This window comes from Stenella coeruleoalba, assembly GCF_951394435.1.
Source record: "Stenella coeruleoalba genome assembly, chromosome: 11".
NCBI lineage: Eukaryota > Metazoa > Chordata > Mammalia > Artiodactyla > Delphinidae > Stenella > Stenella coeruleoalba.
The window spans coordinates 65,594,980-65,667,068 of NC_137157.1; the positions used below are offsets into that span (position 1 = coordinate 65,594,980).

At 41.3% G+C, this 72,089-nt stretch overlaps 1 long non-coding RNA gene across 1 annotated transcript; it reads left to right on the forward strand.

Moving 5' to 3' along the window:
• The first annotated feature begins 6,863 nt into the window (after positions 1 to 6,863).
• LOC307194334 lies at positions 6,864 to 44,704 on the forward strand. The gene is made up of 5 exons (XR_013830549.1): positions 6,864 to 7,180; positions 15,791 to 15,879; positions 27,363 to 27,498; positions 42,566 to 42,610; positions 42,782 to 44,704. It is a non-coding gene; the product is annotated as an uncharacterized lncRNA (long non-coding RNA).
• Positions 44,705 to 72,089: the final 27,385 nt, after the last annotated feature.

Below are 72,089 nucleotides of genomic sequence, written 5' to 3' on the forward strand. Positions count from 1 at the left end.
CACTGCTTTTCCCATTTCCCATCTAATAAAAACCTGCTTTCAAAGGACAATCCAACACTCCTGCTATAGAGTTGTAAAGGCCCAGGAGAACTTAATGGTCTGTTCTCGATGGGGCCCTTCTAAGGGCATTTTAAACGGAGACAAAGGAAGGAAAGCTTTAAAAACCACAAAAATAAATGTTTAATTCTGGAATTTCTGGCCAGTGCTGGAAGCATTTCGAGATGATGGCACAGGAAGGCAGGGGCCTTCTGGGGCCCCGTGGTTGTACAAGTGGTCACCTACATGCTAATTCTGGGTGACAGTGGTGCAGAGTCAGGGTTCAGACTCCAGATTCCTGAAATCCTGACCACCGCCCCCCGGAAAGAAACCCATCTATTTGAGTCTGATTTCATTTGTTTATGTTTTGCATTTTTCTTGTAGGAAAGTACGTAGTTAGTTTGTCCACGTTGTGCCCACTGAAATCACAGAATGTTTTCCAGTGCTTTTAATGTCCACCACAAAAAGAACAAATTTATAACTACTCCACAACTCCAGAGAGTTTTCTCAGGACCTCAAACCAAAATATTTCTTATTAATAAGCTAACACACACAGAGAGAAACCAAAAAGGGGGCAACGAAAAATGCTCATCAGTGATTAATGTGAACCACCTTACCGTAGGATTCTTTTAGTCTGTTTCTGCCTTGAGTTACTGGTGAGGAAAAGAATAGCTTTTTCTAGAAATTTCCAGGTATTTTTGCATCAAGGGCAGTGTTCATCTTGCTTGGCAACTCTGCTGCATTGTTAGTGGCTGACTACAGCACTGCCTTGACAAGGTTGTCAAGACCACATCCAGGTACAGTGAGACAAAGTACCATGACTGATGATCAATGTCTGCCATGGGTGCAGGAGGGAAAAAGGTGGCTCCCAGGACATCAGTTGTTCTTACCGCTTGGCATTCATTCACTTTTCTCTTCGTAACTGAACCCAGATTTCCCCCTGGGAAACAACTCATCCTTCCAAACCAGCCCATATACTCAGGGCTCAGAGTAGAACATAAGACCTGGTCCAAGCTCATCAGTATTTCCTGTTCTCTGAATCATAATGACAGGTTTATGGTGGTCAAACGACCCTATCAGAGCCAATAACACTTCAGGTGGAGATGCCACAACAGGGACTCTCACTTTTTTCTGCAGGGTTTCACTTGGAAGGATTCTATAGCTCCTAGTAAATATCTTGCAACCATGAAAGAAGATTCTGCCTGAGAATGAATTCAACCCAGAGGAAGTGGAACCAAAATTGACAAGGGTAACTCTCCATGGCCTTATCATTGAACCTTATTTAAAGTCACACCTGAAGTCATATTTTTGCTTTGCTTAAGTTGCTTTGGGTTAGATATTCTATTACTTGCAACCAGAAGATTCCTAACTGATAGAGCCATTAATGCTATTTCCTCCCCTGGCTATGCCCTTTAACCAGTACATTTTAAACTTAGTTTACCCTAAGGAAGACATCAAACAAAAATTGAGGGTGACGAATTGTTGATAGATTGTTAAGGGGCCTTTTTCACAACTTGGGGGGGGTGGGGTCCCAAGAGGTCAGAGAATTTCCCAGCACTGCATACCAGAAAAATATAAGCTTCACAAAAAGGATCTGGACCTTATCTCCATCCACACTCCCGGACATCCTCTCTACACGCCGAGAAATCAGAAGTGATTGGACAGCACAAGAGGGAATCCCTAGAATATGCGGGTGTTCTGTTAAAGAACCTCGATAACAATCAATAGGATATTTACTGAGCACCTGCCACGTGCTAGGCCCCGGGTCAAGGGTCTGAGTCTACAGGGATGAAGATAAAATATAATCTCATCAGGGAGCCTATGAGGTGGCACAGGACAATAGCCCACATTAGCCACCGGATCAGCATTCCAACAATGCCTTCTCCAGCCCTTGTGGGAGAAGCAGCTTGTCCAGATCATCAGTGAAGGTTCCATGCATATTAATGGAGAGCATGCACTAGAGATTTTTTTTCACTCTTAATCATTCATTTGAGCACACACAGTCCTCTGTCAGGAAAGAGAAATCTCTTCTTCGCCTTTGCATCACCAGAAGTTTGCCTTGCAAAAGGGAGGGTTCCCTGGCCAGTTTAGGTTTGCTTCAGCCACACCAGGGATAATTCTCAAAGGTGCCAATATCAGAACTCCCAACACCCTTCCCCTAAAGAGACTATGAAAACCTTATATCTTTATAGCATCACACTTTAGGGGTCCCATCAAGACGGAGGGAAACAACAGCTCCTTCTAACACCTCTCTCAGGGCACTCCTATCTACTCTCCTGACTCCCTAATATAAAACTCCAGCCCACATCCTTTTCCTGATTACGAGACCTGTAACGACTACTGGACACCTCTACTTGCTACAACATGAGCATTTAAAGCACACCGTGCCATAAACAGAAACTCACTATTTCTACCCCGCCCTGCCATTCCCCGTCTCAGTGACTGACCCTGTGGTCCACTGGGTTGTCCACGCCAGAAGCCAGGTCCTCGCCCCCATCTTTACTCACCACTCCCTGTTTCTCATCAAACAACACTTCCTTTTTAAAATTTTTTTTTTTGAAGTATAGTTTAGTTACAATACTGTGTTAGTTTCAGGTGTACAGCAAAGTGATTCGGTTACACATACATATGTATATATAAATAGTCTTTTTTTATTCTTTTCGATTATAGTTTATTACAAGATATTGAATATATTTCCCTGTGTTATACAGTAAATCCTTGTTGTTTATCTATTTTACATATGGTAGTGTGTATCTATTAATCCTATACCCCCAATGTATCCCTCCCCCCATTCCCCTTTGGCAACCATAAGTTTGTTTTCTATGTCTGTGAGTCTGTTTCCGTTTTGTAAATAAGTTCATTTGTATCATTATTTTAGATTCCATGTATAAGAGATATATATTTGTCTTTCTCTGTCTGGCTTACTTCACTTAGTACGATAATCTCTAGGTCCATCCATGTGGCTGAAAATTGCATTATTTCATTCTTTTTATGGCTGAGTAATATTCCATTACACACACACACACACACACACACACACACACACACACACACTTCTTTATCCATTCATCTGTTGATGGACACTTAGGTTGCTTCCATGTCCTGGCTATTGTAAATATAGCACTGCTATGGACATTGGAGTGCATGTGTCTTTTTGAATTAGAGTTTTCTCCAAGTACATGCTCAGGAATGCGATTGCAAGATCATATGGCTACTCTATTTTTAGTTTTTTAAGTAACCTCCATACTGTTCCTCCATAGTGGCTGCACCAATTTACATTCCCAAGTGTAGGAGGGTTCCCTTTTCTCCACACCCTCTCCAGGCTTTATTGTTTGTAGATTTTTTTGATGATGGTCATTCTGAACAGAGTGAGGTGACACCTCACTGTAGTTTTGACTTGCATTTCTCTAATAATTAGCAATGTTGAGCATCTTTTCATGTGCCTGTTGGCCATTTTTCTTTGGAAAAATGTCTATTTAGGTCTTCTGCTCATTTTTTGCTTGGGTTGCTTGTTTTTTTTATTATTGAGCTGCATGAGCTGCTTAAACAACACATCGTATTGATCTCTCATTTTCATCTGCTTCTTTCCATCGCCACTAGCACCACTTTGGACCAGCCCACTGCTCTCTCTCTTGCATTCCTGTTATTCTCCTAATTAGCTTCCCCACCTCCAGTCTTACCTGCTCTGGTCCAGCCTCCACAGTAATTTTCATAGTTCAAAAGTATTATCATGTATCCCCCATTTAAAATACTTTTTTTTTTTTTTTTTTTTTTGGCCGTATGCGGGCCTCTCACTGCTGTGGCCTCTCCCGTTGCGGAGCACAGGCTCTGGATGCGCAGGCTCAGCGGCCATGGCTCACGGGCCCAGCCACTCCGCGACATGTGGGGTCTTCCCGGACCGGGGCACGAACCCGTGTCCCCTGCACCGGCAGGCGGACTCTCAACCACTGCGCCACCAGGGAAGCCCTAAAACACTTTAATCAGACCTCATTGGCCTCAAAAGAAAGTCCTTAGTGTAACTCACCATACCTTTCATTATCTAACCTCTGTTTATCTATCTCGCTTCACAGGATCTTCCCACCTTATTCTCCATAATGCATACTGTTCTAATTGCAGCTCTTCAAATGAAAATGCCCTCTATCGTCTCTGGGATTTTGAATGTTTCTGGTCGAAATGTTCTTTCATTGCCTTCTGTCTGTTATCTCTATCAACTCCACGTTCCTTCAGTTTCCCACTTTTTTTTCTGCTTAACCTTCTAGGAAGCCTTCCCCAGCACCCAGACTCCTACTTCTGTGTTGATCTCTGAAACATACTCCCACAGTGTGCTCAACGTACCTTAAACTGCAGCTTGAACCCGCTGAATTGAATGGCCTTCTAGACTGTAAACTTTCTGGGAGCCAGAACTATGGCAAGTCTGTTGTTGAGTTCCTGATGATTAATACAGAGACTGACACAAACAGAACATCAAGAAAGGTGAATCACATCACAGAATGAATTAACAAGGACTCTTAAACACCCACAGGTGAAGCAAAGGACATACGCATATCTGGATTTTGATGTCACATATAGTGTTTTAGCTTGTATGTTTACTCACAAAATATCTGTTATATGCTGTTTCCCATTTATCACACTTCTATTCCAGTGACCTTGTGAAGAGTCTGACAAGAGAGTGAAAATGTTTCTCAAAACTAATTACCTGGTGTTGCAATAACTTCTCCCTGAAACTATGCTAACCATAGCGACAGAGTGTGTAAGAAACCACCTGACTTTTTACTATATATATACACACACACAGAGATATATATATACACTCAAAACATTCCAAGTTGAAGTTGAAAGCTAAAATTTCTGAACTCAGTGCCTCTCATGGTGGCTGCCCAGCTACTGTAAGTCACACGCGCTGTCCCTCTCGGGGTCCTGCCCATGGTGTTGGCAGGCTTCTAGAAGCCTGGTCTGTGCTGCGTGGTCCTGCCCCTCAAACCTCAGCTCACTGATCCGAGGTGGACATTGACCCTCACTGGCCCAATAAGACTTTCTCCCAAGAGTTGGGAATCTGGGGTTAATCTGGTGTCCATGGAGCTGAGTCATTTGACGTGATCTCTATAAATTTCCACGGTGCCTCCCCTTCCCAAGGCCTCCCTGTGCAACTCTTGCTTAGGGCCTCTGAGGGTCTTCAGAATCATTTTAATAAATCACTATTTTTTTTTGTTTGTTTGTTTGTTTGTTTTTTTTGTGGTACGCGGGCGTCTCACTGCTGTGGCCTCTCCCGTTGCGGAGCACAGGCTCCGGACGCGCAGGCTCAGCGGCCATGGCTCACGGGCCCAGCCGCTCCGCGGCATGTGGGATCTTCCCGGACCGGGGCATGAACCCATGTCCCCTGCATCGGCAGGCGGACTCTCAACCATTGCGCCACCAGGGAAGCCCAATCACTGTTTTTTTACATCACTTTCTGTGACTTCTCACCAAAAGAAGTCACTTCTCACTAATACAACAGCAATGTTACTGAAAACTATCAATAGTGTGTTTTCCTTGTTGGTTCAAATTTCTCAAAGGCTATATTCTCTATTATTAAGCACATTTCATTCCATGAGTTATAGAATGCCTTGTTAGATAAAAGGGAAATAATTGGATTGCATCTTGTTAGAAGTCTAAATTTCAAAAAGAGACTTTACAAGAAAACCTTTCTCAATCATTCTTACAGGAAAACACCTTACACCCTGAAGCCTCACTTTAACGCTCTACTCACAGCCTATGCTGTGGTACCTAGTGCAACCCTAAAGGAAGAAAGTGGCCTGAAAGATCTACAGGATGGCCCATGCCAGTGGAGCAATCCTTTTTAGAGCATTCCTGGCATATAATCTATCCCTAAGTGAAAACACTGGTATAATTCATCAGGTTCTTCTGGCAATGACCAAGTATGTTTTGAATACCAACTCTTTTTTCAGAATCCTTTCTATATTGGAAAACATTAAAGCAAACTCTAATTTATAATTTAAAGCAGGCATTGAAAATCTCAGTGATAAGCCAGTAAGAAAAATTTCTAAATTCTGAAAGAGTACTAAGTCTCTATTAATTGATTCCTGTATATTTACTATATATGCTGCTATTATTTATACTAAGGGATTTTTTAAGTGTCCTAAAACCAACCTTTTTGCATCAGACACAAATCTCTAATTAGTTGAGAATAAGGCGACAAACAACTAATGCTTAAGCATAACTTTCAATATATGTTATCTATTGACACAAACACAAGAGAAACTCAAATTCCAGAGGTTTGAGTGAATATTTTATTTTTAAAACAAGCACCTCCCCCAAAAAATCTTCCATTTTTTTAAAATAAATATACAAGTAAGACAAGATTAAGTTTTAATGAATGTTCTGTCATAGTGATAGACCAGAGAAATATACCTTTATCACCAGCACACAGCACCTGTTTTTTTCCAAGCCCACCTGTTGGCGGTTCTCATGACTTCTATAGCAAATGTACTTTTAACAATACTCCATAGATTAGCAGTAGACTATACAAGTAGCCAAGATTCTCCTCAAAGGCTTTGTGAATGAGTGTATCCCTTTCTGGGTTAACACTAAAAGTCCCATGGAAAGGGAATTTACCACAGAAGTCCCAAAGATGAGACTGCTCTTTCCAATAAGAGAGATCATGAATGCCCAAAGCTTTGGAAACATTAATTATTTGATTAAATTTAGGGAAATTGGTATTACCAAAGAGTCCCTGCAAATCTAACTGAGTCTGTTTCAGAGAACAGTGATACTGGCTGAAAACCATGGTTTACATTCCATCTTCAAAGTGAGATAATGCAAGAATGCCAAAAATTCCACAGAGCCGTCTCAAGTAACAGTTTTGTCCTTGAGAAAGCATTGGGATTCTGAGTTGTGGAATTTTCCATTCATTTATTCTTTCATTTTCCATCTCCCTTTGCCTTCAAGTGTCAATTGGCTTCTCTCAGTCACAGCTGTACAAATCCCAGGACTTTTTTTTAATTGGCGGAAGACATATACATTATTCATCGATTCAGTTTCATCTGAAGGAAATTTTAAAAAAGACACAATTTTATTTTCCAACAAAATATTTAAAGCTGCTTTTTCCCCATGAAAAACTGGACAGAAGACCTCATCCGTGATCTATGTAAGTACAACATTTTTTGCCTATCAGAGCATGTATGAGTTTGATTTTATTAAAATGTAGGCCTCCTTTTTTCCTGTTATGATTCATAGTACTTGCATATAAATATGTAGCAAATTCAATGTTTTTATTAGTTTGTGAAGCGTCACATACCATAATAATACCAAGAACACCCTGTGCTTTTCCCAGCAAGTATTGACTTAAAAGGACACTTTGTTTACATTTGTGCTACATCCTTGATAGAAAGCACGTTGGTATTGCATTGCGGGATGTGTTTTTCTCTAACTGTAAATACAGTGAAGCAGAAAAGTCAAGTAGTGACTCTACACCAAGTAATTACCTTGGCCTCTGGGTTACTGATTGAACTAGACTGCAGGTTAACGTCATGATGACCCTCATTTAGAAAGCTCTCCTGTAGCTAGAGAAAATGACCTGTGTCCAACTCAACACGCACACACCTTCCTATTTGACAAGCCGGTTCTGAGTCACAAAAATCCCATATGAAATGAAGGAAGAAAATGATGTTCACGTTGGTAGTGAGGTGTGTATCAGCCTTGCACCCTGGCCACAGCGATAGGTGCATGATATGGTATAAGGATAAAACTTTCTCTCCTCCAGGAGATAGTTTACTACCCTGCTCTGTAAAAGTCTTGTGGGACACACAGAACAGCAGAGAGAAACGTCCACCTGCGTCCCTATCTTCAACCCAGCTCACCGTGACGGGAGAACTGAATCCTTGAATAGTCACCACCAACTACTAACAAAAACACAGAGCTCCGAGCTCTCTGTCAGAAGATAAAAGCTCCATTATAAAAGAGACAGTCACGGCTTTACAAGCCAAACAGAAATTTCTCAACATCTCACAGGCATCTCATAACCGATGCTCTCTCATCATGAGTGATCATGGTTATTTAGAGTCAGAAGCAAAATATGGAGAGCTCTGTCTACAGGCAAGTGGAAACAAGGCATAATAAAGGAAGAGCTAGGTGTGTGAGGAAAGTGATGAAGTGGGCATATTTTAATGCTTAATTCATAAGGAAGAAAATGCAACTCAGGCAGGAATTTAACCCCTTCCTGGTTGGAAGTTCAAATAGACACATAAACAATTATTGCTATTTCTTTCGACATCAATCCGCCCTATATGGTTTGAAGGTCTCTTTTGCCCCAATACTTGCATGTATTTCAAGGCTTGGTAAAGGCACCTCATAAAAGCCTTTCACATAGAAAAAGGTACAAATTTCACCATCTTTAATTGTTTCTGAAAACTCATTGATTCTAAGTGGAAGAAGTTATCATTTGTGATGATTCACTCCCAAGTGGCATCAAGTTTACCATTGAACTCACAGTTGGGCATCTCAAATGAGAGATGGAATTTTGGGGGGACCTCACACTTCAGGGGCAGCAAGGAGGGTGGCCCCACAGTAGCTGATGTTGAAAAAGACTTTAAATTCAAATAATACAGGGCACCCAGAACACACCCCAGCAGCATCGCGAAAGCGGCAAGCCTTATCTGTTCTGCAGGGGCTTGTACACAAGCCTGGAGGCTTATTTGGTGATGTCACCTTCCTGTTTCCCCATTTCAGGTTGCCCTCCTGTTCATTTTAACCTAGTATTGTCTGTGTACAGTTGTTGGCGCAAAGGAAAGAACTGTGCGATTTGGGACTTTATATTCCTTCGTGGAGGATTTTGCATTACCTTTGAGTAAAGAGTTTGCTCGAATGAATATTTTAAGAAGTAAAGGGGGAGGGAGGAGAGAAAGAGTGGTCATTGTTTCCCTGTTTTTCCTAAGTTAAAATGTTTAGAAAGTTCGTACGTTTAATGCTTATTTATATATAAATAAAAATGATAATGATATGTGACTTTTGTTTATCTCTGGAAATAGGGTAAGATGGAGCAGAAAAAGGTAGAATAAGGTGTGATGGGACAGCCTAGCTTCACAGAGCCTATGGTAGCAGGTGAGGGGACAATAGTACTAGAACAAACTCTTAAGACCTGCTAGTTCAACACAATCGTTTTGGAGCTGAGAAACTGAGCTTCAGTGAGGGAAGGATCTTTGCGCAAAAACAAATAATTGAACGGCTAGGGTTATTATATGAAAATACCACACATTTTTAATAAGAAAAACAAAAATGCAGATTTTACTTACCTGCCATTTACTAGCTGTGTTACCAGGAGAAGGTTACTTAACCTCTCTGTGGTTCATCCGTAAAACTGAGATATAATGGTCATAGGCTTACTGGGAAAAGCAAATCAGTCAATACTTGTAAAGCACCTAGAAACAGTCAGTATTTGATAAATGTCAACTGTTTTTATTATTATTATTACCGCTACTAGTGTGAATTCAGCCAGGCCTTTCTCAAGTAAGTGAGCTTTTGTTGGTTGATGAACTGGAAAACTCAAGCCACTATGGCTTGGCATGTCACAGTGGTGTAGGTGTCAACATTGTAAGATACACTGAGGCAGAGCCTAGCTTCAGCATGGAGCCGAACCAAGTGGGGGGTGCCTGGGGACTCTTGTCCCCATGACTAATGGTCACTTGTACTTAAAAACACACAGGTAGCAACTTTCATGTAGCATAAAAAAACCCTCCAAGAATGCAGTTGAGGGCTTCCCTGGTGACGCAGTGGTTGAGAGTCCGCCTGCCGATGCAGGGGACGCGGGTTTGTGCCCCGGTCTGGGAAGATCCCACATGCCGCAGAGCGACTGGGCCCGTGAGCCATGGCCACTGAGCCTGTGCGTCCGGAGCCTGTGCTCCACAACGGGAGAGGCCACAACAATGAGAGGCCCGCGTACCGCAAAAAAAAAAAAAGAAAGAAAAAGAAAAAGAATGCAATTGAAAACCCAAACCTTTCTTGAGTCCCAATTTTGATTTTTGGAAACCTTGACCAAGCCACTTCCATATCTGGTGTTAATAACAATCTTCACCTGAATTGTTATAAAGATTAAATGTATTTGAAAGCACTTTATGACCTATAAATTCTACAGAGAATTGTACATTGTTAAAAATGTAATGATAAAGCAGAAACTAACACACCATTGGAAAGCAATTATACTCCAATAAAGATGTTAAAAAAAAGAAAACACAATGTATTACGGTTACAAAATGTTTCTCTTATTTTGAAATCACAGGGAAAAAAAATCATTCTTGCTTTCTTCCAGGGATTTAGCATTGACCATGAAAGTAGGGTATATGGCCAGAATATTCACGGAAAATGTCTTCGAAAGAAAGAACACTGAGCTGGGAAGCTGGGAGGTTTGGGTTCCAGCCCCAGCTTTTCCATGGACACAGCATACAGCCTCAGGCAAGTCGTTCAGTCTTCCTGGCTCCCAGTGTCCTTTTCTGTAAAACACAGGGTGAATTAGATGATGTCCCCCACCTCATTCTATAATTCTAAATGTCATACGTACATTTGCATGAATCCGTGAGGCACGAAAACCTGGTAAATTTCAGAAAATTATTTAATAAACAAAATGTCTCATAAGCAATCCGAGCGATCTTGGAACTGACTCCCCAAATATTGCATAATTGTGTTTAGGCGAAGACTTCAAACCCAAGACCAACGTCTTGGAACTGGGCCTCTTCTTACCACCACTCGCAACTCACAGAAGACAGGCTGTCCAGTTCCTGTGTTCACACTCATTCTGCCCTAAGGGCTCAGATCATTTTGAAGGTCTCTCATTAATTTGGCGGGGGCGAGGGAGGGGGGTGCTTAGTAAACAGAAAATCATATAGCTTCTTTCAAAAATGAAATGAAAGCCTGCGAACGTGTTTTACTTCTATAACAAGTTCAGCATCTCCAAATGCTTTGATAACAACTTTAGCTTTTCCACCCCCCTCATTTCTGATTTGATCAATATAACAACTTTGCGAAGTAGTCTGGGCCCAGGAATTTTTGTGCCCGTTTTACAAATGACTATCCTGGGGACAAAGAAATAAAGTAACTTGCTTTCCTCTTGGCATTGATGGTCCTCATTCTTGGATCTCCTGACTCTCACGTGAAACCCAACCCCATCTCGGAGTAACCTCCTCGCTAGGGTCCACCTGCCTGCAGATCAGCCCCTGGAAATGCCTGCCTCAGTTCCCTTCACGAGCAAAAAGCTCTCCTCTTCCTTACTGCCCAAATCATTCTCTGGGACCCCGTATAGAACTGAAGTGGTTCTCCGAGTGCTTTAGCCCTTTGAAAGAACTTCCATGGAAAAATAAAATTCCCAAGATAGAAACAATGGACTTATTGAGGACCGAATTAGACCCTGCCTCCATGCCCTGTGGTTTTGCCCTATAAATGTTTTTCCCGTAATTCACTGGCTGCTTTGGGAGAGCTGTCCAGAACTCTTTCATCAGAGTTATTTTTTCATCCTAAGATTTTGGCCATCTCTCAGTTTATTTTGAAAAAGGGGAAGGGATGAATCATGTCCTAGAAAGAAAGATCTTACAAGGTCCTCAACATTTTATATCCATGGGGATAATTAGGAAGATTGGAGAATTATAGCCCTCTCCATTAACTGACTGAGGAGTAGACCAACTTCAAATCACAAATACAGGATTCTGAACACAAAGTATAATTTTATGGAACTCGCTTCCCGGTCCCTGTGATAGAGACAAGACAGTGACATGTTGGAAGTGCCTGCCCTGCGCTTTGCTGGCAGATGGAATCCAGCAGAGGCAGAGGGCTCTGAAAGATCACACAGGGATTAGCTCCACAAGGAACGTGCCTGTGTTTGCATAATATTGACGTTTCCACCTTCATAATGGCCTCATTTCCTTTATCCCCGAAATTAAGTGGCAGAGACAGCTACTCCTGGTGGCACACATGGTTCCATTGCTTCTTCTGCGGCACTTGTGAGAAGGGCATTGTTGCTTCCCTTCTGGCCACTGAGGCAACATAAACACAGCTCCCCATCTCAGACTCACTTTTCACTTAAAATGGAAGATACTGGCAGCCATACACATCCCTTCACCTAATTCAGGCCCACAAATAGTAAGAACCTACTGTGGGCAAGGTGGTGTGTTAGGTGCCTCAGGGGACCAAAATCTGAGCTCAGTCGAGTGCGTGATGGCTGGGACGGGATTGTGGCGGGCTGGTGATGGGGGAGATGAGTCTTCAAATTACTGTTTAGAATCAAAGGTTTTATAACAAAAGCATACCTAATGATCAAACACAACAAACTGGTCCTATCAGACTAGGGACCATATCTCCTTTGAAATATCCTTGCATCCCACTCTGGTACTTTAAAAAAATTTTTTTTAAGCAAAGGGAAGAGAGGTATCTTGAGGGTTCAGAAAAAGGATGATTCTTAGGGGGATAAGTAATGGTTTCGTGAAGAAAGTGGTGCTGGAAATGAGTTCTGAAGGTTGAGTAGATTTTAAATAAATGGGTAAAATAATAACAAATATATATATATATATATATATATATATATATATATATAAAATGCACAATATTTTTTGGCCATGCCACGTGTGATCTTGGTCTCCCAACCAGGGATCGAACCCGTGGTCCCTGCAGTGTAAGCACAGAGTCCTAACCACTGGACCACCAGGGAATTCCCAGTGCACAACTTTAAATGGCACTATTTCATATCTCACGTTACTTCCTAAGACAAAGAGAGGAGGTCCCTCCATGTAGGGAGCTCACCAGGAGCAAAGGCAAGGGTCTGGGAAGCACCAGACATCTGTAGGAACCAGCAAATACTTTTGCGTGCGCATGCCAGACCTTTAGTGAGCACCTACTATGTTCCAGGTGGGCAGCGTAGGTGATACAAGGACTCTGAGGCACAGAGGTCTGCCTCCAAGTGTCACGCAGCCTGGAGAAGAGGTTGACGTAGTTGCCTCAGACTGTATGTGTCAGGTGGAAGCAGGAGATAAAGGTGGGAGGCTACCTCGGGACCAAGTGAAGAGGGTCTTTAAAACTAGGCTAATGGGGTTGTACTTATTTCAGTGGCAAGAGAGGATGATTAAAGATTTGGGGCTGAGGAGATAGGACCTGGGTTGAATACATGATTCATTTAGCGCAAACGCATAGGATTCATTCAGAACACAAAGAAATGAGGAAGAAAAACTAGTTGAGAAATGAAGGCAAAGTTCCCAGGCAAGCGATAATAGGGCTCTGAATATGGTAGCGCTAAAGAGGGGTAAAAAGAATGAAAAAAAAGAGGGAGTCAGCTAAAGTAAACAGTGTAGGACATTGAATTGTTTGAAAGGAACAGGACACGTCTGATATGGGCCATGCTGAGTTTGGAATGCTAGCGGGATGCAGAGAGGAGGCGTTTAGCCCACAGCTAAAAAGACAGTTGGGTCTGCGGTATTTAGGTGCTGGCCAGAAAGATACGTTTTGGTACTATCCACAAGGGGGTGACTGAGAAGATCATGGGACTGAACGAGATAGCTGAGGTAGCATGTATAGAAGGGAGAGGAAGAAGACATTCCTGGGGAATATGTACGTTGATGGGGTAGAAGTAGAAAGAGAAGCACGTGAAGAAGACAGGAGAAAAGAGAAAAGAGATAATGCAGTGCCAGGGAACGCAAAGCAGGAAAATGTTTAAAAGGGGAGGTATCAAGAGTCAGATGCTAAGGAGAAGCCGGGAGGTATAGACTGAGTTGGGATGAACCACAGGATCTAGTGCTTGGGGAGGGCAGAGTGGGTCACTGGCTGCCTTTGAAAAAGAAATTTCAGTGAGGATGAGAACAGAAAAGTCAGCACTCATCAGCAGAAAGTGAGCGAGTGGACAGAAGGAAGGAGACTTTAGAAGATGGATGGAGGGATGGAGAATAAAGACACACATGAGGAGGGAAGGAGTGATGGGCAAGGGGGCAAACGAATCAGGTTTGCAGATGGAGGGGTGAAGTAGCAAGGACAAGGGTGTGTACAGCCAAAGGCAAGCTGGAAAGAAGAAAGCATGAAGGGGACAGTGAAAACACAAAGCCTCTCTCCCTAGACAGTCTCGCCCATTCCGAAGGGCACAATTACCACCTCTCCCTGGGGTGACTCACACATTTCTATCTCCCGCCCTAATCTCTTCCTGCGCTCCTGATCTATATATAATATGATCTGTTAGACACCTCCTGGGTTCAGGAAGGCACCTCAAACTTAACTGGCCGGAGTTAAATGCACGGTTTTTCCTCCAAGCCGCATCACTCTTCCCTTCTCAACACATGGCATCTTTGCCCACCGAATTGCCAAAGTCGGAAACTTAGAACTTATCTCAGCACCTCGATTGCTCTCAAACCCCTCACCACCACTAAAAGGTTTTAATGTGTCTCCCCAAATCCGCCTTTGCCCCCATCTAACCTCTATAGTACAGCGAGGGTGACTTTTCCAAAACGCAAGTCTGATCACGTCCAGCCCCTGCCTGGAGGCTCCGGTGGCTTCCTGTCGGGCAGGGCCAGAACCTGACATGCCTCCCCGGGGCCGCAGCCTGTCCCTGCTCACCTCCCGGCCTCGCCTGGCGCTCTCCCCAGCCTGCACACCCAGCCACACCACCTCTCTTCGCTTCCACCTCTGTGCCCCACACATGCTGTTCCACCTGCCTGGCATCGCCATTCTCTCCACCTGCTTAACTACTATTTCAAGCAAGACGGGAGACCATATAGCCGAGTGGTTAGGACTCCAGACTTTGCAATCAAACTGAGTTCCAATCCCCATTCTTCTACTCACAGCTGGATGACCCTAAACAAATTATTGTCTCCAAGCCAGAGTTTTCTCACCTATATGTTAACATGAGTCCATAACACACACACACACACACACACACACACACACACACACACACACACACACACACACACCCATCCATATAAAACACTAAAATTTGGACCTTTTACATAGGAACCACTTGGTAAACATCAGTCAATTGTATTAATGTTCTTTCCAAGTGTGGGTCAGTCCTCCCTTCCTGGAGATGCCTCCAGTGACCAGGTCACTGCCCCGTGCCGTCTGCAGTCTCAGCCCCCTTGCACCCTCCCTTCCTTGTACCCATCACAGATTTAATGTTGCATTTACCATGAGATTTTTAGATCATGTCTGTGTTCTCCACCAGGCTGAAGGCTCTTTGAGACTCTGCCTCCTTTGTTCATGCAAATAGCCCAGCCTCTAACACGCCACCGCCGAAGTAGACACTCAACCAATACCTGTCCAGTGAATGAATGAATGAACGAGGAAACAGACATGGCCCATGGCGTGTGTAAGGGCTGGCACATTCAGCTCGTCGGCTATGCAACAACCCAGTATTTTGTCACTTAGCCATTTCATCCTCGCTTTAGGGAGGGCCAGATAAGCCGTGTGTCATCTCATCTGTGAGTACCAGCACATTGTTATTAGCCATATTTATTTTTCAGAAACCAGGTGAGTCTGGGGTACAATCCGTATTTGTGCAAGCCTCATTGATCAAGGACATTTGGTAATCCGTCGCTGAGGCAGACGACGACAAAAGGATGATCATCTCATAATTAAAAAGGCTCATGAATATTAGCACATTAAGTCCCAGAACACATTGGTCAAGTGGAAAGGACAGAACAGAAGCTCCTGAAGGCCGTCTTGTGTGCCAAGTGAGGAACGCTGAGGGAGAGCCATCTCCCTGGCTCCCTTTAACCCATCTTAATTTTCTGTGTTGTAGATACAAACACAGATGTAGAACTGGACCCCTCGCCGGGATGTGGCTTCTGCAGCTGTCTGACTGTGAACTGTGACTTATGGGCTTGTGAGGTAGGTCCCATCCTCCCTTCCTTTCACGTCACCTTCCCTCTGGGTCTCTTCCGAGGAAAACATTTTATTCTAGGGAATATTTTCTGAAGAATTCTCTTGGTGTCTGCTGTTGGGCACATCCTAAATCCATGGGAAATTCTATACAATCCTGGACAAACCTTTTTGAAGAAACCCATTATTTCCCAGAAATTCTAGTATAAAAGCACATTAGGGTTTCAAAATGCAAAGTGACTGGGGAAAAAGGCTTATGTAACATTAGAAGCAGAAACCTGATTGTAAAGTCACGTCTACGCTAAGGTTGTAACTATATGAAAATTCGATAACATATTGATAGTAACGGAGGAAACATTAAAACAGCTGGTTTTTAGAATGGCAAGATTAGAGATATGTTTTCTTTCCCTTTTTTTCTTGCTTGATTTCTGTTGTTGTTATAGTATTGTTCGTACAATACACAGTTGTCAGCTAAAAATTTATATTATGCTTAAAATATGGTGGAAAATCATAATCACTTGTAGTACAGACATTAAAAATTATACCCCACCTTAAAGTTGAATATGGAAAACATGGAGCTATTCTACCTTATCTTTTAAAACTATTACTTATTCTACGAAACAAAACGGGAACATCTTCTAGCATAGTTCTTAAAATTGGCAGAAACGAATTTCATTTATCTCCTTCAGCATCACGGCAACAGCCTCAAAACTTTTATTTTCTTCAATGAGAAATGATAGAACAGAATAAATTTTTATTAAATTTTCTGTCTGATTATCTAGTAGACAAGAAAACCTGTCTAGAGAAACTACCCTATGTTTGAGGAATCCTTAGTAGGGCAGAAAATGCTTCAGCGTATATTTGCCTCTTGACAACAAATGCTTAAAGACAGAATGCTTGCTGGGTGCTGACAGCCAGAGTTGAAACACTGAATTCCAGGTCTGCAAATTCAACTCAGAAAATATCCACAAAGTCTCCTGTTTCTTAAGCCTTCTGTTTATTCCATGCTTCATTCACAGGGACCTATTTCCCGTAAACAACACAATGTAGGGTTAGGATAAATCTCACACTGAAGGGGCATTTCCTTCTGTCCAGAAATTTCCACTTGCTTCTTCAATGAACTGATTCCTATCCCTAGGAACTGGCTGCCTTGGCCCTCTGGAATGCCATTAAGAGGTTAAGAGGGCCTGTGGCTAGTTTAGACTTTATCTGTCTTAGAACTCAGGTCTCTCCTGTGTCCCTTCCATGCACGTCAGTCCAACAAAAATGTATCCGGCTGAGTGACTTCCCAGAGCTGTTGAGTCAACAGGCTCTACCAGGAGGCTATGGAAACACCTTATTGGCCCTTGAACGCTGCCTCTCACCCACTGGTTAGTTAGCTCGGTTCATGCTGGACTTCTAAATAGTTCAATCCAGAGTCAGCTGGACTGCGTGTTCCTAACTTTCCTCTTCACATGACTGGTTATATGTGGTAAAAGTTATCAGCTGCGAAAACAAATAAGTCCAGTGCTACAATAACAAGTGATCTGCTGACCAACAAATGAACGACTCAATACTGGTAAGTTGGTTGCCACACTAGAGATCATGAACTTGATTCTGGAGGCAAAGGGGACCACAGAATGATTTTTAAGAACAGGAATAATGTAACCTGGGTTTAAGATAGGAACGAAACCTAGAGGCTAGAGGAAAATAAACTGGAGAGCGTAGAGATTGGCTGGAATCAGGAAATGAAGAAGAAGCAACTGGAATAGCTGAATTGGCTCAAACCAAGGCAATGACGACAGGCATAGAAATCAAATAGATAACAGAATAAACATGGATCAAATGATGTAACAGAGTTGATGTGGATTAATGAAGAAAAACACCTGTCAAGACAGAGTTAAGGGGCTTCCCTGGTGGTGCAGTGGTTGAGAGTCCACCTGCCGATGCAGGGGACACGGGTTTGTGCCCTGGTCCGGGAAGATCCCACATGCCACGGAGCGGCTGGGCCCGTGAGCCATGGCCGCTGAGCCTGCGCGTCTAGAGCCTGTGCTCCGCAACGGGAGAGGCCACAACAGTGAGAGGCCCGCGTACCGCAAAAAAAAAAAAAAAAAAAAAAAAAGACAGAGTTAAGAAGACACTAAGTTTTTCGCCTAGGTTATTGAGTTGTTGATGATGTCATTAATACAGCTGAGGAGCCAAGAGGAAAGGTTTGGGGGATAAGACAGTGAACTTCTGGTTTTAGGCCTGACAGTTTTAAAGTGTCTGGGAGATATCCATGAGGAACACTCTAGCAGGCCATAAAGAGATGCCAGGGCTACACACTTCCTTTAGAATAGAAAGGTCAAGAGGAGAAACACAACGATCGCCAAGTGAATATCACAATACATGGGTAAAGAAATATTAATAGGGTCAGTTGCTTTCTTAATCCATAAACACTCTTTTTATTTTTTTAAAGATTTGTTATATTTCTGTTGTAAGAACAGGGAGTAAAAATAGGAAACACATGATGAAAATCTCTAGTTTTTGTCATTGTTGTTTTAATTAAAGCCTTCAGTCCTAGACAGGAAAAAAAAAAAAAAAGATATGCCAGGGCTAGAAAAGCACTTAACTGTATAGACTTTGAAATTAAACCTTACTTCTGCCACTTAGGTTGAGTGGCCTTGGATAAGATAGTTAAACTGTTGAGCCTCTAGTTTCTTATCTGAAAAATGAAGATAATAATTACGTTATAGAATTGTTGTGAATATTAAAGAAGATCATGCATGGAAAGCACTTACAATGTCTGAAACATAGTAGGAACTCAAAAACAGTATCTATCCTTGGACGCCTGCAGTAATCTCTTCCTGTTCTCCCTGTTTCGTCCTTTACCTTCCTCAGTTCACCTCTGCATGACAATCACAGAGATCCTGTTATAATAAAAATGAGCATCCCATCACCCCTCTGCTTAAAAGCCTCTAAGTACTCAGCATTCCTATCCTCCAACATGACACTCTTGTCCTAGCCCCAGGGCCTTTGCATTTGCTGTTCCCTCTGCCTGGGGTGCTCTTCCCCAGATTTCTCAAGCTTGGCTCTTTTATATCCTTCTGCTATTAGTTTACCGGACACCATCTCATGGAAGCCTTTTGATAATACTTTCTTCATCTTCCCCAAGCACTCTACATATTCTTACTCTGTTTTTATTTTGTCTGTAGAAAATTAGTATTTGAAATGAAAAATTCGTGCATGTGTTTACATTTTCTGTCTGTTCTCCCTCTTCAATAGGAATGTGAGTTTCTTGACAGCATGTCTGTCTTAGCCCCCACTATAAGCAATTCCTGGCACACAGTCGGATCTCCATAAATAATTGTTGAATGAATGAATGAATATATATGGAAGTATATGGATCCTCAAATATAAAACATGCATTTTGGGGCCTTCCCTGGTGTCGCAGTGGTTGAGAGTCCACCTGCTGATGCAGGGGACACAGGTTCGTGCCCAGGTCCGGGAGGGTCCCACATGCCACGGAGTGGCTGGGCCCGTGAGCCACGGCCGCTGGGCCTGCGCTTCCAGAGCCTGTGCTCTGCAACAGGAGAGGCCACAACAGTGAGGCCCGCGTACCGCAAAAAAAAAAAAAAAACCAAAACAACATGCATTTCTTCCCCAGTAAGATTGAACAGTCTAACTCAGAAACATAATCCTGTGATGTTGAGTTACTCTAACCTGGGTGCTTCACCGAGGTAAGCCAATTAACCTCTCTGGCCCCCATTGTCCTTCTCATTATGAAAAGGCCAACAATTGTCACTCTCCTGCCAAAGGCAGATGTAGTGAAGAATCAGCAAGATGAAATCTGGCCAGCGCCTGGAGTTTTACAAGAGGTAGACACTCTACTTAACTGTTCAACCCACAGTAAACATGACAGGCACAGGCCAAAACGACAGAATCAAAGTCCCCAAAGTCACATCAAGTCACTGGACTACAAATCCCCAAATGGCCCTCAAACAATAGTCTGTCAGAATTTCTACCAAGCTACAGGATCACAATTCAGTGTGGCAGTTCCTGAAATCTTATGAAAAACAAGGCCAATCCCCTAATGGATCAGTGATCACAAAGAAAATGCAAAATGCCTTCTGCCACAGCATGGTCAATGCCCCAGTTCCTAAGCTCCTGGCTTCCCTCTCTCCATGGACAGCACCCATCCATGCCCCTCAGGTGCCCCGGAGCCCACTGCAGGTACTCAGCCAGCACCCCCTAGGAGCTTACTCTCAGAATACCTTTTCGAGATCCACCCAACCAAACGGAAGGAAATAGTTCAGTCTTGGGCATTATTTCAAGTTCAGCAAATGAAAGTTTATAAGTCTAGGATAATGACTCAGCTCAGGACCACTCTGACGTGAGCAGCATCCCTTTGCAGTTACAAACCCATTGCTGTCTGTGAAGTCTCCGTTAGAACAAGGGAATCCAGGAAGCTCATCACACCTGGTGTTGGGATTTAGAAAATGGATTTTGCTTTTTGTTTTACTTGGGTTTTCTTGATTTTGTCTTCACTTGCCAGTTGTGTAACTTCGGGCAAGTTATTCTAAATCCTCAGGGGCTTCAGTTTTCAATTTATACAATGAGGATAAGAATGCCTATCTTAGTGGGTTGTGGTAGAGGAGACGAAGGAGATAGAGTAAAACGCTAAGCACACTCAATGAATGCTAGCTATTATTGTTAATCAGTAGGTAATCATTAATTGTCAATAAAAATATCTGAATTCATGTTATTTATTTTTTATTCATCCAGCAAATATTTACTGAGCATCTACTTGATGCCCAGCATTGTGGTAAGTGCTGGCTATGCATCAACAAACATGGGAGACTGAGCCCTGCCCTCGTGCAGGCAACAGATTTGTAAATAGACAGTTACAGGGTGGTGAAATAAGTGCTACATGGGGATGGTTCAGAGGCTGTGAGAACACCTGAAGGACGTCAAACATGGGGCAGGGAGTCATGGAAGGCTTCTTGGATGAAACGTTGCTTAAGCTATATCCCGAGAATTTCATCCAAAGGTTGGAGGAGATAGAGTAAAGAAAACCCTCTGCAGAAGAAACACTCTTCACAGATGCTCAAAGAATAGACAGCAAGGCATTTTCAAGTTGCTGAAAACAGGCTTGAGCAAAGCACATTAGGCTGATAAAGGTCCTAGTAAGTCCTTGTTAAAGAGTTGCTGTCTTAATCTGAGTGCCTTGGAACACGGTAAGATTTTAAGTCAAAGAGTGGCATGGTTGCATTTGTATTTTAGAATGATCACTCTGGCTGCTGTGTGAAGAATAGATTTAGACAAAGAAACCATTATGAGTCCATGCATCAAGAAAATATCCCACAAGGCTGTGGAGAAGTGGTCATACTCCAGGGACATTTAGAAGAACAATGACGGGACTTGACAATTGATAGAGTGAGGGAGAGGGAGGGGAGGAAGGTAATGCCAGGTTACATGGTGGTTCCACTCACTGAGCAGGAAACACAGAGGAGGAACACCTTTCGGATGTTCAGTACAGAATAAGCTGAGTTTGAAATGCCTGCGGGACGCTTGGGTTGGGGCGGGGGGGCATAGGTGTGGATACTCAGCGGCACAGCTACCTTCCTTTAGTACTTACTCACTGCCACTATGTTCCAGCCTCATAAGACTTCTCTTCCTCAAATACACCAAGCTCATTTCCACTTGTAGGCCTTTGCATCTGCTGTTCTCTGCAGCGGGGATCCTCTTCCCTCAGATGGCCAAATGCCTGGCTCCTTGAAACTCAGATGTCAAATCAGACATTACCTCCATCGAGGGGTCTTCTCTGACCGCCCAGCCTAGACTCTTCCCAAAGTCACTCTCAGTCACTCCATCCTAAATAACATCATCACTGCCCTGGTAAGTGATAACTCTTGGCAATTATCTTGTTCTTTTATTCATTTACTTTTTTCGTTTGTCACCCACACTCTAGAACTGTTGTCCAATACCATAGCCACACGTGGCTTTGTAAATTTAAATAAATTAAAATTAAATACAATTTGAAAATTCAGTCCCTCATGTGCACCAACTACATTTCAAACACTGAAGAGTCACATGTGGCTAGTGGCTACCATATTGGGCAAGACAGATACAGAACATTTCCATTATTGCAGAAAATTCTAATGGACAGCTCAGCTCTGGGAAGAAAGTTCCGTGTGGCCAATGCTTCCATATTCCCAGAGCCTAGAAGAATGCTTTCTAAACTGTAGGGCATGTTTCATTTGAGGATTGGGAAATTTAGTAGATAGTAACCAGTATAAGTTTGTGAAATAGAATAGAAAATAACAAAGCATATCACATTAAACATAAGAAGAGTAAGAATCTCTGAAGGAAAATTTGTTTGTATGTATGTGGTCCTAGTGGCGTTATAAATGGTATTTCTTATTGTATGTCACAGTCCAAAAAACCTTGTACATAGTACCTGTAATATAGTATGGGCTCAGATTAGTTTTTGAAATTTTTGTTGAATCAATCAATAAAACGTTTTATAGTTTATCTGAATACATTGACTCCCAACTCACACCCCAGTGAAGTGGGAATTATTATGCTTATTTTGAAGTCGAGAAAATGGAGGTTATGAGAGTTAAGTGACTTGTCCAGATGACAAAACTTAAAAGGGCTGGAATTAAGTGTCAAATCTGAATCTGGCTGACTCTACATACGATGGTTTTAACCATGGATGTGGCTGGCTTACATAATGGGAGAAGAGACGAGGAGCTTGGAGAGGACTGGAAGGGAACCTGAGCGTTGGGAGATAAGCCATGGAGGAAGAGTCTGGAAGACAGAGAAGAGCGTCAAGTAGGAAGAGGGAGCCTGTTGGGAAGGAGGGAGTGGTGGACGCTACAAAGGGGTCCAAACTTCAAGGAAAATGGAGCCTGCAAATTTCAGTAAAGTTATCATGGAAGAGGTCGTTAAAGACTTTAGCAAGAGTGATTTCAGTGAAGCGATGAGTTCAGAACCTACCACTGAAGGCTGAAGGGGAAATGAGAGGCGAACTACACTTCTGCTGGCTGGGAGGAAACGAGGTGCCGTTGAGGCAGAGTTACTGCTGATTTATTTTCAAAATAGGACCTTGTGAGCATGATAATATATTGATACGAAGGGAGAGGTTGATATAAAGAGAGAGTTCCTGAGTGCACAGGAGGGGGTGAAATCCAGGGAAGAGACAGAGAGATAGCTCTGCATAAAGGGAGGACGGCCCTTCTGATTTAACAAGGAGGAAAGGGAGGGTCGAGAAATGGGTCAGAGACAAACTAGAAGCAGGAGGTTGCCGGAGCTTCTCCCCACTGGTCTCTTTTCTCTGGGAAACAGGAGAAGTGCTATGAATGAAGAGCAGGAAAAAAAGCGTGGAAAGGGTATTTCCTTAAATTTACTTTTATTGAAGTATAGTTGATTTACAATGTGTTAATTTCAGTGATTCAGTTATACATATACATGTATCTATTCTTTTGGAAACGGTATTTTAAAAAAATAAACAACAAGATTTTATCGACATTCACATGTGCATAAAACCCTCAAAAACCTGTTCCTACTTCTCCTAAATCAGAAAGCCAAAACTTCCCTCCATCACAGTGCCCTGAAGGAGAGGTACTATAAAATGTTGAGACAAGGGTACTCTGATCAGGTGAAATGGATGACAGGGCTGACCCAGAAAGCAGGAACGGGGGGCAGCACAAAGGGGCCCCGGGGAAGCTGCAGCCTGTGAACGTTCAGTGACACCAGTCAGCAAACTTCCTGGAAATGCCTGGACAATCTCTGACTCTAATTGAGCTGTTTAACACACCAGACTTGAGCAGTAAGAACCTGACCTCATTCCTCCCGAGAAAACTAAAAGCTGAAAGAAACAAACCTCCAGCAGAGAGCAAAAGAGAAATATAACCAAGGGAGCCATTGTTGTGGGATTTAGACCCTCAAGTATATAAAAATCTAAACTAAACTTGTACCCTTTTTGCACCCTCCTTTTTGCCTTATGCAGTCATTGAAAGTTTCCAGTCCTGCACTTATAGGTACCTAAGATGATGTTAGTATTACAAGGTTTGTTTAAAGTTAGAGAAACATAAGCCCTCCGTATTATAAAAACTGTTCACTCTACCTCCTGAGTCGGGAAAAAAAACATTTTCTTTCCTACCGCGTGTTTCTTTCCTGTCTGCCTCCTTCACTGCACACTTACTCTCACTGCACGCTTCACTTCTGGTCACCAAATGTGTGGGAGGTTTTACCCACACCAAGCGCTTCTCCATGACACCCCTGGGTATCCTACAACTTAATTATGACTCTGTCTACCTGGAGAGGCATCTGATCCCACATGCTACTAGCTCAGTCCCAGCAGACTGTCCCCCACTTTAGAGGGCTAGAGCGAGTCCGGATTGTCACCTGTGCTTCTGACCCATGGGCTATAGACCAAAAGCTCTCACAACTCCTCCTCAGGTTTGATTAATTTGCTAGAGCAGCTCACAGAACTCAGGAAATCAGTTTACTACATCTACTGGTTTATTAAAAAAGGAAATGATAAAGGATACAGATGAACACCCAGATGGAAGAGACGCACAGGGCAACGTATGTGGGAAGGGGTGTGGAACTTCCGTGCCCTCTCCAGGGGCACCATTCTCCCCACGCCTCCACCTTTTCCCCAGCCTGGAAGCTCTCCAAATCCCCTACTATTGGGATCTTACGGAGGCTTCCTCATGGAGGCATAAGCAATTCTTAACTCCATTTCCAGCCCCTCTCCTCTCCTTGGGTGGTGGGGTTGAAAAATTCCAAGCTTCTAACCAAGGCTTGGTCTTTCCGGTGACCAGCCCCCATCCTATCACTTAGGAATTTACAAGGATTTTAGGAGCCCTGTGTCAGGAACTGGGACAGAGACCAATATATACATTTCTATTATCTCACACCCTCAAAAACTTGTGTGGAGTTGTCCTAAATCCAATTTTAAAAACTTCCTCCATCATTGTGTAGTGAGAACAGCATTCAACAATCAGATTGGCAAAGATCAAAATATTTGAAAATACGATGTTGGCCAGTATTTATAGAAACAGACACATTCCTGCATTGGTGGTGGGAATATAAATTAGCATAACCACTTGGAAAGCAATTTGACAATAATCACTAAAATTGAAAGTTCACGTATTGCTCAAACCAGCTGTTGACCCATGGATATCTATCTCACAACTGTATTCCCACAGGTGAAAATGCACCTTTGTTTGTAATAACAAAAGATTGGAAACAACCTAAATGCCTTTCCATGGAAGACTGAGACAGTTTTTTATGTATTGAGATGGACAGACCTCCAAAATATAGTTAAGGGGGAAATAGTATAGTTCAGAACAGTGTATAGAGTATGCTACAATCTGTATGAAAAGAAAAAAATGTATATATACACATATACTTATCACCTATATGAATATATATATATACACATATACATATATATGTATATGTTTGTGAATATGTAACAGAACTCTAAAAAGATATAAAGTAACAGTAATTGGGAGAGGAATTAGATGGCTAGAAGATAAAGGAAGATTTGCTCTTCAACATCTCTATGTGGATGTTTCGAAATTTTTTATTGAAGTATAATTGATGTACAATATTATATGTTACAGGTGTAAAGTATAGTGATTCATAATTTTTAAAGGTTATATTCCATTTATAGTTACTATAAAATGTTGGCTGTATTCCCTGTGTTGTACAGTACATCCTTGAGCCTACCTTACACCCAATAGTTTGCACCTCCCACTCTCCCACTCCTATATTGCCCCAGCCCACTGGTAACCACTAGCTTGTTCTCTACATCTGTGCATCTGCTTCTTTTTTTGTTATATTCACTAGTTTGTTTTAGTTTTTAGATTCCACATACAGGTGATATCATACAGTAGTCGTCTTTCTCTGTCTGAGTTATTTCACTTAGTAGAATGCCTTCCAAGTCTATCCATGTTGCTGCAAGTAGCAAACTTTCATTCTTTTTTATGGTTGAGTAGTAGTCCATTGTGTGTGTGTATATAGCACATCTTCTTTACCTGTTCATCTGTAGATAGACACCTAGGTTGCTTCTGCACCTTGGCAATTGTAAATAACAGTGCTGTGAACATTGGGGTGCAGGTATCTTTTCGAATTAGTGTTTTGGTTTTTTTTTCGGTTATACACTCAGGATTGGACTTGCTGGGTCATATGGTAGTTCTATTTTTAGTTTTTTCAGAAATGATCGTATTGTTTTCCACCACGGCTGCACTAATTTACATTCCCACCAACAGTGTGTAAGGGTCCCTTTTCTCCACATCCTCGCCAACATTTGTTATTTGTGTTCTTTTTGATGATAGCCATTCTGATAGGCATGAGGCGGTATCTCATTGTGGTTTTGATTTGCATTTCCCTGATGATTAGCGATATAGAGCATATTTTCATGTGCCTGTTGGCCATCTGCCAGTCCTCTTTGGGAAAATGTCTATTTAGGTCTTCTGCCCATTTTTAAGTCAGGTTGCTTGTTTTTCTGATGTTGAGTGCCATGAGCTGTTTATATTTTTGGGGTATTAACCCCTTATTGGTCATATCATTTGCAAATATTTTCTCCCATTCAGTAGGTTATCTTTTCATTTTGTCAATGGTTTCCTTTGCTGTGTAAAAGCTTTTAAGTTTAATCTGGTCCCATTTATTTATTTTTGCTTGTATTTCCTTTGCTTTAGGAGACCAATCCAAAAAAATATTGCTAGATGTTTTGAATTTTTAACAGGCACTAACCAATTAAAATTATCAATGTCCAGCGAACTAAACAAGAATACCACCAACTCTTATAAACACAAAGCTCACTTAACACTGTATAAAACTCTAGGAAGTCTGATCAGTGATCAGTTGGAATCACCTCCAAAAGATCAGAGCTTAAAATATGGAACCCTGAAGTTCATCTCTAATTATGAATTCTGGCTGAGCATTACAACTTAACGTTCTTGTGAGTGCAGAAAACACACGTGTGCAGTGACCAATAGCCCCACTGCTCCCAGTGAGCAGAACAGAACAATTCAAGGAGCTGATCTACGAGTCAAGGATGCTTCCTTGCCAGCCGCCATTATGTGACTGTGGCGTACTTCCAATCTCAATTGAACATTAATTTTTTAATGATTCGAATAAATATAATCACAAAAAGTAAAACAATCAAAGGAAAAAAGAAAATCCCCACATTGTCCTGAGGCAAACTAGAGGAGTATTTCCTCTGGCCCACTCAAGGAGAAGCCAAAATAGCCTCTGAATTATTTTTGAGTCTGATTAAAACCTCGCTCACAAGACTGTACTTAGGCCCCTTTGTGAACTGCTTGTCATCACAGAGATTTGGCACATTATGTCCAAGACAAGGATTAATATGACTCCCAAGTAAACCTCACAGTGACGTTCAGCCACAGTTACTCAAGTTGAATAATTTGCAGCACCGGCTTCACTGTTGTAAGACACAGTTGACTGTTTATAAGACAGGGAAGTGATTTCTTTTCTTGTGTTTTCTTCTCCAGCCTTTCTGAGCAGTTACATTAGGAGGTGGCTGTTTCCCCCTGCTGCTGGGCTCTGTACCTCCAGCCCTTGAGGAGCAATTCCCTGTGCTACAAACGCCTAGAGGCTGGTTTACTACAAAAGAAGAACTTCTGTTTGGTAAGTGAGTCATAAGAACAGACTGTAGACCACGCACTAAACGCTAGCGTTAATCACTGCCACAAAGGCAATAGTTGAATGCAGGTAGTTTGATGAAGTTAAATACAAACTTATTTTGGTAAAATTCAGTACCTTGGACTCTAGGTCATAGGTGAACAATGAGGCTATGGGGCCAGCACACGTGTGGCAGACAACTTTCCTTTCCCTTATAATTCTAATAATTTATCTTACTGAGCTGTAGTGACACCTCTATTTTCTCATCTAAAAAATTAAGCCTGGACTACCTATATTAGGGTTGTAGTGAAATTCAATTTACTGTGCCTAACGCCATGTAAATTCTGGTAGAAGTAGCTCATAAAAATAAATCTTTTAAAACTTGTAGGCAAAAACAGAAAGTAGAAAATATGTCATTTTGTGTATCACAAAATTTTATAGCTAAAAATAACAACTGTACTCACAAATACATATGTAGTGATTTTTCCCCTCATTTGCTTGCACATTTCCATTCTTTTCTACCATAAAACAAGAAAAAAATTATCCCTGGATACTTCCCAAAGTGGATGCAATTTTTTTCTTGCCTGATGTACAGCCAATAAAGATTAAACTGGTGACCTTGGGCAAGCACCTCAGGATGCCAGTTTCCTCTTCTGTAAAATAAGAAAACTGGACAAGTAAGTCCTTCTGAAACCATAGTGTGTTCTGAAATCACCTGGGGACCGGGTATCTTGGCCATTGTAGTAGGGTCTATGCAATTACATTTTTTTTTTCCGACTCCCCAAGAGATTCTGATGCACACCAAGTTAGAGAATCGTTAAATTCAGTGATCTTTGGGTCACTTCTGGCTCTAACAATGATTAATCTTTTTGAAACATACTTGCTCTGTGTATATAGACAATTTCATAAAAATGCAAAACTGCAACCATACACACGCTCTGGGGACATTTCTTTTCTCTCTTCCTTTTTCTTGAGGTTTCTTCTGCTGCTCATCCTGTTCTACCCATAACAGTCACCCTCCTCCCACAGGACCCCATGTGAACGAACCCTCTATCAATGATCTTAATACATCAAGCAGAGGCCTGCCTGGTCCCTTATTCTAGATTTAGGGTGCTGACTCCCAAGCTTTAAGTATATTTTTTAAAATCTAACTGAAAATATCAATGATGTGCCAGTTCTCTGTCTCCTCTCATTCTGTCTCCCTTGCCGTCATCCAAGTAACCTCATGGAAAAGCAGTTGCTCCTTCACAATCACAGTTGTCTTTGCTTCTGCGTCTCCTGAGCCCCACTCAGTGCTTAGCTGGCACATGGTATTGTTTGTTGACTGACTAACTGGCTTTGGAAAAAGAGAAATTTCAATCTTTGCGCCTGATTGTTTTGTGACTCGGTGAGTCATTGTCTTTACTGAATAGATAGGAGTAAGAATGTCAGAGATGAATGAAGGCTGCAAAGGAGATGGAGAGCCAGAACCCAGAGTCTCCCATGATTCCATCTGTCTCAATTCACAGGCAAAAGAGACTCTGAAACTGGACATTGTGTATATAAAAAGAAGCAGCAGAAATAACAACTCCCTTCAAACTAGGTAAATAGATCGGACCCAAATCGAAGTACATACTAGGTGGCATCTCATAAAAGTTTTTTACCTTCAATTTAATTTGACTGTATTTTGTTAAATTTTTACATTTGGCAAGAAATTGGTAAATATTTTACTGATAGGTGGATTATCTTCATGAGACTGAAATCTGATTATTTCCTTTGGCAAATGTCTATGAATGGGAAGTTGAGATAGGACTGTGCACCCTACGTCCCCCACAATGTATTAGTGGTCCCGCTCCACGTTTGACTCTGTGTCCACCCAAATCACCCTGCTTTATAACCAGGCGTAAGAGCGGACATAACATTGCATCGCTCATCTCTGAGATGCCAGGAAGGATTCTTCCAAAGCCATCAAGAAAATGGACCGTGCTGCCTACCTTGGCATCACAAACCCATGCATAACAGCTCTCCTAGTTAGGTCACTCTTCCGGTGCTGTTAATGTCTATTACGCATTTAATTAAGAATTCAGCAAAGGAGCCAAAGATCAAAAGAGCATGGCTGATGACACACCCTCAGATCCCTAAAAAATCAATACAGAGCCCATACATTGACCTGTTCTGGAGGACATTTCCAGTGCTGTCACACTTGCCAGATAGCTCTGCCCAGAAAAGACTTTGGTCTTCAGGGCCATCGGGCAAACCTCCTGACACGACTGCAGTCAACATCAATCATAGTGACACTATTAAGTCAGATCTTTAAACAGCTTGGGACATTATTCAGAATGCCTCAGAGTCACACTTCCATCCTATGACCTTCCCACATCTGTGAGCCACGGTGACTACGTCCAGGATTGGGGTGAGAAGAGTCAGTGGAAGCGCCACAGGAAGGGGACTCTTCCACAGCCCCTTCTGGGGTCTTTTGGTGGCTTCTGTCAAGTTCTCCTCTTGTTCTTGAGAGTCTTCATATAAAATAACAGAGTTACCTCCTTTTCTCCAGATGCACAATGAACCACACTATTCTCAGGACCTAGTGTAAATGGGTGTGTATTCAATCCTCACTCCCTTAAGAGGACCAGAGCTTAGTGAGGGGTGCAGATCTTGGAACGTAAATATGTCTGAAATGTTTAATATGGCTAATCCATATTGTTTTGACAAACTTTCCATATAGTTGCTCAGTTAATGTAGAAGTGTGAACTTGATCCAAGACAAAGCAAGGAAGTCAAGCAGTTACTGCATGTGAGATCTAAACATAAACAGATAGCTAGATTCATTGTCACTGGCCTCCACATCTGGAGAAATAAATCTAATTTAAACTAATGCCCGCCAATTTTTTAAATTCCGTAAGAGACATCAATATCTGGAACTACAAAGATATATACTAATTATTATTTTTATGAAAATAAATATGAGCTATAATATGCTATTAACATTCATTTACATACATGGTCACCAATCCTTCCATCAAATTACCCTTCGCCCTGTTGTTCAAACCCAAAACTATTATCAATAGTCTCCTTGGTTCCCTGCTTTCCCTCAATCCCACACCCAATCCACCATTAGCTCTAACACAAAATATATCCTATATTTTCCCACCTCTCCCCAGTTCCCTGGCCCCTGTTCTAGTCTGAGCCAAAATCATCTCTCTCCTGGACCACTACAATAGCTTCCAAAATTTGTTTCTGTTTCCCTTCCTGCCCTCCTCAAAGCCATGCTCCATTAGCAACCAGAAAGATCACTGCATAACTCAAACTTCCTATGGCTTTCCTTTACACTTAGGGTAAAACCCAGACTCAGCCTGGCCTTTCACAATCAAGCCCATGTCTACATCTTCAACTCCATCACCTATCACCCTCCCCTCCCTCAGTGTCCTCCAGCCACTTTGGCTTTCACTCTGACTTTTCTACCCACCGAACTCCCCCTACTCTCTTTTGCCAGCAATCCTGCCCATCATTTAGTTTTCTAGGTCTCAATTCAATGTCAGCACTCCCCCAAAAAGCATTTCTGAACCACTCTTTCTGAAGTAGGCTCCCAATCCCAGACTCTTGATTACATCACCCTGATTACTTCCTCCATAGCAGTAATCATTCCTTTGACTGTCTTTAGCTAAAGAGAGCTGTCTCACCCAGGGTTATACCCCCTTCCTGTGGTCAGTCTGTATCCACTGATTGGTCTATGCAGCAGTGGAAAGAAGAGCCCATTCTCCACAATGAAGGCATCTCTGAAAAGCCAGCCCAGTCTCAGATCTCCCTGCAGGGTTGGTGGAGAACTTCCCTGAGTTGCAGCCCAATTTCCTGCTGCCCAGTCCTACTTCCACCCCTCCCATCCACAGATAGGTGACCCCGAGAGCTCTCGCTAAGAACTTCCTACATGCTAGTTGTTTCCTGAGTCAGCTTCCCATCCCAACCTATAACAGAATTGCTCATATTCTGGATGTGTCTTGAAGGTAAAACCAACAAAATTTGCTGATGGATGTGATAGAGGGTGTGTGAGAAAAAAAGGGAGGCAATAATAACACCAAGATTTTTATCTTAAGCAACAGGAAAAACCAAGTTGCCATTTACTGTCATGAGTAGCTCTGCTGGAAGAACATGTTGGGGATGCGGATGGGACTCACTGTTTGGTTCTGTTCCAATCAAGATGCCTACAAGGCACCTAAGAAGAGCATCAAGTAAGCACTTGAATATGTGCTCAAGGGAGAGGTCAGGGCAGAAATAGGAATGTGGGAGTTGTTAGCATGTGGATGGTGAGTACTCGCAACTGGATGAGAAATTTTTAGATCAAAAAATATATCCAGGGCTTCCCTGGTGGCGCAGTGGTTGAGAGTCCGCCTGCCGATGCAGGGGACACGGGTTTGTGCCCCGGTCCGGGAAGATCCCACATGCCGCGGAGCGGCTGGGCCTGTGAGCCATGGCCGCTGGGCCTGCGCATCCGGAGCCTGTGCTCCGCAATGGGAGAGGCCGCAACAGTGAGAGGCCCGCGAACCGCAAAAAAACACAAAACAAAACAAAACAAATCCATTATAATTTTGGTCAGCATTCCCAAAGTAGACTATCTGCATTATGATTATGGTATTTTAATTTTGATTAATTTTAATTAATTTTACTTTTGTCATGAGATGTCTTTTGTCACTAATTAGCTATTCTACTTTGAACAAGTCATTAACTTATTGGCCCCTTGGTTTCTTCATCTGACATGTGGAGACAAATTAGAGATAAATTATAATCATAAACTCCAACTTTAGGGGTTAATCTGAGGGTCAAATTAGAAGATAGATAGGAAGACACTTAAAGAGTTAAAACTTATCCTAATGAGACATCTTATTTCTGTTAGGTTTTTTTTAGAAATATAGTTTCTTTGTTATTAAGAATGAAAGTGAAACAAGAATTAAACATCCATTGAATTTCATGTGGGGGACATAACAAATGAATCAAAAGGAAAATTAAGTAAGTGAAATAACATTAGCAAAATGGAAATAAACACATTGGAAAACATTAAAATTCTCGACCAGATAAAACTCAAATTTTCAATAAGCTAAAAAATACAAAAACATTTTGCAAACTAGGAAAAACAAAAAATGAGTTTACGCATTAAATGACAATTGAATAAACCATAAAAGATTTTTGAATAAAAGCGAATATTTATCAAAAGTAAGGATGTTAATTTACATATAAGTTTCATTAAAATGATAATTTTTCTTCTTAAAAAGAAACATAGAAACAAACTTGTTTCTCCTAGAAGTTAATTGGAGTTCCTACATACCTGAACAAGATATCATTACGTGTTGTCATCCTTGATCCATACCACTACTTTTTAAACCAGGAAATGCAATTTTACTTGTCTACAGAATTATCTTTTTAAAAATATTTTTAATGGGAAAATCTGAAAAGAGTAACTTAAAATATAAGTCAGTCCTATTCTTCTGATGCCCCATTTCAATTATGCTATCTAGATGTACCTCATCCTGCTCTACTCACTGCATCCTTGCTTGGGAGGATGCAGGGTGGGAGGTCCATAGAAATCCTTTTTAATTGACTTACAATATTGTATTCATTTCAGATGTACAACAAAGTGATTCAATATTTTTATAGATTACACACCATACAAAGTTATTATAAAGTAATGACTAAATTCCCTGTGCTATACATTACCTTCCTGTGACTTATTAACTTTGTAACTGGTAGTTTATATCTCTTAATCCCTTTCACCTATTTCACTCCTTTCCCCACTTCTCTTCTCTGTAGTGAACATTGTTTGTTCTCTGTATCTGTGAGTCTGTTTCTGTTTTGTTATATTTGTTCATTTGTTTTGGTTCTTTTTTTAGATTCCAGATATAAGGGAAAACATACAGTATATGTCTTTCTCTGTCTTAATTATATTACTAATTACTAATTAATTACTAATTAATTAATTACTAATTAATTACTCTGTCTTAATTATATTACTAATTACTAATTAATTACTAATCAGGTCCATCCATGCTGTCACAAATGACAAAATTTCATTCTTTTTTATGACTGAGTAATACTCCATTGTGTTCTTTACCTATTCCTCTGTTGATGGACATTTAGGTTGCTTCCATGTCCTGGCTATTGTAAATAATGCTGCAATGAACACTGGGGCACATTTATCTTTTCAAATTAGTGTTTTTATTTTCTTTGGATAAATGCCCAGGAGTAGAATTGCTGGATGCTTTGGTAGTTCTATTTTTAATTTTTTGAGGAATCTCCATATTGTTTTCCACAGTGGCTTTACCAATTTACATTCCCACCAACAGTGTGCTAAGGTTCCATTTCCTCCATATCCTTACCAACACTTGTTATTTGTTGTCCTTTTAATGACAGCCATTCTGACAAGTGTAAGGTGATATCTCATTGTGATTTTGATTTGCATTTCTCTAATAATTAGCTATGTTGAACATTTTTTCAAGTGCCTGTTAGCCATCTATATGTCTTCTTTAGAAAAATATCTATTCAGGCCTTCCACCCATTTTTTGATTGGGTTGTTGGTTGTTTTTTTGTTTTTGTTTTTTTGGATACTGAGTTATATGAGCTATTCATATATCTCGGATATTAACCTCTGGTCAGTAACATCATTTGCAAATATTTTCTCCCATTCTGTAGGTTATCTTTTCTATGGCCATACCTCCCTGAATGCACTGGATCTTGTCTGTAGGTTGTCTTTTTGTTTTGTTGATGGTTTTCTTTGCCATGCAAAAGCTTTTAAATCCAATTAGGTCTCATTTATTTATTTGTGCTTTTGTTTCCCTTTCTTGAGAAGATAGATCCAAAAAATATATATATTGCTAAGACAAATAGCAAAGAGAGTGTTGCCTGTTTTCTTCTAGGAGTTTCATGGCTGCAGATTTTACATTTAAATCCATTTTGAGTCTATTTTTGTATATGGTGTGAGAAAATATTCTACTTTCATTCTTTTCCATGTAGCTGTCCAGTTTTCCCAACACCACTTATTGAAAAGACCCTCTTTTCCCCATTGCATGGACTTGCCTCCTTTGTCATAGGAGGCATTGACCATATAAGTGTGGGTTTATTTCTGGGCTCTCTGTTCTGTTGCATTGATCTTATGTGTCTGTTTTTGTGCCAGTACCATACTGTCTTGATTACTATAGCTTTGTAACGTAGTTTGAAGTCAGGGAGCATAATAACTCCAGCTTTCTTCTTTCTCAAGACTGCTTTGGCTATTCAAAATCTTTTGTGATTGCATACAAATTTGGGGATTAATTTGTTCTAGTTCTGTGAAAAATGCCATGAGTATTTTGACAGGGATTGCATTGAATCTGTAGATTGTTTTGGAGAGTATGAACATTTTAACAATATTAATTCTTCCAGTCCATGAGCACAGTATATCTTTCCATTTATTTGTATCATCTTCATTTTCTTTCATCAATATCTTATAGTTTTCAAAGTACAGGTCTTTCACCTCCTGGGTTAAATTTATCCCTAGGTATTGTATCCTTCTTGATTAGATTGTAAATGAGGTTGTTTTCTTGAGTTCTCTTTCCAATAGTTCATTATTAGTGTATAGAAATGCAACAGATCTCTGTATATTAATTTTGTATCCTACAACATTACTAAATTTATTTATTAGTTCTGGTAGCTTTTTTGGTGAAGTGTTTATGGTTTTCTATATATAGTATCATGTCATCTGCAAATTAGTGATAGTTTTACTTCTTCCATTTCAGTTTGTATGTCTTTTATTTCTTTTTCTTGTCTAATTGTTTTGACTTCAACTTCCAATACTATGTTATATAGAACTGGTGAGACTGGGCATCCTTGTCTTGTTCCTGATCTTAGAGGAAAAGCTTTCAGCTTTTTACCATTGAGTATGTTAGCTGAGGTTTGTCATAAAAAACTTTTTTATGATGAGGTACATTCCCTCTATATCAACTTTATTGAGAGTTTTTATCATGAATGGGTGTTGAATCTTGTCAAATGCTTTTTCTGCATCTACTGAGATGATCATGTGATTTTTATCCTTCATTTTGTTAATGTGTATGACTTTGATTGATTTGTGGATTCCTAAATTTTCCTACCTGTTTTCCCCTTCATCATCCTTGTATGATTTTAAAGCTGCAAATAATTTCTTAAGAATTTAAATAAACTATTAATTATTAATAAATATCTCCTGTTTCTTTATGTATTCTTTTTAAGAATCTAATCTAAACTTGCATCTTTTTAGAGACTTTGTAAAACATAAGAATACTGCCATGTTTTTTTAAGAATACCTATTTAAAATAATATTTTAGGTCTTGTAACTAGTTTACATTATTCCAGGTCATGTAAGCATGACTTGAAAATGACTAATGATGACCAATTCATCTGGCTCATCCATGCAACTCTAGTCAAGTGACCCTCTCTGTCACCACGGGTAACTCATCTTTCTTGGCATGGCAGCAGTCAGTTTCCATGTCTGTAATACAGAGACTGTGAAGGTTCAGAAAAATGTGTCCTCAGTAGAGTACACACCCTGAAAATCTTTGCTCAAGATAGCCCAGCACATAGTAGGCATTCAGTGAATATGCAATAAGTAAATCGAACTGGTAAAATTACTGACCAAACTCACAAACATATGATATCTCTAGGAGTTAAAGTTCTAAAAATTTTAACAGTTCAAAGATACTATTTCAGAAAGTCACACTTACTCTGAATTGTACTTTTTTCACTGGATTCAAGGAGGACTGGGCTAATGGAAACTAACTCTTAGATTATCAGAGTGGAAGAAAAAGAACCAAGAACACCTTAAGAGGTATCAAATCCAATAACCACTTTTTTAATTAAATCATAGTTTGGGGGTTGTTTAAATGACTTAATTTCTTTTAGTATTCCACAGTTAGATACTGAATGAAGAGTCTGGTTTCTCCTCAGAATGAAGCAGATTGCTCCCAGCCCGTGAGCTCAGTCTACTTTCTCCCAGTGTATTTTTAGACTGCACAGGAAACACTCGAGACTAAGGAAGTCGGACTGTGACTGACATTTTACCTGTAATGATACTGGCAACACTGGCATTTGTCACCAGTGTCGTGGAACAGAGCTGACAGGCACTCTTTGCTCAGCAACTGAATGGCTTTTCTTCATTTGACCTGATATCTATCCCTGCAGTTTTGCCATGTCCTATAATTACCTCAGACATCATTGATTTTAAAACAGGGCATACCACACTTTATATCATCTACTCCTTTTAAAAGGAATTGTTAAGCATACTACCATCGTTTTGTTACCCTTGACTGAAGATCCAAACAGATGAATGAAACGGCAGTCCAGCAAGATTATCCTCAGCATATGTAGCTCGATCATTCTCTGTACATCAATTTGAGGTCTCCCTGTGTGAGGTGTCTCATCAGGAGAGCCTGAGTAAAATGTCTGAATCATTACGATGTCTGGTCACATAACATAAAGAAATTTACCAACATTTTGGTCACTAATAGGTAGCAGTGCAGCCAAATTATGCTTTAAAAGTCTTTCACACTCAGCCATTAAATAACTATTGGAGAACTTTGGATCCAATTCATAGAAAATCTTACATAATACCTGCTTCCTTCATAGTTATAAACCAACAGAAGATGACATATTCTTTCTTTCCTCTCATTTATTTGTATGAATCAGAATCAGGCTTTTAATTCACAGAAGGTAATAAGTATACAAAAGCACCTACAGACATTTTGTATATATTAATTGAAAACATAAATTTATTCCATTACCCTAAAATTCCCCTGACAGGGTTCTGAGGTAGCAATCTGGGAGCTTTCTGAAAGGCAAGTGTGATAATGCCTCTCCCCAACTTAAAATCCTTCAATAGATTCCCACTGCTCTAAAATACAGTTCTGACTCTTGAAGAGAGTCTAAAAATGACTGGATCCTTACTGCTTTCTCCAGCCTTCATGCCTCACCCTATTGTCAAACCATGGCGTGTTCTTACTTTCTGGAACATTCGCTAAAGAAAATTTATGTTTTCATAATGTTCAGGTAGCAGCTAGCTTTTGTAATAATAGGAGATGGATACTTTATATTATTATACAGAAAAAGCATCTTTATCAAGCTTATCGATCCCTAACCAATGAATCATTTTGGTGAAAAGGACATGAATGTGGCAAAGAGGCACATATTTTAAGTGACTAGATGATTTTATGATATAATGGCTACAATTTTTGGAGCTTTAAATATGTGCCAGTCATATATATGTGCTTCACATATATTAAATCTCATCTAATTCTCCCATGAGCCCTTTGAGGTAGGTAACATACCATTTTCATTCTATTGAATAGAGTTGCGATAACTGGGTGCTGGGACTGAATCTGCTCACTTAATTTCCATTCATTCTCATTGAAGAGGTTGCAAAGACAAAAACTAGATTTCCAGCTAGGGTACCGGAAGAAAATTGTGTCCCGAAAGGTAGATACATGCAAGTGAGACATGACGATATAGAAGGCAGAAGTGAGGCAGAAACCACTTTCTTATCCTTTCTTGACTGTTTCTTCTGGCAAAAAATGAAGGCTCCTTGGCACCATGCTCCAGCATCCACTCTATAGATACCATGGTGTTTAGAGACAGCAGCAAGTTCTTGATCCTGGCAGAGTTTTGCGGCTGGTCTCAGAGGTAGTAACCTCCAGTGGGTCGGTTTTGTAAAGTTTTGTGGTCAGAACCTGTTTCTTCAACCCTTCTAATGTTTTTAAGTGCCTAATCCCCTGTATTAAAACCGTTTCAGTTTAAAATACTTAAAGTAGGGGCTTCCCTGGTGGCGCAGTGGTTGAGAGTCTGCCTGCCGATGCAGGGGACACGGGTTCGTGCCCCGGTCCGGGAGGATCCCACATGCCGCGGAGCGGCTGGGCCCGTGAGCCATGGCCGCTGAACCTGCGCGTCCGGAGCTTGTGCTCCGCAATGGGAGAGGCCACAACAGTGAGAGGCCCGCGTACCGCAAAAAATAAAAAAATAAATAAAAATAAATAAATAAAATACTTAAAGTGGTTTCTCCTTTCTTGTATTGAACCTGAGAGTGTGCAAAAGCCTACGTGTTCATTGGACTACAGGTTAAGCTGAAACAAAGGCACTTAAAAAATAGTGTGGCTTAAATAAAGCCAAAGTCTGTTTTTCTTCCATGAAACAGTCCAGAAGTGGGTGATATCACACAGGTGGGATGGCTCTATTGTCATCAATATGCAGCTCTTCTCTTTGGCCCAGGGAAGCTCCAGTTTTTGTCTATTCAAAGACATGGGAAAGGGGGCGGGGTGTGGAGAGAGAGAGTAAATAACCAATGATTTTCAAACATACAAAACCCCCTCTCACATACCATTGGCTAGAAATGAGTCACATAGTAAACTTAATCCCAAAGAAAGCTGAGGGAATATAGCAACTAGGTAGGCAACCGTGTGCCCTGCTAATACTTGCCAGGGGGAATTGGATAGTTTGTTAGAAAAAGAAAGTAAGTAAAAATGGTTATTAGGGTAACATCACTCTCTTCCATGTCTACCCCTCTGCCTGATAGTCATGCCTACCCTTTTTTCTGCAAATAGATCACACAACCCAAGTGGAATTCTAATCTACTGGCTTCCATGTGAAAGTAACGGTAGCCAAAGATCTCTCTGGTCACAGCTCTTGAGCCTGGCCTCTCTGTTCAGCCTTTCCCTCTTTGCTTCAGTTTAATGTTGGCTACCTTTAGTGGCAACCATTTGAAACAGTTAGGAAGGCAATGTCTTTTATCCAGTCTTTGCTTTGGCCTGATATCCATTTTCTGGCCAAGTAAAATACTTAACAGCAGGTCCATGAGAAAGACCTCCATCATCAAACTTATCTACTGCTGTCTGGGGACACAGATCTTCCAACCCTGCATGGCCCAACTTTTAAGCTCTGAGCCATATTAGATTGCAAACCATAAATGAGAGCTATATTCCCTTATCAGAGCTATATTCCCTTCTATCTCTGCTTACTGACTAGTAATTACCTAACTTCTGTTTCCTCTTATCATACATTGTTAACAGTAGTGAGGACTAGCCAACATATACGTATATTCTGAGTTGTTCTCCTTGAGCTAAAGGTCAGTAGGCCCATAGCCTGTCCTCCTAGTTATAATAGGTAACTGTCTTACCAAATGATATTTCACAGAATAACAAGTGCTGTCAATGTTCCTAGATGAAATATTGTGCCCACGTCACCTCCACTTGTTGCTATCCAATGCCACAAAATTTAGGTTTTTTATGTGGTCACATCCCACTTCTGGTACCAATTTTTGTATTCATTGGATACATGCTAAGGTCTCTTTTCAATTAAAAACAAGAAATCCCAGAATAAAATGTCTTCATAACATAGAAGCTTGTTTGTCTTTCACTGACAGTGCAGAGGCAAAGCAGGGAGACTCTGCTACCAATATGTGACTTTCATCTCTGGGACCCTAGAACTAGCTGTTCTAGTGTTATCGCCTCCCAGTCAGCAGGAATTGTCTTTTAAAAGTAATGGCATGGACATATATACACTACCAAAAGTAAAATAGATAGCTAGTGGGAAGCAGCCGCATAACACAGGGAGATCAGCTCAGTGCTTTGTGACCACCTAGAGGGGTGGGATAGGGAGGGTGGGAGGGAGAAGCAAGAGGGAGGAGATATGCGGATATATGTATATATATAGCTGATTCACTCTGTTATACAGCAGAAACTAACACACAGTTGTAAAACAATTATTCTCCAATAAAGATGTTAAAAAAATTTTTTTTAATAAAAGTAATATCCAGAAGATGCCACATCACTTCTGGTGACTTCCCATTGGCAAGAACTTCTTGTTCTTGTAGTCTCGTAGCTACAAAGGATGCTGTGAAATATTGTCTCTAGCTGAGTAGCTGTGTGCCTTGCTAATACCCAGGAATCCCATCACTAGAAGAAGCAAAGGAAAAGGGACCCTAGGAGATAGTGAGCATTCTCTGCCACACAAGGACCAGAGGATTACAGCTGCCTGACTCTAGATCCCTACGGCAAAACTACTTCCAAAACTCTCTTCCAATATTTAGAAAGTCTCTTATTCTTCCTCAGTACTCTGATGGTCCATATTCTCTAGAATAAGAAAGTCATGACTCTTCGTTTGCCATCTTCTTTTAACTTATTTAATCATTCATTTATTCTAGCAGCTATTATTCATTAAATACCTACTATATGCCAGACATTTAGTTAGACAGTAGGAATACAAAGATAACTAAGACAGAATCATCTGGGATCTTTATTCAAAAGTTTCTATTGATTTGGAATAGAATAGTTATTTAGAAAATTCACTATTCTCTTCCGAACATACCGTAAAACAAAAAATTTGTTTAAAAATAATAAATTCAAGAGAAGCACACAAGAGAAAGAGTTTATTTTTCACTTTCCTTCCCCAATTTTGTATCACTTACACCAACTGGCCTAACTAAAAAGTATAATTTAGTGTAAAATGAGTCACTTGAGGTACAAAAATCTTGGCAATAAGGATGACTTGCAACTCAATTTCACCTACACACTCTTTCTAATCAACTGCTATATTGATACCAGCTTTCATCATGAATATGAAACGGCGATATGCAAAAGAGTTTTTTCCCTCTACTTCTGTTGGATCTAAGTCAACGTCAAAATATTCCCCAAAAGAAGCCAGACACAGATGAGTACATGCTATTTTATTCCATTTATACCTAAAGCACAAAATCAGGAGAAAGCTAATTTATGCTATCAGAAGTGAGGACCGGATGCCCCCATTGATTGGGGACATGCAGGATGCTTCTGGAATGCTGATAGTGCTCTGTTTCTGGATCGGGGTGGTGATTATACCAGTGAATTCAGTTTGTAAACCCCACTCAACACTCTCTACTGAAACTTCTGGTAGCAGAATTTTTTGAAGGCATCTAGGGAGACTTATGGGGTGCTAAGCATTGTACCAGCCACGGAAGGTTTCCAACAACATATAGTACATGTGTCACCTTGCCATTTCCCATCAAAAGGAGGCAGCTGTGATGTGAGGGGAAAGATGGGGAATCAGGAGCTGGCCTGTGTGTCCATGTGTAAGTCCAAGCTAATATTCATCTCTCCGAGTCTCAGTTTTCTGAGCTATAACTGAGCGCTAAGGCTCTCTGCTCTATAATTTCCTCCCGGTCAGTCATGGTTGCCATTTTCCTCTTTTCATCTAAAGCAGGTTTTTTTGGAACTCAGAATATCAAATTAGGTAGACACTGAAAATAATTAATATAACAAATCCACATAGCTCTGTACCAAAGGCAGGACATATGACTGGAAAACCCTGGGACCAGGCACCCCTTGACTCCTGGTTTATGGTCAATGCCTGGTCACTAGTTTACTGCATAGCCTTAGGCAAAGCACTTCATTTTTCTTGACTTCAGTTTTATCATTTGTAAGACAAGGGGGCTTAGACCCCAAAGGTTCTGTTTCTGAGTTAACTTGTTCAGAGTTAAGAAGCAGCAGAACCCAGACTCTGGTTTTATGGCTCAATCCAAGTTTTCTTCCTACAAATACGTATCTAAACAAAAATAACCTAGGGCTTCCCTGGTGGCGCAGTGGTTGAGAGTCCGCCTGCCGATGCAGGCGACACGGGTTCGTGCCCCAGTCCGGGAAGATCCCACATGCCGCGGAGCAGCTGGGCCCGTGAGTCATGGCCGCTGAGCCTGCGCGTCCAGAGCCTGTGCTCCTCAACGGGAGAGGCCACAACAGTGAGAGGCCCGCGTACCGCAAAAAAAAAAAAGAAAGAAAGAAAGAAAAAAAAACAACCTAAATTCAGATTTAAAAATTCTTGTTGTCCAGTATACGTTGAACATAGACATCAACCACGTGAGGGAGATATATTACCCCTGCTTTTCAGATGAGGAAACTGCCCATCAGAAAGTTAAGTGATGTGTCCCCACATGTGTGCCCTGATCAGTGCCAGAGGCAGGAGGGAAAGTCTGGTCCACAGACTCAGAACTTTCCTTGCCCCGCGGGGGATTGTAATGGGCCCTCAAATCAACAAATAAGCTGAAAATAAATCCAATCCCAAAGCAAAAATAATCTTTCCTTTTTTAGTTTCCTCCAGTTGAGAAAGAAAAACAAGAACTGGGAGTTTCATTAGTAAGTATAAAATTTCATGTCATTTGTTAAAATGATAAAATTATTGGATCGGCAAAAAATTCCTTCGGTTTTTAAAGTAAAAATAAAAGACACACGTTTTCATTTTCACCAAGAACTTTATTGAACAATCTATTCACCATTTTGTTCCACTACCTTCTGCCATTTCTTCAGGCAACTTCACGATTCCATCTTCCCCAAACTGCCAGACACGGTTGGCACTTTTTTATCTTTTTGAGCAAAGAACTGTTCCAGGTGCTTTTTACAGTCTTCCAGGGAATGGAAATTTTTTCCATTAAGAGAATTTTGTAAAGACCTAAATAAATGGAAATCCGAAGGTGCAATATCTCGTGAATACGGCAGATGAATCAGAACTTCCCAGCCAAGCTGTAACAGTTTTTGCCTGGTCATCAAAGAAACGGTCTTGCGTTATCCTGATGGAAGATTATGAGTTTTCGGTTGACTAATTCCAGACGCTTTTTGGTCAAGTGCTGCTTTCAGTTGGCCTAATTGGGAGCAGTACTTGTTGGAATTCGTCGTTTCGTTTTCCAGAAGGATTTCATAATAGAGGACTCCTTCCAACCCACAATATCCACAACATCACCTTCTCTGGACAAAGACCTGCCTTTGGTGTGGTTTGTGGTGGTTCATTTCACTTGCCCCACGATGTCTTCTGTTCCACATTATTGTACAGTATCCACTTTTCATCACCCATCACAATTTGTTTTAAAAACGGAACATTTTCATTACATTTCAGTAGAGAATCACATGCAGGTATATGGTAAAGAAGGCTTTTCTCGCTTAACTTATGTGGAACCCAAACATCAAAGCGATTAACATAAGCAAGCTGGTAAAAATGATTTTCAGCATCTCCTGCATGGTATAACATTGACTATCATCTCCTGCATGGTATGACATTGACTATCTCCTGCATGGTATGATATTGACTATCTCCTGCATGGTATAACATTGACTATCTCCTGCATGGTATGACATTGACTATCTCTTGCATGGTATAACATTGACTGTTCTCATTTAACGTGTCACTTTGATCGCTTTCAACTTCAACTGGCCTCCCCCACCGTGGAGCATCGTCCAGCGAGAAATCTCCAGCAGGAAACTTCGCAAACCACTTTGACACATTTGATCAGTCACAGCGCCTTCTCCATACACTGCACAAATCTATTTTTTGCGTTTCAGTTGCATTTTTACCTTTCTTGAAATAATAAAGCATAATATGCTGAAAATGTTGCTTTTTTCTTCCATCTTCAATATTAAAATGGCTACACAAAAATTCACCAATTTTGATAAGTTTTTTTTTTAAATGCATGCTGATATGACAGCTGTAACAATACAATCTAACAAAACTGTTTCAAACGAAGTTAAAGACAACTGAGCACTACTAGAGCTATCTTACGGAAAAAACCGAATGAACCTTTTGGCCAACCCAATATATACAGTTGACTAAAGCCTCACGATGGATGCAAAATCCCAGCACACTTTTATACTTGATACACATCATTGTGTGTACTGCAATTCACATTTTATCTGGAAGATAAGCTATTTGGGGCATAAAAGACTTTATGAGCCCAGAGTCAAAGATGAACAAAGATTTTCTTTTTTTTAATTTTTATTTTATATTGGAGTATAGTTGATTTACAGAGTTGTGTTAGTTTCAGGTGTACAGCAAAGTGACTCATTTATACGTGTACACGTATCTATTCTTTCTCAAATTCTTTTCCCGCTTAGGTTATTATAGAATATTGAGTAGAGTTCCCTGTGCTATACAGTAGGTCCTTGTTGGTTATCTATTTTAAAACTAGTAGTGTGTATATGTTAATCCCAAACCCCCAATTTATTCCTCCCCCGCACCTTTCCCCTTTGGTAACCATAAGTTTATTTTCTAAGTCTGTGAGTCTGTTGCTGTTTTGTAAATAAGTTCGTTTGTATTAAGCGATATCACATGATATTTGTCTTTCTCCGTATGACTTACTCCACTTAGTATGATAATCTCCAGGTTTCTTTTCTTTCTTTTTTTTTTTTTTATAAATTTCCTGCTAAAGCAGAAAGGCTTAAAGTTGACCACTCAACCTTACACGATGCCCCTGTCAGCTGTCATGTATGACATGGGGGCGTGGCCCCCATGGAAACAACTCCAAAAAGCAGAGGATAAAAACTCTGGGGTGAGATGCTATGAACAGCGCTCTTAGCAAACCTAGAAATGTTTTTAATGGTGTTTCAGCCCAGCTGATGATTGTTTTAGAACAAGTCTCCTGTCAAGGTCTGGCCCTTGATCTGCAAAATTCCTTCAGACACTGCGTCTGGCAGGCAGCAATATATCATCTGCCCGGGGAGAAAACAAAACGTCCTGGATGTTGCCATGACTCTCAAGTTGTTACAGTTCACTTAAGTACTTCTAAAAATACAATGGGATAGCCTTCCCAGGCTTCTTTCCTTTAGATACTACACCATCAATTAAGAGGCGAGAAACAGCTATTATAAGATAGCTTTGAGAAAAATGTACAATATTTAATCAGTCCTTAATGTGTGGTTTTTCTGTGCTGAATCTCCATTCAGTTTTGTTTTTTTTTTTTTTTTTTTTTTTTTTTTTTTTTTTTTTTGCGGTACGCGGGCCGCTCGCTGTTGTGGCCTCTCCCGTTGCGGAGCACAGGCTCCGGACGCGCAGGCTCAGCGGTCATGGCTCACGGGCCCAGCCGCTCCGCGGCATGTGGGATCTTCCCAGACCGGGGTACGAACCCTTGTCCCCTGCCTCGGCGGGCGGACTCTCAACCACTGCGCCACCAGGGAAGCCCGCCATTCACTTTTTAAGCCCTAAATTCTACCCTAAACTGAAAACTGAGGTTTCGGGTTAACACTATGTATAATAGGACTAGTTTCTAAATCAAGCGTTATGAGCCTGCCTGTTTGTTTGCTCCTGTAATTGTAAACGTCCGGGGTTGTTCCCAATAAAGGCGTGTTCTCCTGTCACTCTCCAACCCCACCCTCCCCGCTGCAGACAGGGCGACCCCACAGAGTGCGCCGATGTCTCTTGGAAACTGCTCATGCCCTGTAGTACTTTCTAGTGTTCCATGTATCATTTGTTAAACATCTTTTTAGAATCTCTTCTACCAGAGGCCAGGAGTTACAGATGCAGCATAGCAAGTTGGACATAGCCCCGTCCCTGCAGAACTGACCGCCAAGGTGGATATGGCCAGGAGCCCTGGGCTACCAAGTGGGAGGGAATTAGAGGGGCCTATGGAGGATCACTGGAGGCCAGCGAAGGCTTTCCAGAAGAAGTTCCATCCAGGATGAGACTTGAAGGGCAGTAGGAATTCTCCAAGTGAAGCAGAAGTTCAGGGAAGGGCAGGGAAGGGCTGTATAGGGGAAGACGGGAGAAACAGAACATCTGTGGCTGACAGCCTGAGCCTCGGGGCGCCCACACAGGCCTTCATCATGACCCCAGTGCCCAGTCTGAGGCCAGGCAGTGGCTGTGTGCAGGTAACCGCCTTGCTATGACACTAACAACGTCGATAGGAAGTGCTCTGAGGCTCACATACTGAGCCAGACTCTGCACGCGGGTTCCCGTCTGCTGTCCCACCTCCTGGGACCGCTCTCCCAGAAACAGGAACCAGAATTCTCCTCAGTACTCTGTACCTCTTATCAGCCTGTGCAGTTTGAGTATGTATGTAGGGTCCCTGCAGAGGGAGGGGGCAAGGTGAGAGGAGGGCTCTCCTGCCTGTTGTCTGCAAGCCTGCACCTGGAAAGCACTCACCACGCGGTGGGCAGTCTGGTGGGTCCTGTGAACAGTCACAGCGAATCGGGAACCAGGCACTGCACTGTCCTAAGCCTTTTACATATATGCAGGAATTTTCTCTTTTAATTCTTACAGCCTCTATGAGCCTGCCTGTTTGTTTTTTCCTGTAGTTTTTTCCACACTATGGGATACTCTGTTTTCCCTATTCTACAGATGAGGAAATTGAAGCACAGAGAGGCTGAGTAATTTGTCTGAGGTGGCACAGCTAGTTCCTGAAGAAGAACATTGGAACCCAGGCAGCCCAGCTCCAGCCTGAGCTCTTCAGTCCTGCCCTCCGTGGCTCTTACTCCAGCACAAGGATGAGCTCGGCAAGCCTCACTTCCCCCCAGGAGCTGGGGGGAGGTGGACATAAACACCTACCCAGAGCACCGGGGCTTGACCAGAAATATGAATCACATGTCTGCAACTCAAAAACCAAACTTCAAGGAGGCCTAGCCCACAGCATGTAAACAAAACAGAAGCGATCCTGCCTGAGAGAAATGGCTACTTCATTTAAATTATCTCATTGCCCTCTCATAAACACTATGCGAGGGAGACAGCATCACCTCATCCGATATAAGAGGAAACTGATAAGATAAGTTGTGTAACCAGGTCCAGCTAGTGAAGCCAAGGTCCTTGCCCTATTCACTGAGGCCTCCTTAAAATACAGAGCGTTGTCTTCACTCCTCAAAGGTGGCAAACATTTCAGGTAACTTCTCTTGGACGTAGAGAGTAAGGGGAAGTGTTTTCATTTAGGCGGTTACCAGATTCGCTTCCTAAACTCTGCAATGGGAATCTGATGCAAACACACCAAAACATCGTGTTCATGAGAGACCTCTAGCTCCAGACTATTCCATCTGAGGCCAACAGGGACTCTGCACTGTAAGATAGAAGGGTACCATGTTGGAGTTCTAGACCCCACTTGGTCCGAAGAAAAGGTATCTGAAGATCGCTGCAAATCAGAAGGAGATAAAGAGGAAAAAGTGTGAGGGGGAGGGAGGCGTGGGTGAAGGTTGGTTACGAATCAGACATCACAGCACAATCAAAGCTTTGATCCTTCCATCAGGACCTTCCTTTAACAGTAAAAGTTGCCTAGACTATGCTGGTCAATCCAGCGTCTGCTTTGGCTGCAAAGTGTCTTCCTGGAAAAGAAAAAAGAACTATAGAGCCAGGGTTTATAGCCAAGATTTCAGAGAAGAAGGTACATTTTAGCCCTGAAGTACAAGATACATTGCTTCTAAGAACAGGGGAAAAAATGAAAAGTATAACTTTGTTCTTAAACATAGACTCCAGTTTTATAATAACAGCTTCCTTTCTCCTTCCTTCAATCCCCCAACCCTGTGAGATAATGCCAACTGTACTAATTAAATTCGCAGACAGAGAACCTGCAGATCAGTTTATATTAGGTTTTACTCTGTGGGGGACAAAAAGGGGCAAGGTATTAGACTTTCCAATGAGTAGAAAAAAGAAAAGAACATAGAGGCATAAAAGTAACCCAGCATTTGGTTATCAAGAGTAGCAATGATTCAAGTAAGAGTATATCAAAGGAAGAGATATGTGGCTGAGTCAGAACCATAGTGACTTGTGTGAAAAAGAAAGGGAAGTGAATCTCGTCCCTTCTGGCCGAGGAGTGCAGACCGTGTGTGGAGCTTGGGGGCAGCCTGCTTCCCCTTGGGACTGCTTGGGGGATTAGATAAATATAAACTTCTTCAAATAACCCAAGATGTGAGAAATTGAAAACATAGCAAGCTGGAGTAGTCATCAGAGGATATATTTAGGAAGAGCTTATTTTGCAAGCTAGAATTACAGAACAGCAAGATGCAGTCAATTAAAAGTATTTAAGGACAAAGTTTCTATGATTGGGAGGGAGTTGCAATCTATGACAAAGAGCCAGAAGGGACCACCTTTCTCCAAAGATCGGGCAATAACTTTAATAAACTGGCTCATTCACCATTGCCCCAGCAGCCAGTTTCTACATCAAGACTAGTTCAAGATTTCCGCAAAAGGAAGTGGTTTACAAAAGAATCAGCAGGAACCCAGAAATGTTTAATGGAAAAAAAAAAAAAAGACTGCACAAGGAAAAACTTGCTCTGTATACCATTTAGGTTACACGTTTTTTAAGTAGGGTCCCAGCAAAGGGCAGGAACTTTAAAAACAGGCACTGCTAGAAAATTCCATTACATTCACAGAATTCTTTACGGCTCTTCAGGCACTGTCGTGTCCCTTACTTCAGTGGAGACTCATAATTACCTACTTAGGTAGAGCATGAATTATGGTCATTTTACAGATGAGGAAACTGAGACTCAAAAAAGGTTAAGGGCTTCCCTGGTGGCACAGTGGTTGAGAGTCCGCCTGCCGATGCAGGGGACATGGGTTCGTGCCCCGATCCGGGAAGATCCCACATGCCGTGGAGCGGCTGGGCCCGTGAGCCATGACCGCTGAGCCTGCGCGTCCGGAGCCTGTGCTCCGCAATGGGAGAGGCCACAGCGGTGAAAGGCCTGCGTACCACAAAAAAAAAAAAAAAGGTTAAATACATGGATATGGTCACACAGCTAATAGTGCAGGACTGAGATATGAACGGTGTCTGAATCATGCTTGTTTTTCCTAGGCCATATATACCTCAAAAAATAAAATCTGAGCTCAGAGATGTTAATTGCAGAGAATTGATTTCAACTTTCTTGACCTGCTCGGTGAAATTCATCTCCTGTAGTTGCCTCAACTCTTAGTCGCCATAGCTTTATTTGCCTCCTCTGATGCACTTCTCACTTCTTTGCAGCTAAAAGGGGTTCCATCCTCTACAGGGAGCTTTCCTGAAGACTCTGAACACAGTGCCTCTCCCCTTCAGGCCAAAGCAATGATTACATCATTTTCTGCTTCCTGTCAGGTTTTGCTATTTAAGCTTTTTCTATATGTGACTTGCTTTACCCATAAGACTGACACTTTTGGGTGGAAGAACCATCTCTGCGTCCCCTGTTTTGAGCCACCTGCCTTATCCCCCAAAAGGCCAGGCACTGTACTCCACACACAGAAGATGCTCCCTAAATACAAACTGAATTGCAAAGAATCGGTTATTTTCTAACCAGTTCTATTCTTCCTTGATACATTTCTTCTTGGCATGATGTCATCTGGGCACTACAGTAATTTGCATGATACGTTGTGGGAAATTTATCAGTTTTATAAAATATGATGTTTCAGTTGCATGAGGTTCAAGTTGCTGACTTTGCTTAAATCAAAGATTTTATCTTAATCTAATTTGCTATTTTACCAGCTTTCCCCTCTCTCACAGGGAGGAGTAGAAATAGTGACAGTAAAATAATGATGATAAAAATAGCTAATACCTATTAAGTGTTTATCATGAGCCAGATGCATGCTAAATTATTTATATTTATTATTTCATTTAATCCTCATAATCACTCTCCTCAATTTACAGATGAGGAAATTGAGGCACAGAGACGTGAAACAACTTGCCCAAGGTCACACAGCTAGTAGGTGGCAGATTCAAATCCCCTTCAGAGGCCACATTTTACATTGGCCATTTGGTGCGATTACAAAAACAATTATTCTGTAGTCTTTTTTTCTTCATGTTGATCGAGATATTATCAATTTACATGATGTTTCTGCTTTAATTTTCACAAAAACACTTTGAGATGTGTAATACTGTTCTTCTGGATCCAGCATTTAAAAAGCTCTGTATCTTTTACAACGTTACTGAAGCTGAGGCCCTCTGCCTCAGTTTCTTCCTCTCTAAAATGAGAACATGACTGATCGTCATAAAGATTAAGCTAGTTTATTCATGGAAAACACTTGTAAGTAGCACCAGGTGCCCATGGCAGGGTCCTGTTGGTGTAAACTATTTTTATTATTGCCCGTGGCCTGCCTTCCCCAAGATGGCCAAGAACCTGAGTTGTAGACATTCACTCATTACCAGTAAGGCTGATTCATGTGTCTCGCCAGTGTTCAGGATGTGCTTTAAAACAAATTGGTTTTCCAGATGTAACAGAAATATGCTTAAACGAAAACCCACACCTCTATAAAATATAAATGCCCCTAGAATGGTAACTGGCACATATTATTAGATCATTGAATATTTGATGATAAATGTATAAATTAATGAATGAGTGGCCAAATAAAGGAATAAATGATCAAAAGCTCAAACAAGAAAGTGAGTGACTAATAAACAAAATTATGAAGTTTAAAATGATCTGCAGGACCTGAAAATAAATACCTCTAAACAGGAGTAAAATGGAAACCACATTTTTTTTACTTTCCAAGAAATGCATTTCACTTAATTCGCTGTAAGCCACATCTCTATTAACATGCAATTATTATTTTCCAGAAATAAGTTGTATGAAGTCACGTAAAAAGCTCATAAAGTCCACATCCAATTACAAGAGAAACTTACTGAGATCTCACTCAAAATTGAGGAAGGAAGTCTATGGTCAGGTTTTTATTTCATCTTTAACTTCCCACGCTTTTCAAAGAGTCATACGATAACTCTCTCTCAAACATGTGCAAGGAAGTATTGTGATTGTGAAAACAGATACTTCGAATATTTAAGCTAAATATTTACATTCTGCCTTTTTAGTTAAACAATTGACTTTGTTCTTTAGCATTTAGGTCAAAATACTTAAACGTTTTAAAACATCAATAACAAGAGAATATGGTTTTTCACCAGGTAACCTGAATTTACTGTTTTAGCAAAAGTTTCACAAGAAGGAATTGGACAATTAAAAAATATTAATGCACACACACACACCCTGCAAATAAGAAAAACAGGTGGGGGAGGTGTTGGTCATTTATTTTGGGTGGCACAAAAAACACATCTCTCCTACTTCCCTATGTTTACGTAGTTAAGACTTGCTGAGCATTTACATCTATTTCCATCATTGCAACAATAGCCTCTATTTTCTGACTTTACATAGGATTTACTTCAAAGTAGTTCTTGGATTGGCATGCCTTGGTTTATTCATTTTCAGAGCATCCCTGTCCATAGGCATGGGACTAGCATCTTATCTTTATCCTACAAAATTAAAACTGGAGGTACTAGGGGATGAAGGGACTTGCCCAAAAGAGACAAAGTCACCTAACTATGACTATGAAACTTGGCCTAGAACTCTTATCTTCCTTAATGCAGTAGGGTGTTTTCCCACTAGATTATTCTTCCTTTACATAAGGAAGCAGTCCTTTAAGCAGTCAGGTTGACAGCTGGGCAGGACAGGCTGACAACCTGGGCACATTCCAAGAACATTTTTGGAGGTTTGGGTTAACGTGACCCACCAGTGACTCTAAGGCTGGAAAGAAAGAGAAGCGAGGCTGAGAACACCGTGTATGTTTTGTGATATTCAGTGAGAAACATGTAACTACTATTAACAGAGCAGTCAGATCAAGCTGTGTCAGAAATGATGAGAAACAGGAGTGTTTTCCAACAAATTTCTTTCCGTGTTAGTTTCACTTGAAACTTCCGCTCGGGCCCTGAATTTTCTGTCTGCTCCTCATGCCAGCCCTCCCGTGTGTTTTTGGAGGAGCCAGAAGACCAGCTTCTCCGGCACCCAAATCGGGGCAGGTGGCTATGTGTGAAGAGGCTACAGAGGGGAACGTCCAGTGGCACCGAACCGGTCACATTTACCACGTTGGGATGACACCTTCTTCAAGAAGGAAGCCGTTCAGAGACCCTGCAACAGTCACAAGGAAGCATCTGGATTCCCACTGTCACCTCTCTCAAACCTGACTTGAGCTGCCAGGACTGAGTCACTTTCTTTCCACTGTGGCTCACGTTACGGGTGGCAGGTTCCACCTGTTTCAATATTCGGTTGATGACACAAGTAACCCTTGAGAGCTGAGAGACGTGGGCAGCTGAGCAGGCTTCCAAACCAATTGTGGGAGAAACCAAGACAACCTGTCCCCTATAAAAGGGATTACGAAGACAACTAAGGCCAAAAGAGTGTTCTTTTGTCTAAAGCTCTTTCTGAGGGTTAACCAGTGCTGGGGGAGAGATCAGTTTAAACAGTAGCAGGAGAGGGCATAAGCTTAAGTTATAGCAGAAAGAATGAAGGTCAGATATATTAAGGACCTTCTGGACACAGGAAAGCTAACACAGGAGGAGAAAGAATAGACCACGGAGATCTCTGAAGCAGATCCATCGCAAGTCCTTCTCATACTAGAATTCTCTACAAGGAAACAGGCTTCTACCAAATGAGGCACCTTGAGGAGAGAAGACGCAAAATCCTTCTTCGCCATCTTGAAATACTCTTCCCCTAAATCCCCTCATCCTTGCCCTCCATGCAAACCCTAAATACAGGTTTCTGAGATAAAAAGGGAGAGCAGGGCTTCCCTGGTGGAGCGGTGGTTGGGAGTCCGCCTGCCGATGCAGGGGACGCGGGTTCGTGCCCCGGTCCGGGAGGATCCCACGTGCCGTGGAGTGGCTGGGCCCGTGCGTCCGGAGCCTGTGCTCCGCAGCAGGAGAGGCCGCGGCAGTGAGAGGCCCGCGGACCGCAAAAAAAAAAAAAAAAAAAAAAAAAAGAGAGACCAGAATTCCTGAATCCCTGGCATGGAAGGATGACTCTATCTCCCCTCTTTTACTGTGACATACATGCCCAAAGGGATATAGCAGCCACTACACTGTTTGTCCCTCAGCCTTCTTGTAATTTACAGGTAACACTCAGGCCCACAGGGTTGAAGCCACTTGACCTTGATTACATAGCTAGTAAGAGAGGTCTCCTTCCTACTTACTCACCAGGGCCCTTTCCCTGACATTGCACTGCTCCCTTGCATGTTTCATCCCAGAGCAACTGGAACAGACTCCCTCACTCATTCAACCAAAATGTACTGAGAACCCGCTAGCAGGCTAAGCCCCAGGTGGAAGGTCAATTCTCATCTGCTAAAAAATGTTCCTCTCTCCCCTCAATGGGAAACAAAAAAGATCAAAAGTCAAACTGTACAGGCTCCTAGGTAAGGACAAGCCTTAGACAGGCTTTAAGGTTAGACAGACCTGGATGTGTAGTCTGTCTCTACACTTGGCTAATGTGTGACATTGGGCTTCTCAGTCCTCTTCCGTAAAACTGTGAAAATTCCTCAGAGGCGTGAGAATTAAATGAGATAGCACTTTTTTTTTTTTTTAATAACTTAGTGTCTGGACATAGCAAGGGGATGAATAAGCGGTAGCAGTTAGCACTACTACTGACTAAATCGGGCTGGGAGCAGAAGTACTTTTGTCTGTTTTCCTTCACTCTCCCATCAGGTGGCCTCAGAGAACTCACCTCCTGCCTCCTGAACCGCATCACCGCAGAGTTACAGGTCAGTTACAAGCGGCCTTGCGAGAACTCACTTAGTGGGTTCTGTTCGCAGGGCTTCCTAATTCTCTCTCTCTCTCTCTCTCTCTCTCTCTCTCTGAGGCTTTCTCACTAAACCATGGCTTTTAAATTCCTTAGAACCTATGAGTCATCCACCAGTCCAAACTTGCACACCTTCCTGCAAGTAAAACTTCAGAACCTTGCCTAATAAATTTATAGTTAATTGTAAGATATCAGATTAAGATGAGAATTGCTAAACTGAAAAGCAGAAAGAAGTGTATTGAGAGTTTCCCGCATACAACCTTTATTTGTTGTCTCTGTAATTCCTTTAAGCCGTAACAATGCGAGGCGCTACGTGAAAAGAGACACGGGATCCCGAGCCTCTCAGCTAGGACTCGTGCAGGACTTAGGATAAGGGCTGTTAAACACGGAGTGACGGGCATGGACACACCAAGGCAGTTAGGGCTATATAAAGACAAGCGTGTCGGGCTCCCCTGGTGGCGTAGTGGTTGAGAGTCCGCCTGCCAAGGTAGGGGACACAGGTTCGTGTCCCGGTCCGGGAAGATCCCACATGCCGCGGAGCGGCTGGGCCCGTGAGCCATGGCCGCTGAGCCTGCGCGTCTAGAGCCTGTGCTCCGCAACGGGAGAGGCCACAGCCACAGTGAGAGGCCCGCGTACCGCAAAAAAAAAAACAAAAAACAGGTGCGTCAATGTTCAGGAAGGGGAACATCTGTAAGACACAGGGGTTAGCAGGATGACGCGGTCAAGAGTGAAGCAAGATAGCACCTGTTTGGAAAGGCTTCAAGGAAAAGAGTTCTGAAGGGCAGTGGGGTGACAGGCACACGTCAGAGTTGACAAGAGGTGGCAAAGCGGAGATGGCAGGAGATAAAAGAAAAAGTGACCTCTTGGGAGCAGAGAGCAAAAGGGAGGGAATTTGCAAAACTTTTCCAGGACACCTTGATACCCACGTAGTCACAGAGAACCAGAGAGCAGAATAAGTCTGATTAGAAGCAGACATAATTATGTTGCCCACTTTTCCCCCTTACGTGTTCATCTGTATTAATCAAGCAATGAATTCGCTTTCTACTTATTTATCACAAGTGGGAATGCGAATGCCTCAAAGTCAAACAAATAACTTCAAAACCCCAGAAGTGAACTGTTAGCCCCACATGGATCACTGAAAAGCAGAAACATCTAGGAAGAATGGTAGAACCTTTTTTAACTACGGAACTACCTATAATTTAAAAATAAATAAATAAATTTCTAGAAATGATTTTGTTAACATGTCTTGCCACATGTGATTGCAGGTTTTTAATGACTAGAAGGTTTACAATTTTGCTTTTTAAACACTGATGTCTAATCCAGCAGCACCGTGTTGTCACTGGAGACTTATAAATACTCGTTCACTAAGCTGGTCATGCTCTTGTCTCAGGTCATAAGACTCACACGCATATCCCTTTCAGGAAACCTTGATTTGATCCTCCACGAAGGCCCCGTGGGCCACGTGGGTGACAATTTATATAGTAAAATAATATCTCCTTTCATGCGCACATTCGAGGTGACAAGCACTATTCTAGTACCTTCCTCATCATCTCCAATCCTTGATTAAGGAATCTCACCCTGTAATAAAGGAGATGTCCTTACAGATGAGAAAACTCATCTTCGAGATGAGCATTTTCGGGCTTCGCGAAGAGAGACAGTGTTCCCAAGTTACATAATTAATAAGCTCACTGAAAGGAGACTACAGTCCAGCTCTCCCTAATTCCACACGGAGGTGCTGGGGGAATCCTACCCAAGAATCAGACAGATTACACGAAGAAATCTCTTAAACCTATACTTTAAATTAAAAAACAAAACAAAACAAACCCCAGAATGAAAACAACTATCTTTGTAGACCTGTAAATAGTTTTTCAAATAGCAAATTAAATACCCAGTAAATAAGCTCCAACAGTCCCCCCAACAAGATTGGAACCAGACTCTGAAGGCCACTAAGAGCCCTTCCCCCACCCCACCCCCTGAGTAAAGGAGGTCAGATTTCTCCAGGCGCCCCAACGCCTCCATCCCATCCGCGTGCCAGGAGCTCTGCCGTCCAGGTCTGACACCAGAGGTTGAAAATAACTGCAGTCTGAGCTCTCGCTTCATTGCCACTGGCTGCCAGAATCAATGTTACTAGTCAAGACAATCTCATAGGAAACAATCCGTAATGTCCCGCAGACACCTGCCACTCAGAAAGATGGATCTCGTACGTCACCTCCCCCCTATCCCCGCCACCTTGCCCCTCCCCCATCCCCTCCACCTTGCCCCTCCCCCACACCGTTCGGCTGGCAGGGGGGAGGCGCCTGGGGGCGGAGAGGAAGCCGCCAACCTCAACACCCGCCTGGCCTCCCAGGACCCCGCTGGCCCCGCTGGCTCCTCATTCTTGGGCCCCGGGAGAAAGCCTGGCCCGCGCGCAGGAATAACATCAGCCTCCACGGAGGCAGCAGCGGGGAAAGGCCAGTGTGTTCAACTTGTTGTTTCTGGAACGGTGAGCCAGTCTGGACCTCAGGAACCAGGAGGCCACCTGGGGACTGGCAGGGTGCCCTTGCTGAAACGGAGCTGCCTCTCCTGGGTCCTGCGTGCCTTCCAGGGTGACGTCCACTGCTCCTGCACCCCTCATTTTCTTCCCTGAACCTCCGAAAAAAACACAACCACAACCCTGGGAATTCACTGTGACCACAACGCCCTGAAAATGACATTTCTAGCTCAGCTGGACAATCCCAGCAATGCCACAGTCGTTAAGAAGGTGTAGGTGAAGGGGCTGGGTGGGGCGTGAAGCAGTGAAAATGTGCCTGTATCATGTGAGACAGGAGACTGGCCAGGAGATACAGCACAGCCTAGACGACACCAAAGTAATGCTGATCGCAACAGAAAGAAATTAAAAATCTAGAAGAAAGCGGGGGCGGGACTTAAAAACACGGCGCCCTTCTTAAAGAAGGCGCAGCTGCAGAATTCACATCAATTATATTTTCCAACACAGAAAATGTTTATCCGGCTGCAAATTTATTTGGAACTCCAATATCATTCTATAGCCCCTCTTTCCAAATACCCTTCTTCTATTACTTTTTTTACTAGATTTTTAAAAAAAATATTGATAAATCATCTTTCTGAATCTCTCCCTCTGTCCCAGCTTGAATTTCTAGGAAACATAATAATAGTAATAATAAAGTCAAATATAAAGGAGAGGACCAAAAAAAAGGAAGGTCTTTAGATCTGAATTCTGATTTCAGAATTCCCTTTTGAAGCATACTTTCTTTCTAACCTGCCTTTATGAACACATGCTCAATAGTGGCTTAATGACCCCTTTCGCTAGGAAACATGCAGATTTTCAGGACCCACAGGCCTCCCCTTTCTACTGCACTTGCATTGCTTTGGTTTATTCCCGCCTTACTTTTTGCCTCTCAGAGCGACTGGCAGCTACTGCTCTCCAGTGCTCCAAGCTCACCTTCTCCAAGCCACCCTCCACTCTGCTACCCAAGTAGCATCCTAAACTTTAAATCTCTGTGTGTCCTCCTTAAAATTTTTCGGTGGCTACCCATGACCTAGAGCAGAGGTTCTTAATAGTTTGGGGACATTTGATTAGAGCTTTGGTCATTTTTTTTCACTCCTTGAAAGCGAATCACTCAGGGTAAATAATGAATCTTGAGTTAAGCATCCTTGGTCTAGAGCAGAGTTCTCCAAAGTGGTGTGCGTGCACCCCAGGGGTACATTAGGTGATCCATGGTGGTACAGAAAAAGCAATATTAGCAATTTTGTATTTATATATTCTTCATCTTTAACAAAACTAAAAAGAATATAATTAGGAAGTCATTGAAATGTATACTAATATCGAATGTATAAAATGACACTGGGGCCCTTGCCCTGTCTGTCTTTCACCTAACACATCTAAGGTTCTCTAAAGAAGAAAGGGAATTCCACAAACAAGGGGCAATGCTGCATCCTCATTCATTTCTTCACCTTCAGTGTATGGTCATGATTTGCATTCTATAGGCTATAAGATGCCATTGATGGTTAGGTTATAAAATTGAGTCCTTCATAAAGTAGATTCTTTGCAATTCCTCTAAGTAAGATGAAAAATTTTACCCTCATACCAGTCTGCTAGTTATTTTGTATCCAAATACTTAAAAAGAGCTATCCAACTACAAGATGACTTGCATGTTTTTCTTTTGCAAATGACAAGGCTCCCAAGTTGTCTGACCTTTCCTGTGAGGACTAGTGGCTGCCAGGATTATGCAGATATTTTCAGAAAAATAAATATGCTTAACAGGTCTCTTTAAGATAAAAATGACATTTTAACGGTGAATGAGAAAGTAACCGTGTTTCTAAATTAATTTGCTGTTTTGAAAATGGGTGTGGTAGGCAGCCTCTGAGATTCCCCTCTCACCCCTTCCCATCCTTTCCTCCTGGTATTCATGCTCTTGGGTCATCCCTCTCCCCTTGAGTGTGGGCTGGACCTCGGGACTCACTTGTAAGAAAGAGAATATAGCAGGGTTACCTCTGAGATTGTTACAAAAAGACTGTGAATTCCGTCTTATGCTCTCTTTATGGAGAGACCCACCGGCAAGGAAGTACTGTCTCTGCAATAGCCAGTGAGGACCCAAGAGAGGCCTGCCAACAGGCATGTGAGTAAACCTGGAAGCAGATTCACGGCGAACCCAGCCTTGAGCTGACTGGAGGACCAGCCAGCACCTCAGCTGCAGCCCTGAGGCAAAAGAACACAGCAAAGCCACTCCCAGATCCCTGACCACAGAAACCATGAGATAATAGATGTCTGCTGTTTTAAACCACTAATTTTAGGGATACTTTGTTACACAGCAATAGATAACTCATGCAGTTGGGGAAAGTTTCCCCATCATTATTGAACTGATGGCTAAAATCATGTGAATGTGTTCCCTTTAAAAGAAAACAAAAAACTCTCCCATCTAAACATTAAAAAAAAAAAATTAGAAACTGAATTTCCTAGCCTATTTTAAAATATCCCAGATAAAGATTATCAATGTGTTTGAACCAACTGCTAAAAATACAAAAATGCAACACATTCCAAAGAGTTTGCAAGATTGACTGATTGACATCAGGGAAGATGAAAAGTTATATATTTCTTTAATTTCTTTATCTTATTTATTTATTTTTGGCTGCGTTGGGTCTTCGTTGCTGGGCATGGGCTTTCTCGAGTTGCGGTGAACGGGGGCTACTCTCCATTGCAGTGCACGGGCTTCTCATTGTGGTGGCTTCTCTTGTTGCGGAGCACGGGCTCTAGGCATGCAGGCTTCAGTAGCTGTGGTGCATGGGCTCAGTAGTCGTGGCTTTTGGGCTCTAGAGTGCAGGCTCAGTAGTTGTGGCGCATGGGCTTAGTTGCTCTGTGGCATGTGGGATCTTCTCTGACCAGGGCTCAAACCTGTGTCCCCTGCTTTGGCAGGCGGATTCTGAACCACTGCGCCACCAAGGAAGCCCATGAAAAGTTATTAATTAAATTTCAAGAACAACCTAAGCATAGTGCTTGAGATTGAAAAAAATAGTGTCACGATTTGGTTAATCATGCCAAACAAACACTTCTTCAGTTGAAACTCTGCCTCTTTGTGAAGTACCTTGTTTTGATTAAGACTAAAAATTACAAAACAGGAACAAAGACACAGACTTACTAGAGAACGGACTTGAGGATATGGGGAGAGGGAAGGGTGAGCTGTGACAAAGCGAGAGAGAGGCATGGACATATATACACTACCAAACGTAAAATAGATAGCTAGTGGGAAGCAGCCGCATAGCACAGGGAGATCAGCTCAGTGCTTTGTGACCGCCTGGAGGGGTGGGATAGGGAGGGTGGGAGGTAGGGAGACGCAAGAGGGAAGAGATATGGGAACATAAGTATATGTATAACTGATGCACTTTGTTGTAAAGCAGAAACTAACACACCATTGTAAAGCAATTATACCCCAATAAAGATGTTAAAAAAAAAAAGAAAAGAAAGTATCATTTATTCCAGAAACAAAATTAAAAAAAAAAAACTAAAAATTAAACTGAACTTAGAGCCAGTCCTTTAAATTACCCTAACACAAAGTATTTAACCAAAGTTTTCAAAAATATATAACATTTTCAAACCCATTGCTCATGCTAATATTTAATAATATTTTTGTGGGAGCAAAAGTTTAAAATATTGTCTATATAATCTTACCTCTGTGTATTTTGTAAGATATATAACAAGCTAGTATGAGAGTTCATGTATATAAGTAACTAAATGTCCATATAAATTATTAAAGAACTACCTATTTGAAGAGTACACGCTCAAGTTACTTTTACTCATAAGTGTATGCAGTTGAAACAGTTTATATACACCTGACCTCAAAGATAAGTCCAAGTGCTTTCCCTTAGCTTGCACAGCTTCCACCTATCTTTCTAGTTCTGCACTTAGAGCCACTTGCGATTCTCAAGACCCTCTTGAGTGAGCTTAGAAGGGATCCTCCCCCAGGAGCCTTTCTTCTAGCACCACCCCCACCCGGCTGCCGTGTCCACTGAAGAACTCCTACTCATATTTCAATGCTCAGCTTACTTGTCAACTGTTCCATGCATTTCCTCGTCCCCTTCCTCTCCCTCCACCTCCCAGTGCCCTCACAGCACTTTTGTAATTCCTTTATTACAGGACTTACCACACTGTGGTATATGTTAAGGATTTGTTTGGTTTTCATCTACCCTTCCCAAACTGAGGGCTTCCTACAAAATTTACTCAGTAGATGAATGTACAGATGGACTCATTTTTTCAGATCATTTTTCTCATGGCTCAAAGTCTAAAAAGGTGAGAAGAGACTTTTCCTTCGTCTCAGCCTGGCTAGATATCTGGAAACTCCACCACCAAAATTTAATTTAATAAAATGTTTAAATAATTTGTTTCAAAAAAATTGAAAAATTGATTTAAGGACCAGAGCCAGCCTTTTTGAGCAGATTTCTTATAATATTGAGTAAGCCAGCGTTGTCTGCCAGACTGCCTCGGGTTAAATCCGCTTCTGCCACTTGGGCACATTAAGTATCCTCATTGTGTCTCAGTTTCCTCATCTAGTAAATGGAGAAAATAATAATTTGTGTATATAGGTATGGCACAGAGTAAAAGTTCAATAAGCGTTGGTTATTATCCTGTTGCCTTTGTGCAGAGATATTCAGCAAATGAGTAATAAGTGCTAAATAAATTCCCAGAGTGGACCTCCCATGCACCCACCCCTGTGAATAGATGTATTCACCCACAGAGAGAAGCACCTTCAGGGCAGGGCTGTGTCTACTTTTATTTTCATTGTTGTAACTCCAGTGCCTGGCATAAAGTAGGTGCTCATTTAATATTTGTTGATTTATTTCAAAATTCCCCGTATATTCCTGCCTTGTACAGATTTGAATTCACATTGTAGTTCAGACCACCCTTTGGAAAGCATTCTCAGGGTAGCTATTGTCAGAAGCAGGATGTGGGGAAACAGTTAACGTGGCTAATGTTGCAGGAAAAGCTGAGAAAGAGACACAGGAGGAAATGACAGTTCAATAGGGCATAAAAGTCTATCAGTAATGTAGTGGGAAATGATTCACAAATGCAGTATTTACACAAAAGTACAAAATGTTCCAGTGACTTCAGAAAGTTAAAAGGTTTATTTAAAAACAAACAAACAACAACCTTGACGAATTCCAACACAGAATAAGAACTTTTTAAAATCAATTCTACTGTCAGAATTCTTTCAGTTACTGACAGGAGGATAACTGGTATAAGATTTATAAAGGAATTTTGTGGGCTCACATAAATGACAAACTCATCAGGTGAGTCTATAAATCTATTTATTCCTTTCTCTATGCATCCACACGTCCATCTCTCTGACTCCCGATCTGTCTAGATTTTGATCATCTCTTACTGCGGGCAAGTGTTCTCCATTTGGCAGAGGAAAAAAAGGGCAAAACTGCCAACAGCTCCAGGCATACGTCATCCCAGTTCATTAGCCAGAGGTGGGAATTACCTTTTCCCTCTTGGTTCCATGTAGGGTGGGAAGGGTTGCTGGATAAGCTGAACAAGATCTGTCTACCACATCCACAAAGGAAAAACCACTCCAAATTCTGCTAGTTCAACACACAAACCACTTGCCACCTTCACATTCCCTGGCAGTGCTAGTGAATAACTCTTATATGATATCCTGGCACATAGTTTTTCATTTGGCATTTCATCATAAGCATTTTACCCGTTGCTACATAGACTTTATAATGATCAGTTTTAAGGGTCGATATAACATTTAATTAAGTCATTATGTAATAATTTACTTATCATTTCCTTAATGATTAATATTTCTGCAATTCCCAACTGTTGCTGTAATTTAAAAATAGAGTAATTATTCTCTTCTTACCTATAGCATATTAGTTAAAAAAAAATTTCCTTAAGATACTTCCCAGAAATTGGATTAATGAGTGAAACGGTAAGAACAGTTACATAGTTCTAGTTCTTAAGATACATAATCAAATGTATGTTTAAAAAGTTGAACCAGTTTTCCGTGTATTCAGTGATGTGTACATGCCCAGCATCACCACGTGATACGGAGTATCATGTGCAGATAAACTTTCCTGAAGTCATGGTGCCTGAACATTCTCACCAGTTCACAATGTCTTCATTAATCCTACGATATTTATAGCCTAACTTTCTCACTTGAGGAAACATACATGAGATTACCCAGCACAGTACGTAGCACATAATAGGCTCTAAAAGTTACGTAAAGCTGCAACAGAATCTGTTATATTCCCATTTATCTTTCTAGGGAAGACCACCTTTTGAAATGAGGGCTTCGATCACACAAAATACAGAACAAAGATAAGCAAAAATAAATCTGTGGGTTCTACACAAAACTATGCAGAAGAAGGAGTACTTAACCTTTTTATCTGCCGACTCCCTTGAGCTTCTCTTACCTGTTTTGGCAAACAATCAAATAAATCTGAAGGTGTTATTCTCATAGAAGCACAATGCAATGAGTGTTGGTCTTTCTCTAATAGTTTGTTTTATTTTGTTTTGTTTTTAAGATTAAACATGCCCACCATTGCTCAATGTTGTGTGTCAAAACCCTGGATGAGTCAGAGTGACCTATGGAAGGCCAGGTCATTTTTTTTTTGCAGTTGTCTGGGCCCCATCCCCAACCCTCCCATTTAGAATCCCCACAGGTAGAGCAGGGTATTTGTAACTTTTTAAATCTCTGTAGGTGATTCTGACACAGAGCCAGGATTGGGGAAGAAAATAAATCAGCCAGTAATGAGGTATTAGTATTAACGTCAGTTCTTCAATTTAAATAGAGAATACACTTGATTGGGGGTTTTTCCTGATACCTTTCCCCTGTCTCATGGTTCCATGGGGTGGAAATACCACCCCCCTCTCTGAGCCCACCTCCCACAGACCCTCTGCCCACCCTGCGGACCAGCCTCCTGCACATCCTGCTTCCCACAGGAGGCTGTGGTTCTTTAGGTTGCCAGTGCCTGCACCTGGGGACATCTGTCCAGAGCCCGACTGAAGGGCCAGTGGGTGCCCTGCACTAACAGATCCAGGCCACATTCTCTAGAACCCACCTGGGTCATTCTCCCAATCTCCCAGTTCCCAACTCAGCCAGGAAATGGGTTGCTATCTCTTGGGCTCCCTCAAACCCCGCAAGGAGTTGTCTATTCATGCATTTCATCTTCCTTCCTAGACCACATGCTTGTTGAGGACAAGCTGACACATCTCCCGTACGGTGCGTAAGGCACAGAGCCTGGCACCTAACAGACGTCAGATAAATGTGCAGTGAACAGGGCGTGAGGGGAGGTGTGACATTCACTCCACACCCGCTGTGTGCCAAACAGCATGGGAGGTCTTTACCTGATCTCATGCTACCTGCATCGCAGCCCTGGGAGGTAGGATTTAATATTCCCAATTTGCAGGCAAGAATAGAAATTGTCATCAAATGGAGTCCATTTGGTCTGAGAGTATTTATAGGCAAGAACATTACGAAGTGAGAATTTATTCCCCTTTTTCTACGTACTGCCTAGTTCTCTTGAGACGATTTGCTCTCGGCACACAATTAAAAGTCCACAGATTCCTGATATAACAGACATATAGTTATCTAGAGATGTGTGCTCTTGGTTAGAAATTATCAAATTGATTAGCTTTAACCCAGACAAGTGCGCTTTCTCTTTCTACATTGTTCATTATCATGAGATCTTGGTATTTCGAATAGGATTATGCCATTTGGGCTGGGCACTTAAGATTTCCCTAAGGGCCAAGGCTGAGTAATTTTCAGGTAATGAGCTTTAATGTCTAAGGAAAGAGACATCCTGAATCACCTTCTGAACCTGTGCCACGGATCTGCTGTAATACTCAATATCTGTCGTTCTAGAACCTTACATAATTGATCTTGTGACTTGAAATTGAATCACTTTCCAGGCTTCTTCCAAAGTAGTTGCCCTCCTGAACTGTAATCTATCACAGCTACACTTAGCCAGGCAGATGAAGAAAAAGAAAATGATCATTCCTGGTGCTTCCACCTTCACTGAGGAAACTTTGAAGTCACTCTGAGCCCCCTTTACCCTCAAGGGCAGAGTGAACCACAGGCAAACTTTTCCCCAGCCTGAAAAATTACTGAGAGTGAGAATCAGAGGAAAGGGAGATCCTTCCACAGACCCAGGGATTCAGGTCTTTAGTTCTCCAAGGGCTCTGAGCCACCACCCTGAGGAATGACCTGAGTTATACAAACCCTTGTACACATCACCAGGGAGAGAAGTCATATCAGCGTGCAATATCAGTGTGCAAAGTGTAGTAATATTCATTAAGCCATACCCCACTCATTCAAAATTTGAGATCGTCAAACCTGAAAACAGAGGCTTAGTGAGGTTGAGTGACTTGCCAGAAATCACACAGCTCTCAAGTAGCAGAACTGTGGCTTGAAGGTAATTCTCCAGAACTTAAGTTCGGTGTTTTGCTTACTAAAGAGTACTGCCCTTACGGGGAAGGGAAAGCTGAAATGTAACTTTATTCTAAAATAATTTATCACCTAAAAAATAGCATAACAGAGGATGTGTAGAGATGAGGGTAGACAGAAAGATACATGGTTTTCCTACTTAAAAAGAGATTGTTAGGGGCTTCCCTGGTGGCACAGTGGTTAAGAATCCACCTGCCAATGCAGGGGACCCAGGTTCGAGCCCTGGTCCGGGAAGATCCAACATGCCGCGGAGCAACTAAGCCCGTGTGCCTAGACCCTGTGCTCCGCAACAAGAGAAGCCACCGCAGTGAGAAGCCTGCGCACCACAACAAAGAGTAGCCCCCCGCTTGCTGCAACTAGAGAAAGCCCACGCGCAGCAACTAAACCCCATGCAGCCAAAAATAAATAAATAAAATAAATAAATTTTAAAAAAGAGAGAGAGAGATTGTTAGGAATGAGGAAGAAATAGGAGGTTAGAATTAAAAGTCCTCTCTTCAATATGCCAGCTGGATAATGGGAGCTAGTTGACTGCTGTGACCTTCAAATTTTCTCATCTATGGACCTACTCACAAGGACCTACTCACAGGGTTATTATAAGATTTAAATGAAATAATACAGATAAGCTAGCTGAAACTGAGGTACTCAATAAACATTACTTCTCTTCCTTGAAACAGATAGAAGTTAACCATCATTCTTACCCATTCATTAGAGAGTCCTCCCAAGGACTCTTACATAATGGTTTTCTTGGCCTGTTATTGTGTTTCTTTATATGCTTAACTATTTATTTTCTGCCTCTTCCCATTAGGAGGTAAGTTCAGAGAGGACAAGTCCATTTCTGTCCTGTTCCCCTCATCTGTCCCCCAGACCACTTTTTTTCTCCCATACAATACAGAAAATCATATGCAGTAACTCACCGATGTCTAATACTTGAAGTCTTTGGTTACTGCCAAAAACATACGAATAGAGATAAATGCAAATTACCCCACTCCAAGAAAAAGAGAAATTAGAAATTTACAGAGTACATTTTCCCAACCCTACGCAGGAATTAAGGAGTCTATTTTCAACTCATAAAGTCGTTCTGATGCACACAAGGGCTAAATACAGAATAAACTTCAACAAGCCACAAAAGCACCTACATCTCTCTACAGACTCTTATCTTTGAATAAAAATAAACTGAAGCATGTGCCACTTGTGCTAAAAAAAATTCTGGGCAGTTCACCAAAGCCAAATTGGGGGAAATTACTGTAATGTCAGGTTCCTTGACGGGCATATGCGTCATGGTACCACACATAGGCTTGGAGTCCAAACATCCCTGAGTTGGAATCCCGACTCTCCTGTTTACCAGCTGCGACAACTTGGGTTATTTACTTAAATCTCTCTGAGCCAGTTTCCTCTTTTTTTTTTTTTTTTTTTTTTTTTTTTTTTTTTTTTTTTGCGGTACGCGGGCCTCTCACTGTTGTGGCCTCTCCCGTTGCGGAGCACAGGCTCCGGACGCGCAGGCTCAGCTTCCATGACTCACGGGCCCAGCCGCTCCGCGGCATGTGGGATCCTCCCGGACCGGGGCACGAACCCGTGTCCCCTGCATCGGTAGGCGGACTCTCAACCACTGTGCCACCAGGGAAGCCCCAGTTTCCTCATTTTTAAATACAGATAATAATATCTGCCCCCTCACAGTCTTGTTATGGAGAATAATGAGAAGATGTATGCAGAGCACTTAGCGCAGAGCAGGAAAAGCACAGGAAACCTCAGGAGCAGCGTTCACACCCTTCGAGCTGCTCTCGTGCCCCAATTTCCAAACAGCCCACATGCCCTCCTCCACTTGTACCCCATTCACATTATACTCCATCCCTTTCGTCCCCTCCTCCAAATTGGCCTCTAGGCACAGACTCAGTTAATCCCCCAATCCACAATGATCAATAAAATTATCTTGAAAGGGAATACCCTCAAGCCATAGGTTTCTGTAGACAATTCCTTCAGTACCAAAAGAAGTTTGTACTTTGAACTTTGTACCGTGTACTCTGAAAAGATATGAATAAACATACATCAGGGACGACCTCTCTGATACCAATAAATAACTCAAATAGGTCAAATGTATAAAAAGAAATCTTGCTTTGTTTTACTAAAAGAAGAAATGGTGTCGCTGATAAGAGGTAGCTAATATACAACATGAACCTCCTAGACTCAACCCAAGGGAATTGTTCTCTGTGGCATTTTTCCTCTCTGGTTGCCCTTAACATTCTTCATAAATAATATTTGACAAGAAAAAAACCTCAATAGTAAAACTATTTAAAAATCTAACTATCTCCAAATATGTACGTCTTATGTTGGCTACTGTTTAATTTTCCATGATTTCACTGTCCAGTGATTCAGGGAGGAAAAGTGATGCTTTAAAACATCAATTACCAGGTACCTGCCTCGACAAAATAACCAGATAATTACCAAAATCTTGACTCTGCGTAGAGCTGGGTAGGTAAGTATGACAGTATGTAACACACCAGAATTTGCTGTTAAATGAGATTTAAATATTATCAACAAACCATGATTGAGTACCTATTCCGTTTAGATAAAAATATTGTGCTATAGTGACACCAAATCAGAGACTACAAAGGCCCTGTTAAATACTATTCTACTAAACTCTAGAGAGCCCCAAGCCTGTACAGTAGAGTGGCCCATCAGAACAGAGGAAAAACAGAATCGAAGTCAAAAGAACAGACCTGAGCCCTGGATCAAACCCTCTGTGACAGGGAGGCCTTGAACAATCACTTAACCTCAAGTTGAGCCCTTAATCTTCTCAGCTATTAAAATTAGAATAAACATTATGTCCCTTATTTATTTCAGAAGGTTGGGGTGCTTGAATGAAACTTCAAATAGGAAAGAATTTTGTAAAATATTCTCTAAAACACAAGTCATTTTGTTTGAAATGCTTGAGTGAACCGAAGTCCTGAGTCATGTTCAAATGCTACAGTATAGGGTCTTAACCTGAGAAACACTGATGGACCATCGTCACTGCCAACAGGGTATGCAAAACTATGAGTATATCTGCACGTGGACTTTTTTTTTTGGGTGGAGGGGCTATAGTTTTCATGAGTTTCTCCAAAGGACCTTCTGTTCCTCTCTTCTTTCACGCCCCACCCCCCAAATTAAATATCATCATTCTAAAATAATTTGGTATCTTGACTGAACTGTGATCACATATTTTTGTAAATCAAATATCCACTTCTAATGTATATAAGTTCAAATTTCCATTTTTGGATTCTTTTCATAAAGGCGTCATGTACATTTGGAAAAATTTAAGGTTAGAAGGAAAATGTGGCCCTAAACTGGTTGGTGGCAATGCTTCCATGCAAACAGGGATGGGATAAAACGGTTTCTTCATATCCCTTCCCATCTTAAAGACTTAGTTACCTTGTTTGCCATTTATTTGAACTGATCTCTATGAATCACCTTAGAAATATTCTTGGTCCTGAAATAACAAGGACATAATACAAACTCTTTATATAATGATGTTCATCCACAATGTTATTTATAACATCAAAATATTGGGGGGGGGGGAAACTCTAAGTATTCAGGAAGTGACAGTGTATCCTAGGATGGAATAATATGCAACATGTTCTAAAGTGATGCTTTCAAAAGATTTTTAAGAGCATGGTAAATGTTAACACTAATAAAGTAAGCTTAATACAAAAGGAACAAAATTATATGAAAAGTATAGTTGTGTTGTAAAATTACATGTAATATGTATATATTCACATAGTACATATTTTATCATAGCCTGGAAGCATATATACTAAACACTAATAGTGGTTATCTCTAGGTGGTGGGATTATGGATTATTTTTAACTTTCTTTTAATTTTCCTTTCTTTTTGTTGTCAGTTTTCCTTTTCTAGTTTGTTGCTGTTATCTTATTTTTCTTCAAAACAAAAATACTTTTTTATTCCTGATGATAAAAACAACTGTAAAATATTTAGGTAGTACAGAAAGACACCAATTAAAAAGCAAAAATCACTAGAAAACCTCCCAATGGCAGATACCACTGTTAACATTTTGATGCAGTCCTTCTGAGTTTATTTCTATACATTCCCCTACACACACACACACACACACACACACACACACACACACTACAAAAAGAGAATCAAACTTACATGTTCTTCATAGTCTGTTTTCTTTTAAACTAACAGACTTTATTAGAGCAATTTTAGGTTTACAGAAACAATGCACGGAAAGTACAGAGAGTTCATATACACTCATTCCTCCCCACACACACCCATTCCCCCTGCAATTAACATCTTGCATTGGTGTGGTATATTTGTTACAACTGATGAAACAACATTGATATATTATTATTAACTAAAGCTTACATTAGGATTCACTCTTTTATGGTTTTACCAAATGCATAGTGTCATGAATCCACCATTAGAGTATCATACAGAACAGTTTCACTATCCTAAGAGTCCCCCGTGCTCCACCAATTCATCTCTCCCTCACTTTTCCCACAGCCCCCGGCAACCACTGATCTTTTCCGTCTCCACGGTTTTGCCTTTTTCAGAATGTCATATCGATGAAATCATACAGCATGTAGCTTTTCAGATTAGTTTCTTTCATTTAGCAATATGCATTAAAGTTTCCTCTGTGTCTTTCCTGTCTTTTTTAAGATGTGTTAGCTCTTTTTATTTAAATTGCTGAATAATATTCCATTGTCTGGATATATTACAGTTAACGTATCTATTCATCTACTGAAAGACATCTTGGCTGCTTCCATTTTTTTGGCAACTATGAATAATACTGCTATAGATAGGCATGTGTAGGTTTTTGTGCAGACGTACGTTTTCAACTCCTTTGGATAGATACCTAGATGTGTGATTGCCGGGTCATATGATAAGCCCATGTTTAGCTTTGTAAAAACCTGCCAAACTGTCTTCTAAAATGACTGTTGTAGTCTGCTTTTTTTTGGGGGGGGGGGTAGGAATTTATTGATTTACTTATTTATTTCGGCTGTGTTGGGTCTTCATTTCTGTGCGAGGGTTTTCTCTAGTTGAGGCGAGCGGGGGCCACTCTTCATCGCGGTGCGCGGGCCTCTCACGAACGCGGCCTCTCTTGTTGCGGAGCACAGGCTCCAGACGCGCAGGCTCAGTAGTCGTGGCTCACCGGCCCAGTTGCTCCGCGGCATGTGGGATCCTCCCAGACCAGGGCTCGAACCCGCGTCCCCTGCATTAGCAGGCTGACTCTCAACTACTGCGCCACCAGGGAAGCCCTGTAGTCTGCTTTTTAATCAAAAATTTGTTATAGACGTCTTTCCATATAAATAAATAATAATTGCATAGTATTCCATACTCTGTATATACTGTAGCTTATTTAACCATTCGTCTATTAATAGACATCAAGGGCATTTCCAATCTTTTACTATTGCAAATGATGCTGAGATAAACATCGTCATACATGTGTCTTTGATCACTTGTTTAATTATATCTGGGCCAAAAAATCTAAGAAACTTTATAAGGCATGAACATATTTAGTTCTGAAGGAAGACTATACAAATTTACTCTCCCATTAGGAGTAAATGAGAATGCTGTTTCCCCTTTTTCTCTCATAATTAATCCTCCTCAACCTTACCAACCCAACAGCTTATAAATTGCATCTCAATGTGTTTCAGTTTACCTTTCTTTGATTCTTTGATTACTCAAGAAGTTAAACATCTTTTCGCTTTTTTTTTTCATCTTTTCACTTTTATTGGATATTCCTAACTCTTTCTTTATGAATTGTGCTCATTTTCTTTTTACTTTTGCTGTTGGAGTATGCAAAAAAATATTTTTGCTCTTTATACACCTCATTTCTGCTTTCCAATAGGCAGTTTATTAGAATATGTACTATCAATTTAAGCACTCCTAAGAGCAAGGGGAAAGAAACATTATCACATTAAATGTATATACTAATTTCAGGAAGGGTGAACAAAAGAAAATAAGGAAATTCAGTGTTTCTGTGATGTGTGTTCTTTTTCAAAAAAAAAATGTAACTTTTGTGGGGGGGGATTTTGAATTTTTTGGTTTATTCTGTTTTGTTTTTGCCACACTAAACTTTTATATGGTGAACTCTGTGGACCTTCTATTTTGTTTTCTGACCTTGTGATCGTGTTTTAGCAGGCTTTCTCTAGTCAAAGAGCATTAAAAAAAAAGTACTTAAATATTCATCTAGCAGTTTAATGTATGTTTTTCAACACTGAAGTCTTTTATCCATTTGTAATTTTTGTCTGTATAGGGTAGAATGTCAACTTATTTTTTTCCAGATGGCTTGCAAGTTATTCTAGTACCGTTTATAAACAGTTGACCCTTTTTAGCCACTTTATCACACACTAAATCTTCATACATATTTGGGCAAATTCCTGAACTCAGTACTTCGTTTCATTTTCTTTCCGTGGTCCTTTGAAGCTAAGACCACACTGTTTTAATTACTGTAGATTTTAATATCTCAGATAATTTCATGACTCACCTCCTGCAGGTCTTTACTCAAATACCACCTTTTCTGTGAGATCCTTCCCAAGCACCCTATTTACAACTGTAGCTTCCCTCTACCCTCACCCCTGCCCTGCACCCCACCACTACGGAGTCTCTGCTTTATTCTTCTCCTTAGCACACATCACCATCTGACATCCTATGTATTTTACTTAGTCATTTGCATATTGCCTGTATCTCTAAACTAAGTTCCATGCAATGATGTTTCACGAGAACAAGGATTTTATTCTCTTGTATTCACTTTTGTGCCTGGAACACTGCCAAGCACAGAATTGATTCTCAAAAAAATTTGTTGAATGAAAGACTACCCGGTTGAGAGAAACATACTACATACAACCATTACCCCTTTTTTGAGAATTCACTAGTTCTTTTTATACAACCATTCTTCCGTGAAATAGAGTATTAAGTTGACCAGGTTGATTGGCCTAATGTTGAATAAATAGATTATTTTAAGAAGAATTGACAACTGTACAGCTTGAATACTTCCAAGTAAGATCCAGTTATTTCTTTATTTTTTCAAGTCTTCTTTTATGTCCCTCAGTGTAGTTTAATGATTTTCTTTGTAAAGGCCTTACGAATTTGATATTAATATTGTTCCCAGTCATTCTGTGATGTTTTTGTTATTATTCATTCACTTACTCAATAAATGTTTCTTGTTGTCTCCCATGTGCCAGGCAGTGTTCTAGGAGCTGGGAATGCAGCAATGAACACAAATTGTTCTCTGCCCTCATGGACTTTATGTTCTAGTGAGAATGGAATTCTTTTCTCCCTTATATTTTTAAACTGGTAATGTTTGGTATACAAAAAAGCTATTGAGTTTTGTGTACTTAATTTTAACCTGTCTTCTTACTAAATTCTCTTACTGTTTCTGGGATTATTGCAACTGATTTTCTAGTTTTACCAAGTAG